The sequence below is a fragment of the Furipterus horrens genome, unplaced genomic scaffold (assembly GCF_987537825.1).
Source record: "Furipterus horrens unplaced genomic scaffold, mFurHor1.1.pri manual_scaffold_6, whole genome shotgun sequence".
In the NCBI taxonomy this organism is placed as follows: Eukaryota; Metazoa; Chordata; class Mammalia; order Chiroptera; family Furipteridae; genus Furipterus; species Furipterus horrens.
Genome location: NW_028327176.1, coordinates 70,561,562 through 70,633,175, shown reverse-complemented (window position 1 = coordinate 70,633,175; position 71,614 = coordinate 70,561,562). Strand labels below are relative to the sequence as shown.

At 44.9% G+C, this 71,614-nt stretch overlaps 1 protein-coding gene across 6 annotated transcripts; it reads left to right on the top strand.

Annotated features, from left to right (window-relative positions):
• The first annotated feature begins 16,128 nt into the window (after positions 1-16,128).
• BCL2L11 (BCL2 like 11) lies at positions 16,129-62,593 on the top strand. 6 transcript variants are annotated; one of them, XM_090281747.1, is made up of 5 exons: positions 16,130-16,384; positions 18,742-18,878; positions 19,047-19,136; positions 47,980-48,089; positions 58,370-62,593. In XM_090281747.1, exons 2-5 carry the CDS (start codon positions 18,755-18,757, stop codon positions 58,466-58,468), a joined length of 423 nt encoding a protein of 140 aa, XP_090137873.1. In that variant the 5' UTR covers positions 16,130-16,384; positions 18,742-18,754; the 3' UTR covers positions 58,469-62,593. The 6 variants fall into 6 exon arrangements, with proteins under 6 accessions (XP_090137874.1, XP_090137872.1, XP_090137873.1 ...); XM_090281748.1 differs by lacking the exon at positions 19,047-19,136 and having other exon boundaries at positions 16,129-16,384; XM_090281746.1 differs by having other exon boundaries at positions 16,129-16,384; positions 18,742-19,136.
• The last annotated feature ends 9,021 nt before the right edge of the window (positions 62,594-71,614 follow it).

The following is a 71,614-nucleotide window of genomic DNA, read 5'->3' as shown; positions in this document are numbered from 1 at the left end:
CCCATAGCAAACACACACACAGAACATCCATCCTGACTCGGGAGAACATCAGGGTCCTATGTTTGCCACAGTGGCAGCTGGCATCTCCTCAGTGCAACAACCCTTACCCTGCAAGGATGGAAACAGTGAGGGAGGCACCAAGGAGAAGATGGAGGCAGGGAGGTTAACAGGGCTGTGGGAGCAGAAAGCTCTGGATTAAAACCCTAGTTGTGCCAGTTACAAGGTTTGTGACTTGGAGCAAAATCTTACATTCTTTCAGAATTGTCTTTTTCATCCATAAATGGGGTGACACCTGACAGAGTTGTTGTGAGGATTGAATGATGCAGTTAACATAAAGACCTCCTCTGTCACCTGGCACACAGTAGTTGTGCAGCACTAATGGCAGTGCCAGGAAGCAGGGAGCAGAGCACAGAAAGCCTGGGTGACATCTGTAAAGGGCCATCTGTTGCTTCGTGATGAAGATGCTAGAGATGCAGGTAGGCAGCCAGTCCAGGCAGCCCAGTGGTTCCTTTGCACCTTGCTGGCTTCACACACCCAGCCATGCGGGATGGGGTGTGGAGAGCACAGACACTGCACGAGAGAGACGGATACTTGGCAGAGGCTGGGGGACCAACCTATGAAATAAATGTCCACTGGGGACTAGGGTTGGCCAGCACAAGCATGGAGGAACGTGGGGGGAAATAGAGGCAGGCAGAGGTGGCCAGAGGCACTTGGCAGTATCTATTACTATGTCATGGCAGCAGTGAAGGCCACAAGTGACAACCATAGGAACACAGAAACCTTATTTTACCAGTCGCTTTCATCTTAGTCCCCCATCACATCTTTTAGATTAAAAACTATTTGTTGGTTGTTTTAAGGTTCCCCTTCTTTTAAGGTGTCCTTCTCATTATCTTATTAATACAAAATCAAGTCATTTGGAAAAGATTGGGCAGAAAATTACACGACAAGTCCACCAACATCTAACGATCTCTTAGAAAGTAAAGGTTGGCTGCGGAGACTTCTTCTGAAAAATTGGTGTAATCAAGATCTTAAAGCAAGTTTATTTGTGGTTTGGTTTGTTAAATTTTCTACTTCAGTGCACTAACCAGCTATTGTGATAGGTACCAAACAGGGCACACTCACTGAGCACCTTTAGGACACATGCCTTCTGTCATTTCACACATGAGGAAACAGGCTGGAGAATGTTATTGGCCACAGTCCCAAGACTAGGACATGGTGATGCCTAGTCTACACCTTGGCTCCCTGGTGAGCTTTTGTGAGAGAATTCTCTGCAAATCCCTCTTCCCTAATTTCCCAGGCATCTGGGGGTCAGCTTCCATACAAACTTTCTTCTCTGTCATCTCCTCACATTATATGCTAATCTGTTATATTTAGCTCTACTTTTAGAGGTACTGGATCTGAGCAGCACCTGCGTGATAATATGGCATGTAAAAAATATAAGAATGAGTATTATTCTTTTATTTTAACCAGACCTGACCTCCTGAAAGATGTGCTCTAAAATCTCACTCTTTCAAACCAATATTGTCCCAGTGGGTTTAGCACCCTTTTGCCAGGCAGGTTGTCCTTTCCCAGAGGACAGCTTAGACATGGAAGGCCATTTCCTAGACTGTGGGTAAAGGTGATGAGTTGGAGCCCCTTGGGTGTTCTCCTCCAGGCAGCCAAAGACAGAGGGGTCTCAAGTACAGGGTTAGCCACTCTACCATTGCTGTCCCTTGGCAGGCAGTACCGAAGCCTGAAAGGTGACATGCCACCTCCCAAGAGAGTGTGTTCATCTCCCGTGGCTGAACATCTCCTTACTAATCCAAGAGAGAATTTGGAAGGGATTTTAATAAGCACCCAGGAAGATATATTCTTTTATTGCCTGACACTGCCAAAGCACTGGAGGTCAGTTAAGACAAGAATTTAAATAAGAACTAGAATTTCATAACATAATACCCCAAATGTCCAGGTTTCAGTTGAACATTAGTCATCATCTCAAGAGCAAGGAAGGACTCAAACTGAATGAAAAAAGATAATCAATAGATACCAACACTGAGATGACAGTAATGCCAGATTTGGTGATTTCAAAGCAGCCATCATAACAATGCTTCAGTGAGTAAATATAGTATGAACACACTTAAAACAAAAAATAGAAGTCTCAGCAAAGAAATCAAAACTATAAAAAAGCCAAATGGAAGTGTTTGAAGAGGAAACATATATATATATACATGTATATGCATACACACACACACACGCACACATACACATTTATATAAATATAAAAGTCATGTATAGATATACGGGTAAGAACTAGGTGTTCAGGAAAAATAAAGGTGATAGGAAAGCAAACGGAATTAATATCTAGGTAGTTATCTACTCTGGGGTAAGGTCAGTAGTACTAAATGCTTTATTATTATAATTATCATATAAATATATTAATACATATTTATCAATTAATTAACTCATACAAAATCCTAAGAGAGCAATAACATCCCCTTTCTACAAATGAAGGAATTGGGGCTCGGCAAAGTTCAATGACCTGTCCATATTTTTTCAGGGAACACTGACTATTTTAGAATGGCGTTAGGAAGGCAGTGAATCTGTAACCAAGCACAGCTAAGAGACCTAATTCAGTTACAGTGTGTCAAGTGAGAAAGAATGGCAAATGTGGCCATTCAGGGAAAGGTACAAACAGTGTCAAGTGAAGGCAAAATACATTTCCTTGGCCCAAGTGGAAAGTGCAGCCTATGCATGAGTGATGGACAAGGAACCAGTGATGGATGCTCAGTCAGTTAAGCACAGTGGAAGGACAAAGTTCAAGTCAATGATTTTGCTTAAACCAGAAAAGCAAAGGAAAGAGATTTCGGGCTTTGGAAAAGAAGAATAAGCAGATCAAAACAATACCAGAGGAAGGTAATCAGGTGAGACAAGTATCTAAGCAACTTGATGAAGATCTGAATTAGGGGTCTCTGGAAGGGAGTGGAGACCAGATTCTGATATTCTGATATTAAAAGAACAGACAGAGCAGAAAAACTAGGGGTGCCTTTTCCATGGATGATAAAGACACACAACAAAAGCAAATCAATGTTTCTTTCTCTTGATGAGATACATTACACAGGGGAACTATTTTAAACATAATTCCTGTTGAGTTCGATTTTTCAGCCGTTTTAGACTTAAATAGGCATGCTGATTTCAAAGCCGCAGTTAGTTTCCTTCTATCACATCAAGTTTTTCTCTACAGTTTATCTTTTTTTAAATATTCTTCTTTTTTTAATACATAACTGATTATTTTAACAATAAAAAATAACAATCCCTCCCTCTCAGATATTAAGACCCTTTATAATCTTATAAAGGACAATGGGCTAGGGTCTCAAGCTCCTCTAGCTGCTTCAAGCTGGACATGGTCATCGTCCTACCTACCCTTAGGTCCAGACATCCCTAATAAGAGTGGGGGTGTGAAGGGGAGGGTGGCCTTCCCACATGGGGAAGGATCGTGCAGACTCCAGGTCAGTTGGCTGTCTCCGGACAATGGCGTGCTTGGCTTAACAGGTTGGCATCCTTGTTGTATTCTGGGGGCAACAGATTTGGCAACAGTGTTAAAAGACATCATTCAATCCATAACCACTAGATGATAAAAGTCAGGGATTACTTTTTCAATGATACACATTAGAGAAAAAAAAGGGGGGGGGCTTCCTTGGAGGAAGGTGTGCCAGGTACATCTCACCTGTCCAAAACCCTTTTGCCCATTATACTTAGTTTGGGCTGAGGGAAATATTTTAGGTTTCTCCTCTCTTAGATCTCTGGGCCCTTTCGGTCCAAGCCCTTAGGATAGAAAAGAGGAACCACTTTTAAAGTGAAGCCCACAGACCACCCCATTCTTCACCAACCCAGCCACTTAGTTCAGCCAAACTGTTGAGTCTCAGGAGGCAGTGCTGCAGACAGGATTAAGTCAGGCCTATACATACAATCACTCAGGTAATGAGATCATAGGCTTATGCCATCTGGTTCAATTTTGCTCATTTGTTTGTTTTGTTCATTAGTTTCCTGTAATAGGTGACAGCATAAGGTATTTTTCTTTGGTTGCCTGGCTTATTTCGCTAAGCATAATTCTCTCTAGTTCCATCTGTGTTGTTGCAAATGGTAGAAGGTCCTTCTTTCTTTCTGCTACATAGTACTCCATTGTGAAAATGTACCACAGTTTTTTGATCCACTCATCTACAGATGGGCACTTAGGTTGTTTCCAGCACTTGGCTATTGTAAATAGTGCTGCTATGAACATAGGGGTGCATAGGTTCTTTTGAATTGGTGTTTCTACAGCTTATCTTAATGTAACCACTCTAGCCTAGATGGAGCGTGGATCAAGGGAAACACTAGTGCTCTGCTATTGACTGAGAGCAAACCTCCCTCGAGTGGGGAGGGATGAGAGATGACCTTGGAGACCAGCGACAGGTTCATAGTTGTCTAGGCTATTCAGTTACACATGAGACAATGTGGTGTGAGGTTGTGTGCCGCTCCATATAGTGAACTGTATTCCAAAGTGAAGTCTGAGTTCTTGTCCGTATACAAGGAGTTAGCAGAATTTATTTTTTAATTTACATACATACTTATTTCCTTTCCTTTAGATCATGTCTGCCTCTGCTATTTCTCATTGTAAGTGCCTAAACAACCCTGATTAGTTTTGTTATATCTGTGACAGTTTCACCATTCCCAAAGGACAAACATAAGCACATTTGTCAGACAAGCCTATTTTCCATATTTTAAGGTAAAACTTGGTGATCAAGATAAGTCTTGGGCCCCTCAAAGGTGTGCAAGCAGCGTGTCAAGAGTTTATGAATGTGGATGAAGGGAACATGTGATAAATTGACATTTGGTATACTTATGGTTTGGCAAGAGCCCAGAGATCATTCAAGTGACTGTTACTTTTGTATAGTGAAAACGTCAGGATATAACAAGAAAAATACATGTAAAATAGAGTATCCTAGTCTACCATCAGCTATATGCCCACTGCCTCATTCAGCTGAAATCCCAGTGCCAGTTTTCATTGAACTACCCTCTTTCGAAAAACAGGAGTATGCTGAAGAACTAAGTGACAGCAATGATGAAAATTTTGAAATTGAAGATGACTCAGTTCGTAAGGATTTGATCAGCATGAATTGAATGATATGGCACGAGATTTCGGACTATTCAAAAAAGGTTCAGAACTCCTAGCATCAAGACTGCATGAGAAAAACTTGCTTGAAAAAGGAGTGAAGGCATCCTACTTTCAGTCAAGAGAAAGTGCATTTCTGCAGTACTTCCAAAGTGACGGTGGCTTTGTGTATTGCCATAACTTGCATGGTTTAATGAAGGAATTGGGAATTCCAATCTAGAACGCAACTGAATGGCAACTGTTCATCGATAGCTCAAAGCGGAGCTTGAAGTGTGTCCTCCTCCACAATGGCAATTTATTTGGTGCAGTCCCAGTTGGCCATTCAGTCTGTTTTTGTGAAGAATATGAAGACATAAAGAGAGTCATTGATCTGTTGCAATATCACAAGCACAATTGGATCATCTATGTTGACCTTCAAATGGTCTGCTTCCTTCTTGGTCAGCAATGCAGATACACCAAGTATCCCTGCTTTCTGTGTATGTGGGACAGCAGAGCTTGTGAGAAGCATTGGGTGAAGTCAAATTGGCCTCCAAGATCTGACCTCAAACCTGGTGATCCAAACATTCTACATGAGCCACTTGTGGACAGAAAGAACATTATATTCCCACCTCTGCACATAAAACTGGGTCTCATGAAGCAATTTGTGAAAGCTTTGCCAACTGAAGGAGACTGTTTCAAGTATTTCGTTTTGGCATTTCTTAGCCTGTCATCTGAAAAGATAAAATACCTTAATATGTATGTTTGGTAGCAGAACTTTACTACTTGTACACAATTTGTCTTACAGTAACAATATATAGCCTTTATATGAATAAAATAACTCTAAATAGTCTATTCAGGTAATTTTCTCTTTATTTTCCTTTGTGTGTTCATTTTGTATGATTTTTGGGACAAAGGGAGGGTATTCTGTACCTTAAAAAGTTGATGTGATGGGTAAAAACTGAGGTCATTTTTGGATTCAGATGCCAGAAGTTAGTAAAAAACTAGTGCCAGATCTAACTCAATGAAAATTGTGTACCCCAGTGTTATCTGTATGCCTGAGGGATGCAGACTGGCAGTCCTTTTCTTTAATACTTCCAACAACTGTCTGAAGAAGGTGGTATTCACACACACAATCATTATGAAAGGTTTCAGACTTAAAAAGGGGCCAGGTCATCAAATGAGAAATATTTGTACTTACTCCTAGCTTGTCATTTTCAGGCTGCCATCTCATCTCAAGGATAGTACTCCAACTCAGTTGATGAGGGCAGTGTTGATGTGAGATCCTTCATTAAGGAGGACAGGACACTCTTCACAGCTGTTTAAGTGAACAATACCTTTGTACCACAGAGTAATAAGAGTACCCAACTGGATGGAAGTGGTAAGCCACACATCCATGTACATGCTTGATTCCACATCCTGTCACACTCAGCCCCCAAGTTTCTGTTGTTAATGGACAGATTCAAGTTGGAACGTACTGCTTATGAGTTTCTTGGAAACTTTTTGAAGCTTTGCTGATGGTATTTTAGGGAAAATGAGTCACAACCCTTTGTTTTGCTGCCTTTGGCAGCTGCCAGTGTGGCCCTTACGTAATTATCAATACTTCACTCCACCTTCCCAACCGTTTCTGAGGCCTTGGAGATGAACTCCTTTTGGCCACCCTTATATCCTTGCTTAAGAAATCTCTGGGAGGGGGTAAACATTGCAAGTCTAGTGAAGTAAAGTGACAAAGATGTGTCAGTCCATTTTGTCACACCAGCTGACTATGGTTGGGCCTGACAAGGGCCCATTCATTTCTCTCTACTAATGGTGCAGGAGGACCTAAGCATTTTTAAGACTTAATCCCTGGTTGCAAATATTTTCTGCCTTCTTTCCCATCCTTGACACTTTGTTTTTACTCACTGTTTTTGTTGGAGTTAACTTCCTCCAGAAAGATGCAAAGGACTGGTGGACGGTTGGTTTGTAAGGCAAGTCCTGGTGATTTGCCTTCATTGTTTTTTTTTTGTTTGTGTGTTTTTTGTTTAGTATACTTTATTGATTATGCTATTACATTTGTCCTAATTTTTCCCCTTTGCCCCCCTCTTCCTGGCACACCCCTTCCCTCCAGAAATCCCCCCTTAGTTCATGTCCATGAGTCATGCATATAAGTTCTTTGGCTTCTCCATTTCTTTTACTATTCTTAACATCCCTGTCTGTTTTGTTCCTACCAATTATGCTTCTTAATTCTTGTAACTTTCCCCTCATTCTCCCACTTCCTCCTCCCCACTGATAACCCTCCATTTAATCTCCCTATCTGTGATTCTGTTCTTGTTCTAGTGGTTTGCTTAGTTTGTTTTTGTTTTTCAGATTCAGTTGTTGATAGCTGTGTTTGTTGTCGTTTTAATGTTCATAGCTTTGATCTTCTTTTTCTTAAACATGTCCCTTTAACATTTCACATAATAAGGTCTTGGTGTTGAGGAACTCTTTTTGCTTTACCTTGTCTGGGAAGCACTTTATCTGCCTTTCCATTCTAAATGATAGCTTTGCTGGATAGAGTAATCTTAGTTCTAGGTCCTTACTTCTCATCACCTTGAATGCTTCTTCCCAGCCCCTTCTTGCCTGCAAAGTTTCTTTTGATAAATCAGCTGATAGCCTTATGGGAACTCCTTTATAGATAACTCTCTGCTTTTCTTTTGCTTCTTTTAAGATAGTCTCTTTATCTCTAACTTTTGGCATTTTAATTATGATGTGTCTTGGTATGGTCCTCTTTGGGCCTAGCTTGTTTGGGACTCTGTGCTTCCTGGACTTGTATGTCTATTTCCTTCAGCAAATTAGGGAAGTTTACCTTCATTACTTTTTCAAATAAGTTTTCAATTTCTTGTTCTTCCTCTTCTCATGGCACCCCTATGATTCAGATATTGTACATTTAAAGTTGCCCCAGAAGTTCCTAATCCTAATTTTTTCTTCAATTCTTGTTTCTTCTTCCTGTTCCAGGTAAATGTTTATTTCTTCCTTTTGTTCCAAATCATTGATTTGAAGCTTGGCTTCCTTCCCATCACTGTTGGTTCCCTGTATATTTTTCTTTATTTCACTTTGTATAACCTTCACTTCTTCCTTTATTTTGTGGCTCTACTCAGTCATTTCTCTGAGCACCTTTATCACCAGTGTTTTGAACTCTACAACTGACAGGTTGGCTATCTCCTCCTCACTTAGGTCTCCCTCTGGAGCCTTGCTGTGCTCCCTCTTTTGGGCCATACTTCCCTGTCTTTTCAACTTGACAGCCTCCCGGTGTTTGTTTCTGTGTATTAGGTAGAGCTGCAGCACCTGTTAAGCTGTAAGAGGTGGAGCCTTAGGTATTCATCAGTGTGGGGCAACCAGTGTCACCACCTCATGGTGCTGTAAGTGGGGTGGGGTCAGAGAGGGAACAATGCCACTTGCTCGGCACTTGCCCCTTTTCCATTCACTTCACCCAATTCCTGTATGCGACTGGCGCCCCTCTGGCTATTGCCCTGGTGATGGTTCCCAAAATGGGTGGGTTTGCCTATGTTCTAGGACTGTGGGGGCCCTCTAAACAGGCTCTCTTGAGAGAAGGGCAGTTTATTCCACCACCCCAACCCCCACTAGTTTTCACAGTCAGTAACTATGAGGCTTTATTTTCTTGGCTCTGGAACTGTGAGCTGCACGGTCTGGCCTGGGGCTAAGATGTCCCTCCCAGCTTTTATCCACCACATGTTAATACAGGAGGGCTGGTTCTGCTGGCTGCAGCCCCTGCCTTGCCACCGCAGCCTTGTCTCCGCCGCACTGTGTCCTCAGCTCCCCAGTTCTGTCCCTCTTATGTGTCTGGATAAATATTTTTTCTTAAATCATTGGTTGGTGGACTTCCACACAGTTTGATTTTCTGGAAGTTCTGGTTGTTTTTTGTTTTGAGGTAGATGTAATCCTTCTTAAGGTTGTCCGAGGAGATGAAGCATGTCTACCTACACCTCCATCTTGGCCGGATGATTTGTCTTCTCAATTGGATTAGGGAAGTGGGACATGTAGTGGCCTGAAGGGGAGCTTCCAACCCACTATTCAAGTTTTCTCCCAGGTACCCCACTATTTGGACACTCATATGGCTTTATAAACTACTCTTTTATAGGACTGAAATGCTCTTACAGTTACACTTCACTATCAACTGCTTCAGTTGTGTAATTCTAGAATTGTCCTCAGATAATTAAGTGGCAGAAGTGCAGCTGATGATGGCTCCACTGAATGCCTACTGAATTTTAAGGAGGGTATATGTTTCAGTTACCAGTTGTGATGTACATACCACCCTAAAACTCAGTGGTATAAAGTAACAGTTGCTTATTTCTTGCAGTCCCATGGGTAGGCAACCTGGTCAGTTCTTTGGCTTGTCTTAGGTTGGGTCACTCTTTTGTTACCAAACAAGTGTCCACTGCATGATATGCATACAAGCATAACACCAGCTTTTGAGAGAAGGAGCTTTATTTGAGAGTTGACTTGCAAGGAGACAGGAGCCAAGGCTCAGATGTGTCTCCTGCTTCAGGACTCAGGGTGGGGTTTTAAGAGATAGCAGTTAAGGGTATATGGGTATAAGGAGTGTTCACAAGTATAGCTTGTAAGTGGTGTACCCAAGGTTGAAACTTTGGTTCCAGGTCTTGTTAGAAACAAGACAGGACCAAGTCTGCAGTTACGCTGTGTCTGTGGTCATTTTAGTTCAAGAGAACTAGATGGTCCAAGATGATGACTTCACTCATATATCTGATAGTAGGCCTGGCTGTTGACCAAGGCCCCTTAGTCCTTCTCATGGCCTTTCATCTTCTCACTGGCTGACCCAGGCTTCTACTCAGCAAGTAGTCTCAGAGTTCTAGCAGAATGAGGTGACTGTTGGAAGGCTCCTGAAGGTCCAGCCTCTGGAATTCACACCACCTCACTTCCTCCACATTTTATTGTTCAAGGAAAGTTACAGGCAGCTGGATGCAAAGGATGGAGAAAGACTATCTTTCTTGCCTGGGTAAGAATGGGGTTTATTGAGGGACACTTCAAGTTGGGGTAAGGGACTTAACACAGAGGTGGGGAATGTGGAAAGAGAAAGGAAAACCTTGTATGCAGAGCCCTAGGAATATAGCTGGAGTGTTGCTGCAAATGCAAAGGGCACCTCGCACCCTAAACACCATGGAAAAATAGGGTTTGCTTAGAAGGCTGCAAAGTTCAGCCATCACCCACCCTGGACTGTCCTACTTTCCCAACCAGAACAAGGAAAATGCAGAGATTCAAAAAGAGGAGGGAAAGAAATAACATACTACAACTCTATGGGGGTGGGAAGCCAAAATGATGTTATAAATCTCTCCCTGAAAATCCACATACCAACATACCCACATACTGTCCTGTGTGGGCTGTTTCTGCTTTTAAAGCAGATATTATTCCCATATTCCATTCACTGGGAAGTCCCAGTGGCCCTCAGGTTCTTACTATTTTTAGAGCAATACTGTCTCTTGAGTCTGTCCTTTTAAAAATGTTCTGCAAGAATTTATAACTTGTTCACGTTTTTTTTTTTTTTTTTTTTTTTTTTTTTTTTTTTGTAAGGGCACCATTCGTTAATGCTTTTTCAAAAGCTATTCACCATAATTTTCTTTGTGAAGAGACGGTGGGCTTGGGGTTCTTTGCCCAGCCTAATTGGTTCACATACTGTCAGGACAGGGTGGGGTGCCCACAATATATGCACCATTTTTATACTTATATGGAAGTATATATTTGGTAAGGAAACTAAACTTTCATAGTACTTTGGTTAGTCCTAAAGGACTCCCTGGTAGTAAAAAAATGCTGTAACTGTGTAATAGTCAATGCTACATTAGCTTACCTAAGTTCATTTTATATTAAGATCACATTTGTAAAAAGTCCCAAAGTGCACACCACGAAGCCTCCAGTGCCCTGCATGGTCCCTAATGCAGGCAAGGACCCCTGTGCATAATACATAAGTGAAAGGATGATGATCATTGGATCAGCATGAAATTCGTTACAACAGGAATGATGCCTGATCCTTCCATCTAGACCCTAAGTATTTGGGGGTTCCTGTTGCTGCCTGTGAGAAACAGAGAAAGTGAAAGGAGGAGGATTTTAGGCAGCCCAGAATTTAGGTTTAGAAAAAATCTTCACATTCAACATCTGACCTTTCCCATCAATACTACATTCCTCTTCTGAATGTCATTGGAGGGGTTAACTCCCTGAACATGTGTAAGTGAGGGAACCCTCTTCTACACCAGCTATTTGATTCCTTCTTGTTAAATTTAGTCTATTTTATTCTTATTTTTAAAGTTGAAAAAATACTGAATAGAAATCTGTCTCCTGTAATTTCTACTTCTGGACACTTACTCTGTGACTGGCACCAGACAGACCAAACCCATACTCTTCCATACAACACTCATTCAAATAATTGAATTTCCCCCACTGAATATGACAAAAATTGGTTAAGTTCCTAATGCACACTCAAAGGAAAAATTATCTTAAATAATGATACCACAATATGTGGAAGGTATAGGAACTATCCATCTCATGGTTTTGAACTTTGTGGTTAAAGACTTTGAGAGTTGATAGATTAGTCAGGGATTTGTCAAGAGTATTAATTACAAACTTTGAAATCTTGGTCAGTGAAAGTTCATCACAGTGCATCTTGCAAATATGATCAAAGTCTTTTCAGTACTGATTTGATGGTGCTTAACCACGGTGCATAAATAAAGGTTTTCATTAGAAATTACTGATGTAATAGAACGCATTTGAAAGGAAGAGTTATTGTTGGACTATTATAATTCATGCTCTCCCTCTACATCACACCCCCACCTTCTCTGAACACCTGAAATTGCATTTTGGAGTGCTGCAAAGGAACCGTCTTAACAGCATTAGTGTAGACCAGGGATGACCACTCCCATGAAGGCAAAGGTGTGGCTGATTAAGTGACGTGTTTAAAACCATAAATGCAAACCATGAAAACCTGGGGTGAACTGTAATTTGGTGAGTGAAAGATATTTAAGGCTGACTGAAAACTTGAAAAATGGACAGTAGTGTATGTACCTGGTTGTTAGAAAGGAGAGCAGTCCTTCTGTAGGGCCTTGTTGAGTTTTAGGAAGCAATTTATTATTTTTAGGACACCCCCACCCCCCGTAATAGAAAAATGCACTGGAAAATGAAATAAAACACACCCTGTGCAGTGTCTCCAAAATCACTGGCTTGCAATTTCTCCGTTCTGCTGGGATGTCTCTAACCTGCCTTGCTATGGTTGTCAGAATACAAGGCAGGGTTTGGGGTGAGTGGAACATTAGCCTGGTTCCTTGGTGTTAACTGAAGGTGGTGAATTTCCTTCAGCAGCTAGGTGGAAGATGCACACAGGTGCCAATGCCTCCTCCACCCCCCAGCAGTCACACTACGGCCAGACATTTCAGGAATGGTGGCTTGCTGCCAGCATGTTGGGGGGTGGGTAGAGAAACTGGGGGGAAGACTCTTCTGGGGAGAACCGTACAGGTCTTTGCAGTTTAACTGCTCTGACATTCTGCCTGTTCACTTGCCTGTGTGCGCCAGAGGGTGGCACCCCAGGCACTGCAGAGTGGACCGGAGGGAGGGAGTGGGCTGCGGGGGTGGGGAGAGGATGGGGAAAATTAGTAAGTTCTCAAGCTCCGCTTTGGAGTTCCCAGCTGATTTGGAGCCCACCCCCACCCCTACCCCTTTAGGGAATTAATGGACTTCTGCCAGACTCGGTGTCACCGATTTAGTCATTTCTAAAATGAAAAAGGCTTGCGAGCGTTATTGCAAGATCGAGGACCTTTACCCTCCCGGTCCCAGGAAACTGAGCCGCTGGCTGTGCGGGTGCTCGGGGGTGCGTGTCCAGACGCTGTGAGTGAGCCAGCATATGACGTGTTCCTTTGTGTTGTGTTTTGCAGTTGTTGGATTTATGTGACTCGGTGAAAGATGATGCCCTGAAGGTTATCTCTGCCTTTAACATTCCACAAACATACCTGCACGCGCCAAATCGCCGGACATCACAAACCCGCTGGCCACCTGGGCCGTATACCCCGCCGGCGGCAGCCCCCAGCCCCGGAATGGGCACACTCTCGGCGGCCCAAACCTGGAGCCAAGTTGTAGCGGGCGTGGCGGCAGGGTGGTGGCCCACTCGCAGCTGTCATCGGGTCGCTTTTCTGCCGCTGGAGCTGGATCAGAGGCCCGGCCGGCGCGCAGGAGGCCACGCAGCCCGGTCCTGCTGAGGCTGGCGAGGCGCGCCCCGGGCTGTCTCGAAGGGAGTGCAGCGAGGCTGCGCCCTCTCCCTGTAACCGACAGTCCCCGCCATCTCTCCGGCTTCGGCAGGGCCGCTCAACAGAGTGAACTCCCTGCGAACGCACCCCATGGCCCAGCGCCACTCAAGGTCTCCCGCTGGCAGCGGTGACTTAGATTCCCAGTGATTTTGAAAAATTGCGGTGCTGGGTGAAAAAAAAAAAAAAAATCAAACACCCGCAGGCAGAGGTTCAGCTCAGCGAACGAGCGACTCCAGTGACTCAGAGCCTCCAGGGTTCTGTGTAGAAACATTCGACTGGATAGGAGCCTGCACTGGGAGCTGGCTCCGCAAAGCATCAGCTTGATTTGTTCTCCCATGCCCGCAGCATTCGAGTCTCAGGACAGCGCGCGGAAAACGTTTTCGCCAAAAGCAGCTGCATACTAGTTCTCCAGAAGCGCAGATACCATGTTTAATAAAGAAATGAAGCAATGGGAAGGCTCTCCCGCGGCTTGCCGAGGGCGGAGGTGAGCCGGTGATACAATGCAGTAACTAGGTTTCAGAACTTGGGGAGAACACCCCAGCGACGCTCTTGTGCCTGGAGAGGGCCGCGGACTGCCCGATTCTCAGATCCACGTGACCCTTTTGGTCCAGGCTATCCTCCATCCTTTTGCTCCATTTGTCGTGGAGGAGGCACCGCTTCGCTCTGCCCGTGTCTTCAAGGGCGCCATCCGTGACCGGAGCAGGCACTTGATGCCTAACGCCCTTCTCATGCTGCCCCTCCTCTGGGCTAGGGCAGGTTTGGCGAGGACCTCCGGACGCTGCCAGACTGGGCAGGAAGGGCTTGTGGTCACCAGCGCGGGGCCCTCGGCCCAAGCTCCCCAGCACCGCCTGGGCGGCGTCAACAGCCGCCTCCAGGCCGACCTCCTGGTTGTGTGCCAGATAAGCGCGCCTAACAGGTTGCTTTTCTCTATACCTTTGTTTTTTGAAGTTCACTGGATCTCTAGAGCCGGTGGTGCGGGGGCGGTGGAGCTTCACGGGAGCAAACGACACCCTGAGGGCTTCGTTCTGCGCGCTTCTTTTCCGGTCCTACTTGCCTCGCCCAGGCCCACCGAAAGCGCGGGGAGCACGGGCGCGCCGCGGGTTGGTGCCCCTATCTGGCTTAGCCGATTCCGTGGCTGGTTCCCGTGCCATGCCAATCGGCGACCGAGCAAAGTTGGCCTCAGTCCGCAACCTACGATCGTGAGCTGATGCTCCAAGCCGCGATCAGGATGGACCTCTGGCCTCTGATTCTACCTGTCCACGTCCACGCTCCGTCCTTTCCCTCCTGCAGCAAAACCCACACCACCACCACCACCAACTCCCAGCCCCTGGCCACTCGCTCCGGACTCGCTGGAGGATGCCCTGAGACTTTAATCTGGACCTATGTTATCATGCTGCCCTTCTATATCTGTTTACAAACAAAAGCTGACCAAAGTGGACCGAGGGCTGGACAGCGTCGAGGAGCCGGATTTCTTCGTTCCGGGGTGCTGGTTAGGGTGCCCTACATTGAGTTTTTTGTTTTTAATCTAGTCTGGGCTCCCTCGCTGGAAGATGTCCCTTCTTTAGACTGACCTTACCGCCACTCCCGCGCCGCAGCGTCTGCGGTGTCTCAAGGCCCAGGGAGCGCTGGGAGGGGGCGCGCAGGGCAGGCACTAAGAGGCCGAGAATAGGGGGGTACGGACCCCGAGAAACACCAGAGGCGCACGGGAAGGAGTGGGAGTGGACCGCAGATTCCAAGAAGAACGGGGGGAAGGCGCGTAGGACTGAGGGTCGGGTGGTACTGCGCCCCCCACAGCGCTCTCTCCACGCACACTTGGACCCCGCGGCCCCCTGCACCGGCCTCGGCATGCCGAGGGACTGACGGCTACCTGAGCAAAAGGCCTTGAGGATCCCAGCTCAGCGGAGGCACCACCCTCTCTCCCACCTGGGGGCCGTGGCTCTTCTCCGTCTTTTTGTTTTTATTTCTTATAAGGATTTTTTGTTTGTAGTTCTTTTATCATTTCCCGATTTTACCTGCTCTGTGGGGCGCTCGCTTCCCGTCTCGCACCCGGGCTGCTGGAAGAGGCCTTGGGGATCGCTCGGCGCTCTGTTCTGGTCTCTGCCCACTAAGGGCTCCGCCACTTAGCGGAGGTTCGGCCTGGAGAAAAGCTGGGTGGCCTTACGAGTGGCATGAGGAGGGTGCCCCAGGGGAGGATGAGCAGCCTGAAGATCGGGTCCCGCCGGAAGCATGGACTCAGGGAGCGGGGATTGCGCAGAAGCGGCCTTTTTCACCGTGGACCCGCGCGTTCTAGGGTACCAACCCGTCCTCGCACCCACCACAAGGCGGCTAAAAGAAACTCCAGCAGCAAGTCCAAGGCTCAGGGCCGCCTCCTGGGGCTCTGCGGGAGGCAGCGGCCCAGCTGGCTCTGTGCCGGGAGCGCCCCCTCTGTTCCACGCGCACACCGCGGCCGCTGGCGGGTGGGGGAGAGGCGAGGACGTACATTGGGGTGGGGGATGGGTGCGCACACGGCCGACGGCAGCCGAGTCATTCGGTAAACAAGCCCGGCTGCTGCTAGGCGGGCGGCGCGCGCAGCGAGAACCCGGCGGGCCGCTGGGCTTTACCTGTCTCCAAAGCAAGTACAGGAGCTGCCCAGCCAAGGGGCGGGGACCGCAACGCCTAGGGGCAGAGTTGGCCTGAGCGGGGCGGGCCTTGGAGGGGGCGGGGCCCACAGTGATTGGGCGCGGGCGCGGAGCCGCGGGCCGGAGCTGGGTTGCAGGGGCCCGCAGGTTTCACTTCGCTCCGCGCTGCCTGCAGGTCTTGAGTATATCTGGCCGTTTGGGCCAGTGTAGCCGCCACTGCCGCCGACGAGTCCTCGCAGACGCTTGGCGCTCCTTGCCCACTGTAAACAGCATCGCCTCGGGCTGCTAGGTTCGTCCCGGTCCCGCCGCCACCACCTCGGCGCCTTCCCCTGGCCCGCTCTCCCCCAATGTCTGACTCTGACTCTCGGACTGAGAAACGCAAGGTAAATACCTTCGGATCCCGGGCGCGAGGCGGGACGGGTGGAAGATTGGCGCCGGAGCCACACGCTCCACCTCCTGCCCGCTTCCCGCGCACGTGCTGGGGGAGACACACGTCCCCGACCTCCTTGTGGCCCGGCGGGAAGTGGCGATCAGAGTGGGTCGGGTCCTTTCCCCAGGCAGGTCCACTTTGGGGAGGGGTCGTCCGCGCAGAGGCTGCTAGCACTTCGTGGAAGTGAGGACCGGACAGCGTTGCGGCGCGCGGAGTGGCTGAGCGTGCTCGCCGCACCAGCTCGGGATCTGAGTCTGCTCCGCGGTGTGAACTGCGTGCCTGGCCGGGAAGTCTTGCCGGCCGCGCGGTACGAGCCAGTCTCGGACGCGCGGGTTCGATGCAGAGAATTTGCGGAACTGTGCTGGGGACTGACTGTATTCGGCTTTTTCTTGTGCACTTCAGGCCAAGGGGTCGGGGCAGCCGCTGCGTCCACCTTTTGGACGTGCCCGGGGCCCCTGCAAACGATGCCAGGCTCACGAGCCACGGACAGCGAGAGACCGAGGGCCTCCTCCACCCCCGGGACCACACGGTGGACGAGCGCAGGCAGCAGACGTGCTCCATCCTTGGGGCCGGCCGGGCGGTCTTAGAGACTTGGGCGTGCCCAAGCGTAGTCCGACCACTCGCGGTGCTGCTGGTGGTGCCCTGCCCTCAGGGTTAGCCGATCGTATTTGGTGCGTGGCCCCGGTACACGGGGAGGAAGAGGGAGGAAGTGGGATGGGTGCTGCGGCTGGGGAGGGGGCGGCCTCTAGGGGGACCTGGGCGGGGGGCGGCGGCCAGCGGCAAAGACCGGGGTTTGAGGACCGTCTGCGGCTCCTGCTTTGTCTCCAGGTGACCGGCTCCTCTAAGCGGCAGGAGCCGCTGAGGCGTGCGCGGCGTCGGAACAGGCAGAAGGGTAGGGCTGGTAGTCCGGCCGCCCGGGCCTCAGGCCCCGAGTTCTCGAAGCCGCCGCCGTCACTGCCCGCGCGGCGCTCTGAGTCGAATTTGTCAACAATCGCTGGGTCCTGGCTGCCTGGCCGGTAGGCACCGCCCCCGACGGAGCCAGCAATTGGCCGGGGCGCGGAGCGTGCGCGCACAGGCCAATCGGGAGCACTGACACCGGCGCCAGTGGCGCGGGGAGGCGGTGGAGCCGGCGGCGGCAGGCGCAGTGCGCGAGGGGAGGAGCGGCCGAGGGGAGGATGTTCCCGGCGGCGGCGGCGGCGGCCGGGGCAGTGCGGGACAGAGGCGCGGCGCGTGGAACCCTAGGCGCCCGGGCGGAGCGCGGCAGGAGTCGCGCGATCGGCTGCGGGCTCTGCGCTGCCCCGCGACCTCTGAGCGCGGGCCCCAGGCTTTGTCTCGTGCGCTGCCTCCGCGGTGACGGTCTGGGGGCTCCGGGTCGGCGAAAGGTGCGGGCCGGACGCCGCCGGGCGCTAGCCCGGACCCGGACGCGACGCTCGGAAGGAAAGGGGCGGACGTGAGTTTCGGCCTGCTCGCGGGGAGAGGGGGCATTTGCCTGGTGAAGGGACCGAGTGCCGGGGTACCTACCATGTGGGGTTACCGTTGACTTGCTGGGGCGCCTGGGGCCGGCTTCGGAGACCGCCCTCCCCCATTTAGAGGTGTTCACCTAACAGTGCGGGTGAACTTGGGGGAAGTTTTGCCGGGTGGGTGCGTTTTGCTGCCCCCGCGCGAGGGACCGCGGACGGGCGGGCGGGAGCCGAGCGGGCTGAGCGGGCTCGGAGTTACAAACTCTATTGTGACGCACTTACTACGACGGACGGCCCTTGCCAAACCTCCCCAGACTTGCTGCCCTCAGCACTTTCGGCAGAACAATGGGGCCGGAGCGGGGAGCGCGGCCAGCTGCCTGCAGTCGCTGCCTCTGCGCCCACTTCTGTGCCCCAAGCCCGGGGTCTAGTCCTGGGAACCAGGCAATCGGAGTTCTCCGGGGGTTCTGACTTCGTCCAGTCGGCTCTCAGCAGAGCCCTGTGAATAGACTTCAGACACGCTGCCTCTCCCAAAACTTGTCGGTGTTCCAGCACCAGCCCCACAAGTCGTCGATGTTGTCACAGTGTTTTGTCTAGTGGCAGGAAGTTTAGTCCCTCCAACATAACTAATAATACCTTTGTTATTTTAGGTTTATTTTTATTCTTATTTGGAAGGGTGTGAGATAAATATACAAAGTAACGACTTACTGTTAAAGTTTTTGCTATTCATTTTTTCCCCCTCCCCCCCCCTTCATTTTGCTATTCATTTTTAATGAGTAATTGAAAGTTAGCTTATTTAGTTACTCATGGATTATTTTGCTTCAGATAATCTTGATTTTTATTTTATTTGCAGAAAAAAAGACCAAATGGCAAAGCAACCTTCCGATGTAAGTTCTGAGTGTGACAGAGAAGGTGGACAATTACAGCCTGCGGAGAGACCTCCTCAGCTCAGGCCCGGGGCCCCCACCTCTGTACAGATAGAGCCACAAGGTAATCCTGAAGGCGAAGGGGACCGCTGCCCACACGGCAGCCCTCAGGGCCCGCTGGCCCCACCGGCCAGCCCCGGGCCTTTTGCTACCAGATCCCCGCTTTTCATCTTTGTGAGAAGATCCTCCCTGCTGTCTCGATCCTCCAGTGGGTATTTCTCTTTTGACACAGACAGGAGCCCGGCACCCATGAGTTGTGACAAATCAACACAAACCCCGAGTCCTCCTTGCCAGGCCTTCAACCATTATCTCAATGCAATGGGTAAGCAGTTCTGGGTAAGAGGCAGTGGACTTGTGGTTGTTTGAATATCTACTGAAAGGTTGCGTGTGGCATTTATACCCCATTTTAGAATTCCTTTACTCATTTATCCCATATTTTCATGGGAATGGAGGATATGTCAAGTAGAACATATATACTACCAAGTTTTGTGGCAGAAAAGCTGGAGTCCCTGCTGCTGTCATTAAGTGTATGACATAGCAAGTTCTCTCCACTAAGATTTACTTATTAATGACATTCCACTTAGAAGGGACTGAGTTACAACAGATAGCTTAACATAACTGAAAGTAATGAGATAAGTTGATCGTTTTCAAAACTGACAACATAGAACCATGAACATGGTTTGTTTTCTACTCAAACTCTTCTTTGGGTTTATTTTGTTTGCTCAGAGAGTTTGGACATAGTCCTAATAAGATTAGATTGTGGGTTTTTATTTTAGGGATAAAAAGCAGTTTCAGGGTCTAAATCAAGAGTAACAAACATCAATACTCAGAAATACTTGGCAGTACCATAACGGAGGGAGCTGACCTGGTGGGATTAGGGTGAACTGGAGAGCTTTTGCCTCATTTTATGGCCCTGAGGGTGTGTGGTCTCAGTGGTAGGATTTTCTGTATTGCAAGATAATTCTAAAATGTAGATTTTGATGCAGATTCCTGATGTTTAAATATTGACAACTAATTTAGAAATTTATAAACACTATACAAGCCAGATAAAACCATCTACAGGTTTGACCCTTGGCAATGCGACTTTGAGTATGGGCGGTAAGGGTGTGAGTGTATGAGTTCAAATCACTGATAACCCAGATGGGAAAGGCTTAGGTCTTCATCAGGATTCAGCTGGTTCTCATTTACCATTGCTCTGGATTAGTCCTTCTGTTTGATGAGATACGAGCAAGTTGGCAGTATTGATTAAGAAATTCAGTATAGATTCTATTAAAATGTAATTGACAAAAAGTCACCAGAAGAGACATTTAACTGTTGGAACACAATGACAAATCTTGCATTTGCAAATTCTGTAGGGCTCAGTATTCATAACCTTCAGTGAGGTAAGAACTGTGCAGGTCTATCCCCATGTCACAGAGAACAACAGAACCATAGAGGGTTGGTCACTTGTCAGAGGTTTTGCACATGTGGGACATGGTGGGCACAAATGACAAAAACATTAGCTATGTTTAGCCTTCCGTATCCATGGGTTTCACATCCGAATAATCACCAACTGCAGATGGAAGATATTTGGGGTGGGGGGACCCAGAAGTTACCAAAAAACAAATCTTGAGTTTGTCACACGTGACAAACAGTGTTCTGAGTCCACGTGCATGATGTGATGTGCAGGTACACTGGGCTGTCACCTACATGCAAATACTGGTTATGTACAATTTTATGTTTATACCACATTATATAAGGGACTTGAATATCTATGGGTGTTGGTATGTATAAGAGTCCTAGAACCAATGCCCAAGGGTACCAGATGACGACGGCACTTTATTAGGATTCCTCAGCAGGGAAAGGAGCCAGAAATTTTATTACTGCTATTTCTTTCTTTTTTTTTTTAAACACTTAAATATCCTTTATTTTTTTAAGTATATTTTATTATTTTGTTACAGTAGTCCCAATTTTTTTCTCTTTGCTCCCCTGTGCCCTGTACCCACCTTCCCTCCAGTAATCCCACTCCCCTTGGTTCATGTCCATGGGTCATGCATATAAGTTCTTTGGCTTCACCCTTTCCTATATTATTCTTAACTTCCCCCTGTCTATTTTGTACCAAACAGTTATGCTTCTTAATCCCTGCACCATTTCCCCATTTATCCCCCTTCCCCCTCCCAGCTGATAACCCTCCAAATGATCCCCATACCTATGATGCTGTTACTATTCTTGTTTGCTTAGTTGGATTTTGTTGTTATTTTTTAGATTCAGTTGTTGATAGATGTGAGTTTATTGTCATTTTAATGTTCATAGCTTTGATCTTTTTCTTAAGTATCTTTGACATTTCATATAATAATAGCTTGGTGATGATGAACTCCTTTAGTTTTACGTTGTCTGGGAAGCACTTCATCTGCTCTTCCATTCTAAATGATAGCTTTGCTGCATAGAGTAATCTTAGTTGTAGGTTCTTGCTTTTCATCACCTTGAATACTTCTTGCCAGTCCCTTCTTGCCTGCAAAGTTCCTTTTGAGAAATCATCTCATAGTCTTATAGGCACCCCTTTGTAGGTAACTCTCTGCTTTTCTCTTGCTGCTTTTAAGAGTCTAGGTATCTTTAACCTTTGGCATTTTAATTATGATGTGTCTTGGTGTGGTCCTCTTTGGGTCTAGCTTGTTTGGGACTCTCGGTGCTTCCTGAACTTGTATGTCTATTTCCTTTCCCAAATTTGGAGAGTTTTCCTTCATTATTTTCTAACATACATTTTCAATTTCTTGCTCTTCCTCTTCTTCTGGCGCCCCTATGGTTCGGATGTTGGCACATTTAAAGTTGTCCCAGAGGTTCCTACGCCTCTCCTCATTTTTTTCAAGTCTTGTTTCCTCATTCTGTACTGGTTGGCTGTTTTTTTCTTCCTTATATTCCAAATCATTGATTTGAATCCTGGTTTCAGCCTTTTCACAATTGGTTGTGTGTGGATTTTCCTTCATTTCATTTAGCATAGCCTTCACGTCTTCCCTTATGCATCTGCCATACTTAAGCATATCTGTCAAGCCTGTGAGCATCTTTATCACTAGTGTTTTAAACTCTGTGTCTGTTAGGTTGGCTGTCTCATTTGTTAGGTTGGCTATCTCCTCGTCACTTAGTTCTCCCACTAGAACCTTGAGCCGTTCCCCCTTTTGAGCCATACTTCTCTGTCTCCTCATCTTGACAGGCTCCTATGTTTGTTTATCTCTGTGTCTTAGGTAGAGCTGTCACTCCTGTTACGTTGTAAGGGGTGGAGCCTTAGGTATTGGTCAGTGGAGGGCAACCCGTTTCACCAGGTTGTGGCGCTGTATGTGGGGGAGGGGTCCGAGAGGGAACAATTCCACTTGCCCAGCACTCCTGCCTTTTCTAGGCACTTCTCCCACTTTGTATGGGACTGGCGCCTCTCTAGCTATTGCCCTGGCTGTTGTTCCAAGAGAGGGTGGGTCTGCGGACAGTCTAGGACCATGGGGGCCCTTTAAACAGGTGGACTCTGCTGAGAGACCAGCAGTTTCTTCCTCCTCCGCAACCCCCACTGGTTTTGCACAGTCAAAAGCAATGAGACTTTATTTTCCCCATTGCTGGGACCATGAGCTTTGCAGTCTGGTCTGGTGTTGGGGACACTCCCCAAGTGTCCCTCCCTAGTTTTTAAAACGTGTGACTGCGCTTTCTGCCGGCCTGCAGCTGCTGCTGCTGCTGCCATAGCCGGTGCTGCCACCACCTCACTGCGTCTTCTCCGCCCCTCCTACCCATCCAGATGAGTATTTCTTCTTTATATCTTCCTTTGTTGGACTTCCATGCAGCTCAATTTTCTGGTACTTCTGGTTGTCTCTAGTTTTTGAGGTAGTTGTATTCCTTCTTAGTTGTGAAGGAAGACGCAGTGTGTCTGTCTACACCTCCATCTTGGCCAGAAGTCTCTACTGCTTTTCCTTTCATTGTTGCTATTGGTACAGCTCCTGAACTCACTTCACCCTTAGAAGTTCTTGGTGCTTGCAAATGTTTTTCTGCCCTGAGTACATGATCTCACGGCATTCTTGCTCACTAAATGAGTTAATGTTGCTCAGTGGTGTGTGCAAAAAACCTATGTGTTTAAAAACCTGTGTGTTTAAGGAGCCTTCAAAAGCTGTTACAGTTTTTCACTACAGACTAAACCAGTCTCTGCAGGTGGCTGCTTAATGCGCAGAAATAGTTTCTTCTTCTCTGTTAACCAGGTAGAGGGTCAGCTAACATACTTTTTAATATAAGGGTGCCATGATTGCTTTCCTGGTGACATACTCTTTTGAGAGCTAATTAATTATAAGGTGTAAGCACCATTACTTGAGATGACAGATGGAGAGCTTTAGAGATCACAATTTTTCTAAGTTATTAAAGTTATGATTATGCCGTGAAGTACAGTAATGGATCCTGAGGTGTAATTTTGTAATATTAACTACATTTCAGTAGGTTGGTGTGATCATTGAAAGCATAGGATTAAATGATCAGTTTCAAGGAGTGTGTCTGAAGTTAATCTACCAAGCTAAGTTTTCAGGATTAGTTCTTGGGAGATTAGTTGGGAAGGGGCTGAGCAGGGGAGGGTGAAGCTGGGGGCTGGTGGGAGGAGAGGACAGTCAGATGTGAGTGTGTTAGATGGAATAGCATTTACCGTCTTTGTGGTCCATAACATTTTCCTGGATATTCGTATAATAATTCAGTTCTTGAAGGCCAGTGAAATTTGCTGAGTTGGTACATTTGGTTCTTTTCTCTTTGGCCCTGTTCAGTATTCTTTACTCAACCACATCCATTAAGATTATCAATGAAGCTTTTGATAATTTATTGCAAAATAATGTTTTTCACATAGAAGCCTTTGTGATTCATTTCCACCAGTGGGACACAAATGTGAGATTATGAAGAAGTTCTTAGCCAGGAGCATCCGTGTCCACAGACAGTGTCTGCTCAGTGACTTGGGGTGGAGAACAGTGTATGTTAATGTTGTTCCTGCATCTCTCTTCTACTGAGAAAGTGCATTGGGTGTGAGACACACATCAGCTAGATGTCTGTATCAGAAACATCTTCATGTTTTCCTCCACATCTGATTTTTCTGATGATACTTTCAAAGAATGTCTGTGAGAAATCATTATTTTTTCACTTTACCAACTCAGTCTCCTTACTGGGAAGATGAAGTAGACAGATGCCATCTTAGGGAAGAGCTGATCATTTTTATCAAAAATTCTCTGTGGAGCGTGCTTTCACCAAATGTGTTTTAATACAAGTTGTGCTGCACTTAATGCTGTACAGAGTCACATTTTGAAGGTATAGTCAGTTTTATTCGAGGTACGAGTTGAGAAAGGTCAGGATAGGGGCGAATGCTAGTAATTAACTCCCGTATGTCATTTTGGTAAATTACTTGTCCTGGCACATCTGAATTCCATGTAGGAGTTGTGTTCTTTGTGTCCTTTAGGGTCTTGGGTGCTCCCCTCTTAGCTGGTCTTATCATTTGTGAGCTCTGAGGAGGGGCATGACATTCTGCAAATCCTGAGGACCTGAAGATGTTGGGGACATGTTCAGAGGCATTTAAGATTTGCCTATTAGCCTTTCCAAAGACCTGCCTGAGAACAAATAATGTGTCTAAAAATGTCTGGTAGCAAGAAAAAGACCCTGTGTGCCCTGTCCAAATATTTTTAGTTATTTGGATCTAGCTATTTGGTTTGTCATGTAGGAGTGACAGATCAGGAGTAGCTCAGCACAGGCTTCACAGGGAAGACACGTGGGCATTGAGCCTTCAAGTGAGACTGGTCCAAGTTAGTTAGATGTGTTCACAGTGTCAGTTCACGTGGGAATTTAAGGCTTTGTACTTGAACAAGATTGTGAAATATCCCAGTCGTTTTCATACTAATTATTGGGTTGGCCAAAAAGTGTTCATTTTTTTCCTGTAAGATAGCCCTAGTGGTGCATAGTTGTCTTTAACTTCATTTGAAACAATTCTGTTAGACTATATTGTGACCACTGTGGATATCAGTATGCATTTTTAAAAAACTTACCAAATTACTCAGTTTTTGTATAGACATTTTAATATTGAAGATGGAAGGAGATATGCAACATTTTCAGCATATTATGCTTGATTATTTCAAGAAAGGTAAAAATGAAACTGAAACACAAAGATTTGTGTAGTGTATGGAGAAGGTTCTGTGACTGATTGAATGTGTCAAAAGTGGTTTGTGAAGTTTTGTGCTGGAGATTTCTCCCTGGATGATGCGCCACAGTTGGGTAGACTAGTTGAAGTTGATAGCAATTAAATCGTGACATTAATTGAGAACAATCAGTGTTATACCACGTGGGAATTAACCAGAATACTCAAAATACCCAAGTCAGTAGCTATTGGTGAAAATGAAAAATGTATCTCTTATTTTATGGAAAAAAACCATAGGGACTTTTTGGTCAACCCAATACATGTTGAGATATTTTTAATACAGTGAGTACAATTTTTTTAAATGGGGGTGTGTGTGTAAAAAACTCAACATAAAATTTATCATCTTAACCATCTAAGTGTGCAGTTCAGTAGTGTTAAAAGTATATTTGCATTATTGTGCAATCAATTCCCAGAACATTTTCATCTTATAAAACTGAAACTATAGCCATTAAACAACTCCCCAGTTCCCCTCCTCCCAGCTCTTAGCAGGTTGCATTTTACTGGTGTTTGTGAGTTTGGTTATTTTAGGTTCCTCTTTTAAATGGAATCCTATGGTATTTGTCCTTTGGTAACTGGTTTATTTTACTTGGCATACTGTCTTCAAGGTTTATCTGTTTTGTAGCGCATGTCAGAATTTTCTTTTTTAAGACTGAATAATATTCCATTACATGTGTAGGCCACATTTTCTTTACCAATTCCTGAGACAGTAGACATTTGGGTTGCTTCGACCTCTTGGCTATCGTGAATAATGCCACTATAAGCATAGGTGTGCAAATATCTTTTTGATATCATGCTTTTGTTTCTTTTGGTACATGCCCAGTGGGATTGCCAGATCATATGGTAGTTACGTTTTTAGTTTTCTGAGAAACCTCCATACTGTTTTCCATAGTAGCTGCACCATTTATATTCCCACCAGCTGTGCAGAGGGTTCCAGTTTCTCCACATCCTCACCAGCATTTGTTATTTTGGGTTTTTTGGTAGTAATCATCCTATTGGTCTCATTATGGCTTTGATTTGTGTTTTCCTAATGATAAGTGATATGGAGTATCTTTTCATGTGTTTGTTGGCCATTAGATAAAATATATTTTATATTAATTTTACCTGTTTCTTTTTACTTTTTAAAGTGAGGTACTAGAAAAATGTCAGTGAGACCTGTGGCTGGCATTCTGTGTTAGCTGGAGGGGCTGGCCTTGCAAACAGAGCAGCTGGCATGGGCAGTGGTGCTTTAGCAGCTGAACCTGATTCTTCCCACTCAGATCACATCATTTACATAAAACCCATTCCTCTGGTTGCTTTTGTTGACTTGAGAGTGAAAGTAATTAACCTCATTTTATAAGCACTTTAAACATTCATCAGCTTTGTAGATAGCTATGTTCTCCAGGCAAACATGAGTACACGTTTTGTTTTACCTCTTTAAACTCATGGTACATGCGGGCTTTAAAAAAGTGGAGAAGATGGGGTGGTTCAGTTTCTTTAGCACCTCAAGGGCACCCTGGAGCCTGTCAATAGAGTCTTTGTGAAGACTCAGTTCCTGGTTCACTAGTTTGGACACCAACAAAAACAAGTACACTTTGTAGGTCCTTTGTAGGTCCTGAGTGGGGATAGAAAGTGAAAAAAAGGAAAAGAAAATTTTCTTTACTGGTTCCAAACAAAATTTAGTGATTGACAATTGTTTAGACAGTTTTGATTTTATATCTTTTTAAAAACTCTTTATTTTGAGATAATAATAGATTCACGTGCTGTTGTAAAAAATAATGCAGAGAGATCCTATGTACCTTTACCCAGTTTCCCATAATGACAATGCCTGTCATAATAGTACAGTGTCCACAACTAGCAAATGACATTGATGGAATCCAGCTACCTTATTCAGATTTCACCGGTTCCCCATATACTTCCACATGTGGTATGCATTTAATTCAGTGCAGTTTTGTCACATGTCGTAGTTAGGTCTGTGTCACCACCACCACAGACAAGATACAGAACAGCTTCATCCCAAGCCTACTCATGTTGCGTTTGTACAGTATAGCCATAGCCATCTCCCTTCCCTCCCACTGCCTGACAACCACTGATCTCTTTTACTTACCTACCCTTGTCATTTTATGTATACTATAGAAATAGCATCATACTGTATGTGACCTTTTGGGATTGGTTTTTTTCCCTCAGTGGTATTCTTGTGTTCTACCCAAGATGTGTGTGTCAGCAGCTGCTTGGTGTTCATTGCTAAGTACTCTTTCGCAGCACGGGTGTACCACAGTGTCACTGTTGACCAGTTAAAAACCTGTAGCTTGTCGTCTATCCCCTTAACTTCATAGAGCAAAGGTTTTTAATTTTGATGCAGCCCAGTTCCTCAGTTTTTCATTCAACAGATCATGTTTCTGGTGTGCGGTCTAAGAACTCTTCATCGAGCCCCAGGTCCCAAGGATTTTTTGACTTGTTTTTTCTTTTATCTAGAGCTTTTATAGTTTTGCCTATTACATTTAGATCTGTGGTTCACATTGAGTTAATTTGTGAGTGAAGTGTGAGGTTTAGATCAATGTTTATTCTTTCTAGCTGTTGAGAAGGTTATCCACTTTCCATATAACTGCTTTTGTACCTTTGTCAGAAATCAGTGGGCATTTTGTATGGGTCTGTTTCTGTATTCTATTTTGTCTTCCTCTGCCAACATCACACTGCCATCATTACTGTGGTTATCTGCTAGGTCGTGGTAGTAGAATGATTTCTCACATTTTCTTCAGTATTTTCCAAAATTGTTTAGCCTAGGTCCTGTGCCTTTTTTATGTAAATTTTCGAATAAGCTTGCTTGTGCCTTCAAAAACTGCTGCTGGAATTTTGATAGGAATTGTGTTAACCCTATAGATCAATTTGGGGGAGACTATACATCTTCTATTATGTTGCGTCTTCAATCCATAAACAGGTCTCTTCAAGTGTTTAGGTCTTTAGGTTTTGTAATTTTCAGCGTGCAAATCTTGTACATGTTTTCTTAATTCCATTTACTTTGGAGCACTTATTAGTGTTGTATTTTTAATTTTCATTTTCACATGTTCATTTTTAGTTTATAGAAATGCAGTTCATTTTTGTATGCTGATCTTGTATCCTTCAGCCGTGCTGACCTCATTAATTGAAAAAGTTTTTTTGTAAATTTATTGGTCATCCTATGTTGGCAATCATGTAACCTGCAAGTAGGCATTTTTATTACTTCCGTTCTGATCCATGTGCATTTTACTTCTTTTTCTTGCCCTTCTGCACTGGCTGGACTTCTGGGCCTCTGTCGAGTAAGAGTGGTGAGAGCAGACATCCTTACCTTTTTCCTGTCACAGAGGGAAAGCTTTTAGTCTTTAACCATTAAGTACAATGTTAACTTTAGGTATATTGTAGATACTCTTAAAAAAAGATGAAGTTTATCTTTATTTCTTGATTACTGAGTTTTTATCATGAATGGAAGGGGTGTTGGATTTTATAAATGTTTATTCTGGCCCTGGCTGGGTGGTTCAGTTAATTGGAGCGTCCTCCCGTATACCAGAAGGTACAGGTTCGATTTCCAGTCAGGGCACATACCTAGGTTGTGGGTTCAATCCCCAGTTGGGACAAGTATGGGAGGCAACCAGTCACTGGTATTTTTTTTTTCCCTCTCTCTTTCTCCATCTCTCTTCTCTTATTCTCTCTCTCAAATCAATAAACATATCCTTGGGTAGATTTAAAAGTTTATTCTGTGTGAGTAGATATATGAGTTTGCTTACGTGAGCCTTTTGATAAGGTGCATTATTACATTGATTGATGTTCAGCATTAATTATCTTGCATGCCTGGGACAAATTCTACTTGGTCAGGGAGTTAATTTTTTTCGTTATTTGCTGTTGAATTATCCCCAACTCCTGGAGACCCCATGAATGTGTGATACCCACAGTGTCCTGTCCTCAATAGCCGCCTCATTCAGCTCCTGCAGGCTCAAATCTAAAATTTCTTTTATGGAGTCAACCATCTCATGTTTGGTCTTCCTCTTCCTGCTGCGTTCTGTTTTCCTCAGCATTATTGTCTTTTCCATAGAACCCTGCCTTCTCATGATGTGCTTGAAGTAGGACAACTTCAGTTTTGTCATTTTTGCTTCCAGCAATGTTTCAGGCTTCATTTGCTCTAGGACCTACTTGTTCATCTTTCTGGAGGTCCAGGGTATTTGTAGAGCTCTCCTCCAATCCAGTGTTCCAAATGAACTGTTTTCCTTTCAGCCTTCTTCACTCTTCAGCTTTCACATCCGTACATAGTAATTGGGAATATGAGGATGTGGGTGGTCTTAGCCGTGGTCTCTAGCCTAATTCATTCATTGCTGCCCTTCCGAGTTCCAGCCTTCTCTTGATTTCTTGGCTGTAATCTTCATTTGAATTGATGACTGAAACTAGGTGGGCAAAGTCTTAACAATTTCTGTGTTGAAGTTGTGTGTTTCTTCTATAGTCATAATTTTTATCTTGTCCAAATGCAGTCCTACTTTGGCACTTTCTCCTTTCACTTTTCATCAGCAGACACTTCAAGTCATTGCTGCTTTCTGTCCATAATATGGCATCATTTGCGTATCTTAAGTTACTGATATTTCTTCCACGACTTTTCACTCTTCCTTTTCTGCATGTAGCCGGGTTCTTTCTTGCTGGTTTTCTGTCTAGTAGTCCTCTCAGTTGTTGAGAGTCCTGTGTTGAAGTCACTAACTATAGTATAATGGTTGATTTGTCTCTTTTTCTTTTAAAGTCTATCAGATTTTGCTTTGTATATTTTGAGGCACTGCAGTTTGGAACTGAGAAATGTTCTGCCTTCCTGTTGGATTGATCATTGCTATAAAGCCCACTTTATCTGATGTTTATCAGGCTTTATGTAAAAAAAAAAAAAAAAAAAAAGAGAAATGATTTAATGTTTACAGGGTATAGCTTTTTCCATCTTTTCACTTCCAACCTACATGTGTTCTATTTGAAGTTTTTTTGTATGTAGCATCTTGACATAACATTGTTTGCCAAATTTATCTTTTAAATAGTGTATGTACACCACTTACATTTAAGGTATTATTGATATGTTAGGGTTAACACTGCCATTTTATTATCTTTCTGTTTCCTTTGTTTCAGTGTTTTTTTCTTTTTTAAAATTACTGTGGTTTACTTGAACATTTTTTAAGAGTCCATCTTGATTTATTTATAGTATTTTTTTAAATGTATTGCTCTGTATAGTATTTTAGTGGTTTTTCTAGAAATTACAATATACTGGTATCATGTTATCAACCTTTTATGACTTAAGCTGCAGTGCAAACACCACTTTCCTATATGTCCCTTTACTTGCCCCATTTTTCAGATACAGTTGTCTTAAATATTTTCTCCATACACGTTAAGCGCCATATCAGGTCATGTTATATTTTTGCTTCAACCATCAAATACAAGTTAGGAAGTTCATGAAGAATAGGCTAATTTTTATTATTCCCATTTTCCCCCATTACAGTAATTTTTCCTTTCTGGAATTCTCAGCCCTCTGTTTCCATTTCTGTTTAGAGGACTTCCTTTGGTCATTCTTCAGTGATAAGCCTGCTGGCAAGCAATCCCCTTAGTTCTCCTTTGTCTGAGAACGTCTTGTTTTAGAGGATATTTTCAATGGATATAGAATTCGCCATTGACAGCTTCTTTTTTTACTGCTTAAAAACATGCCACTTCCTCTGACCTTCATAGTTTCAGATGAGAAATCTACCCTCCTGTGAATTGCTCTCTTATAAGTAATGTGTCATTTCTGTTTGCCTGCTTTCAAGATTTTTTTCTTTGTCTCTTAGTTTCTGGAAATTTAATTATGATGTCTTATCTTGGGTTTCTTTGGGTTTATCCTTTTGGGGGGTTCACTCAGCTTCTTGAATAAATAGTTTTGTGTTTTGTGCCAAGTTTGGGAAGTTTTCAGCCATTATGTCTTTGGACACTTTTTCAGTCCCTTCTTCTCTCTTTGGGGACTTTGCTATAATCACACAGGTCCCTAAACTCTGTTTTTTCATTGTGTTTACTCTCTGTTCAGCCTAAGTTCTATCAATTTGCCCTCATTTCCACTGATTTCTGTCCTTTGTCACTTCTCTGTTATTGAGCCCATCCAACGAGGGTTCGTTTTGTTTTTTTCCATTGTATTTTTTGCCTGCCTCTGCCAGGTGAGGTGGAAGTTCAGATACCCCCAACCCTTGGCCTTGCTGGGTTTTTTTCCTGTAAAAGGCTGGCACTGACCTGCACTGCTTCATTGTGTCCAACTAGGGTGTATACTTGGCTCCACATAGCCCTTGCTGACACCTGCAAGGGGGGGGTGGGGAAACAGTGGAAGACAGATTTGCAGCCTTGTATCAATGGGGAGGGCAGAGGGGTTGAGGATGTTAAAGGTTCAGCTCCCCTATGCTCTTTGTTTACACCAGGGTGGGGGTAGTGGAGTGTCAATCAGTCCTGCCTCCCACCGCTTTGTTCCCATCAATGATGCTGGGTAGAAGTTCTCCTTCATGCCAATGGCGGTAGAGGCTCAGCTTGCTGCTGGGAGAGGGGCACTAATGCCACCTGGAAGGGGAGTCAGGCATCATTGCTTCCACTGGGAGGGAGAACAGTGTGTGGAGATCAATAGCCCCTCTGGCAGGGTCTTGCAATCATCTCTGCTGCTTCTACCACTCGGGGAATCAGCAACCTGCTTATAGCCTGCTGAACCCTCCTCTCTTCCTCTGTGTTTGCGCCCCATACACCCAGCCCCGGTGGTGGATCAGAGCACCAAGTGCTGGGATCAGAGGAGCACCATCTCGTGGGTTGGGCACAGCTGGAAGAGCAAGTCCCCACTCATCATCCTGAAACCACAAGTCCCACCTTTGGCAGGAGTTGGGCAGGTGTTGCCAAAGTGCTTTCCTTTGCCAGGCCACCATTCCCCCCAGTCCTTTGGCTGGAAGCTCAAAGGCTATCCCTGGGCCTTTTTCTCTTGGTGCCCGTTGCCCCCCCCCCCCCCCCCTTTGAGACCTCTGTAGTCCTGCGGTGCCCTGCCCGGGTATGTGGAGGGCAATGAGGAAACCGGGACTCCAGCCCTGGGTCCCCAGGCAGCCCTCCGTCCTCTTTCCCTGTCAAAGTTTGCTTGTTTATTGTGTTATGTCCAGGGTTTTTAGTACTAAAGGAAGAACCTGGGGCCTGAGTGGAACTAGAAATATCTGTCTTCTTGTATTTATGATTGGTAGTGATTGGCTTTGGCTTCAAAGTACCACTTAGAATTTTAGAAATCCCCTCTTTCACCGTATTTCTACTCTCTGGGTAGAATAATAAACTCTTAACATTAGGAAGAGATGTAGCCATCATCTGGCCACTCTTTGCAAATAATAACTATAGTATCTATCATGTTGACCCCACCCCCCCATTGTGTGGCCCTAGAGGTGTACCCCATGAGGTATGTTCCATGCTGTTCACAAACATAGGTCCTCAAAACATCTGGGTAGCTTAGTCTGATACCATGTGCTGTAGGGGAACTTCTTATTAAAGAACATAGTTCCACATGATTATACTATATGGCAGAAAAAAGAGATTAATCATCCTTTGTCTTGTTTTATATTTTAGTGGGGGTGTGGTGTTAGATTTGAAGGTATGCACATACTTATAATTGCCAGTCTGATGTCTGCCTCCAGACTGCGTTGAAAACCACTGAATTGCAACTCTCACCCAGGGCCTGAGTCTCCTGATAGCCCTGGTGTCTGGTCATCCAGCCCGCGCTGGGAAGGGACTCCCCATGGACCACTCCCCACCAGCCTCCGAGTCACCCCCATACCGGAATTCTGATGTCTCCATTCCATCTTTGTTGGGTCAGCCTCAGTTTCTTGACAGTTGTTATGTGACAAAATTTTCATCCTCTTTCACCTTTTGGTCACTGTTCTCTGGTTCTGCTTGCTCAGTGACTGGGACCTGTGCTAGGGCATGTGACTTAAGACTGCTGTCCTCTGTGGAGGTCCTGTTGACAAAGACCTAACATCTGTTCTTTTAAGACCACAAGGATTCAGTCCTTGCTGTGCTGGGTGCTGGGCTATAAGCACAGTGCCATCTACCCACCCTCAAACCCTACTCTGCAGACAAAAAATGCTAACAGAAACTGCACAAGAGGGTTCGTCATGGCATCACTTATACCAAACAGCTACTGACAGACGCACTGGTCTGGGAACATCTCTAAACTACTCCTACTACTACTACTCTGACGTGGTGCCATCTTAATGGTGTTAAAGAGACTAATGACATGCAGAAATGCTCCTGGCATAATATTAAGTTAAACAACTACAAAATTGTTAATATCCTAGGTCTTAGTCCCTTTGTACTGTAATGGTAATACCACAGATAGGGGCTCACAGTTCTGGAAGCTGGAAGTTAAGATTGGGTGCCAGTGTGGCCAGGTTCTGGTGACACTCACCTTCTCCTTGTGTCCGCACAGGATGGAAAGAGCAAGCGGGCTTTCTGACCTCTTAACAGGGTACTAATCCCATCATGGGGGCCCCACCCTCAGGACCTAATTACCCCAAAGGCCCACCTGCAGATGTAAACTCACGGGAGCTTAGATTTCAACATAGGAGTTTGAGGGGGACACAGACCTTTACTCCATAACACAATTTCGTGTTCAAGAAATTTTCAAGCATAACAAAAAGCTTAGAAGGAAATATATCAAAGCATTAATATTGAATGTTTTTACATTCAAGTTATAGGTGTTTTTTTTTTTTTCTGTGTGCCTTTTTATATTTGCAAAATCATAACTAGCATTTATAATGGAGCAAATCTAATAAGTAGCATATTTTAAAGTTTTCTCTCCATTAATCTTCACTTTTCGCATGCCAGCAGTGTCATCATGGCACTTAGGTCTTATTTGTGCGGTTCATTTATTTGCGTGCCATGGCCTTTAACTTGGTAAAGATTCCATCAGGTGAAGCACCTGCATTCGATGGGGTCCCAGGTGGACTCTGCACTGGGGGCTGTGGCTGCCTTCCATGCAGGGTCTGGATGGGATCCTAGGCATCCCTCCAACCCGCCAAGCCCCTGGCAGATCTGCGAGTCTGAGCTTTTGTGTCCTCATTCATCAAATGAGGACAGAAGTGCCTGCCTCCCAGGTTCTGGGGAGCTTTCACGTAACCGATGGAAATAAAGTGTCTGGTAGGAACTTGGTCACTCATTTGTCCTTGCTCCTTGTGACCTATGGATTGTCAGTATGCATGATGGTGACGAAATTTCTCTCCTGCTTCCCTTGGCAAAGAGCTGTCATTTCCAGTACAAGAAGCTCATAAGGAAGGGAATTTGTCCAGAAATGCTACCATAATTCTAACTCCCCAGTCCCAAAACTAGCAAGAAGGAAGCAAGTCTTTTCTAGAAACTGGCCTGGTTGAGGGCGTGTGGGGATCCCAGTGACTTCTGATCTGCCAGTGAATCACATGTCACGTCACTCTGAGCAGAACTCTAATTTCAGTGGGAAATTTTGGACCATGGAGTGACACCTAGAAACTCATACTCCGCCTAACAGTACTGGGCCCATGTTGGGACTGCCAACTTAATTTGGCAGAAACTTCACTCTAGTTTAAGGTGTGTACATATTTGGAGTAGGAGGTCTGGAGGCATAAGACAAAGCCTAACCTCTTTTTTCCTGCAATCAAAAGAATGCAGCTTTTTCACAGTTGATGCAGATTGTTGCTTGTTGATGTAACGTTAGAAATATTCTTTGTTGAGTAGAATCATGAATTTAAAACAGCTTTTCCCTTTTCTCTGAGGGAATTACAGTCCCTTGGCTATCATTGATTTCAATTGTGGTTTTTGCTTCTAAGTTAATGGTGAATCCTTGAGAACTTTTTGTCAGGTACTGAGGTGTGATGAACTGATACAAGCTATTAGTACTGATGATGTATCACTAGTGGACAAGTTTAACCCTGTTTGTAATGTAGTAATGTTAAACTAAAATGGTTACAAGAGTTTTAGGTATTTGCTTAGAATGAGTTGGTGTCCCTCAAGTCCTGTGGGAAACCCAGATTCATTCTTATTTCCTCTGATCTCTACTCTGGACCAAATGCATGGTTTATAAGCGGAGTTGTGGTTTGACAGTGGGAAGGCCAGGCCTGAGCAGGCGCTGGTGCGAGCGCTGGGCCAGGGGTGAGGGTCAGCGCATGTCCCTTCCTCTCACCTCTGCACTCAGAGTGGACACAGACCCACTGACTGCGTGTGTTATAGCTGCAAACCTGAGACTGGGAACTTTGTGTCACTGTCTGAGTGAGAAAACAGAATCTGGTTTGTAAACTGGTCCACTTCTGGTGTTGGAGCAAAGCTTCACCCTGGCCTTGAGCATTCTGCACAGTCCATATCACGTTAGCTTGGACTCTGCGGCCCTTCCTCAGGAATGCAAATGGTTTGAAGTGAACATTTTAAAAAGTGGAATCAATGATTTCAATCCGAGAGGGAATGTGTATTAAAACAGATTCTACAAGGCTGTCAACTATCTTGAGTGCCTCTGGGACCTCTTTTTATCCCCCCCAGTATGTCGCATTTCTGGACCAGAGCATGCTTCCCATTCCAGTGGCCTAAAATATTTTAATATAAGCAATGTATAGATTTAAGCTATTTATTAACTTAATGAATAATTTGAAACGTAAGTGGGAGGGATCTATTTTTATCTCTTGAACGTGCATCTGTGAAGGTGTTTACTGTAGACAAGCTTGACAACCTCAGTTTATTGAGTTATTTTTGTACATAATAAGAGTGCTGGAGATAAAACCAAAAGTTTCTTTTCTTATTTGTTTTTTAGTCCCTTGAGAAATTTCTTAACACAAAGTATGAATTCTGGATACATAGTATGTTAAGATATGTACTGTGTTAAAATATGTTCGAATTTAAATCTTAGTTTTACTTAACGCCTAAGCATAAATTCTGCTGAGCTAGTAAAACAACAGACAGACTTCAGAGAATGGTTTAATACATAGCAGGAGTACAAATACTTGTAGATTTCATTAGAATTTGGGTAATATTTAATGCAGTGTGCAAGTGCCCACAGTTCCCTCTCTCTTCACTAGATATTACGGTGTATTGTTTGAAGCTTAGAAGTGTGTTGAGGAAAGCCTGGCAGACATAGTACACGTGCTCTTGTTTTCTCTTCAGTCCTTTTTCCTGGTAGTGTGGCACAATCGTGGGAGTGGAAAGTTCCAGTGGGCCCCCCAGTCCAGTCTTAATCGTTGCAGAGACAGCCTCTAGGGGCACGTCCTTCCACCTGGCTGGGGACCAGTGTCCCTTCCTGATAAGAGGAGGGTGTGGGCACTGAAGGGGTCGGGTGGTTTGCGCAGACTTAGAACAGCCCTAGTGTCATCTGTGTTGCACAGTGGGTTTTTCAGTCCACTGGTTCAGTAGGAGTGGGGGAACACCCTGGCTCCCCTGGAGGGCCCTCGGGGGTAGGGGGAGTGTGAACCTGAAAGGATAGAAGACCTTGGAAATAGCAGCTTGCAGAGGGTTCTTCATATCTCAGGCTCATATGTGCTAATGGTGCTGTAACCTCTGTTCCTTTCCTGTGTGGGGCACAGAGCGCGCCACCTACATGACATTTGGTGGTTTGCAGACTGGGCCAAGGACCCTCCCTTGGAATTGCTGCATTGTGCACAGGTTAGATGGTTGTCTGACTGGTTAGTACAGGCTGGTCAGTGGGTGAAGGATCTCGGCTCATACTGCCTCTCTGATCAACCTTCCACTGGACCACTGAGACAGACGCTTTGTTGGCTACAGTCTTCTGTTTGACAGAGCATTTTAATTTCTTTTTATTGTTGTGTTTCTACAAAAGCCTTCACCTGTGTCTCTTAGAGGTGGGCTGCACGCTTTCAGCATAAGTGTGCTCAGTCAGGACACACAAGTTTTTCAGGTTTACTAGGGAGGAGTCAGACAGCCCAACTGTGACAGACATATGCTTTGAGGACAAATACTTAAACACTGTAAGATAGTGTCTGGAATTGAGGTGGAAAATTCATTTTTCTTTGATATAATTTGGGGCTGTTGGCTTATAAGTGGGAAGACTTCATTGTGCCTCATCCTGCTGGTGTGTGTGGTCACTCATCATGTGTCTGTGCTGACAGCTGGTGCTCCACTTGGTGTGTGACCATGGTAAACTTCACCTGCATCAGACTTACGGTTTCAGTGTCAAAGCTGTTTAAGATGTAGCTTTTTAGAATTCTGTTTCTAGGTCTTCTCTATCACTGAGATGAATTGCAGTAATGTTTGACAGCCTTGATGTGAATATAGGAGATATTTTTGTTACATCTTTCCTGCTGTCAGTGTTAAAGTTCATAAAGGAAGCCACACTTGCTCCGTAGTCAGAAATTTTTATATTTGTAGTTTAAATTTTCATTTCCTCCCCAAGATCTGATTTCTGGCTAAAACAACGTATAGCTACCAAAAGCTAGTAACTTCAGATTTCTTAACACTTTATTTCTAAGGAATGGGCCTAAGTACATTAATGTATGGAGTTTGACATTTACTTTAAAAAGATCTCTAAAACATTTTTTAAATAGTTTTGATGGAGTAAATGATGAAATAAATTATCTGTATAGGATATTACACTGTTAGGAGAAGGGATTTGGCATTTATTTCTGTCTTAAAGCCCAGAATTGGTCTTCATTTGACTGTACTGAGTGGGGTGGTTACTTTTATTTGTTTTTCAAAATAAGATGGCACAGTCAAATCCTCTGCCATCATCTGACAGGAGTCTTAAGACTACAGAAATCAAGGTACAGCTGTCCTGGTCAGTGAGGCTGAGTCAGTGGAGGGAAAGCAAAGACAAAGTCATGTCCTGTGTCCCACCCTGGCCAGACCCAGTGCAGACCCTGCAACATGCCACTCAGAGCAGCAGGCTTCTGGAGCATGCTAAGGGGACCAGGGTGGTGATGGATGGTCTTCCCACAGCTCGTGGTAAAAGAAACATGGGAACCGGTTTGGGGAATGTAGTGGCAGCTTCATTGATTAAAAAGCAGGGTGATGATTGAGAGGAATTATAGGTTCTTTGTAGCCCCAGGGGACAGAATCAAGATTGGGGTCAGGGTTAGAAGGGAACATTTCAGTTTCCTGTGGGTAAGAACTTTGTAGCACCTGATGCCCTTCAGTGAGGACTGTGGTACTTTAGGAAAAAGTGCTGTGTCCTTGAAGTTGGCACCAGGCCAGGCTACCATGCATCAGGGTGCAGAGGCTTATACACACACAGGTCTCCACTTGGCGCGAGGTGCTGGGCTTCTGCTGTGACCAGGAGCTAGGCAAGTATGTCTTTGGGACATAAAACTTCAGAGTCTGGGTTTGCTCCTGGCATGTCACTGGCTTCTAGCAAATTCGTAAACATGTGGGGGACTGCATAGGCCGAGTTGATAACTAGGTCTTCTGATGCTGAATAGTAAATGACTAGAGAGGCCGAGCACATTGGTCAAAATGCCTTTAGAGTTTTAGTTTATTATAAGAGATTGGTAGTGGTGGGGAGGAAAAGACACCCTGAATGCTAGTTTCCAGCTTCATGGCCTGGTTCACTAGCAACTTCCAAATGGTCAGCCTGGAACTTGATCAGAGCAGGGTGTTCTGACTTTAACTCATGGCCACATAAAAGTAGTGGCGGTACACGTTTCCAGAGTAAGTGTAAGAAACACTGGTTCCGTGTTGTAACTTCAACATTATGATATTCTGTCCTAGCAGCTGTTCATAAAGTACTCTCATGCCGCTGCCTACAGTTGACGCTGGGTACCAGGGAAAGATGATTAGCAACTTCCTGAGCACTGATGCTTACTACCGTCACTTTATTTCATTTCTAATCACTTTCATTTTCATCTGATGGCCCAGTGGAATTGATAGAGGATTTATCCAAAACACAAAAAATGATGCAGATGAGAAGTAGACCCAGTGAGAGGGGTGTGTGTGTAAAACCGGATTCCGACTCATTGATGTCTGAGAACCAGCGGAGCTGGGGGTGATTCTGGAGCAGGTGTCATGGTCTGGTCACTCAGGCAGGTTTTTGAAGGAACCTTGGCAGGCTGGTTATTTGTAAGCTGTGGATAACTCTGAATTGATAGATATTTCTGAAGATGCTCACTTAAGTAAGTAGACTGTTGGGTTAAACAGACATCCCAAGATTTTTATTTTTCCTCACGAAGGTAGTCAGTGGCAGAGGCAGTTCTTCCTCTAAACCAGGGAACCCTAGCCCTGACCCCATGAACTGCTATCAGTCCATGGCCTGTAATGAACTAAGCCGCACAGTGGGAGGTGAGCGGCCAGCGAGCTGTCAAAGCTTCATCTGTATTTACAGCCATTCCCTATTGCTTGCATTACTGTCTGAGCTCCATCTCCTGTCAGATCAGCAGCAGCATTAGATTCTCATAAGAGCGTGGACCCTACTGTGAACTGTGCATGCGAGAGATCTAGGTTGCTCACTTCTTATGAAAATCTAATGCCTAGAAAACATCATCAAAATGAAAAGGGAACCAACTGCATGGGAAAAATTTTTGCCAGTGATACTTCAGACAAGGGTTTCATTTCCAAAATATATAAAGAACTTATATGACTCAACACCAGGAAGACAGACAGTCCAATTAAAAAATGGGCAAAGGACCTGAATAGACGCTTCTCCAAGGAGGACATACAGAGGGTCCATAGGCATATGAAAGGATGCTCAACATCACTAGCCATCAGGGAGATGCAAATAAAAACCACAATGAGATACCACCTCACACCTGTCAGAATGGCCATTATCAACAAATCAACAAACAACAAGTGCTGGCGAGGATGTGGAGAAAAGGGAGCCCTAGTGCACTGTTGCTAGCTAGGAGTGCACTGGTGCAGCTACTGTGGAAAACTATGGAATTACCTCAAAAATGGAAAATGAAACTGTCTTCTGATCCTGCGATTCTACTGCTGGGACTATACCCAAAGAATCCTGAAACACCAATTCAAAAGAACCTATGCACCCCCATGTTCATAGCAGCGCTATTTACAATAGCCAAGTGCTGGAAATGGCCTAAGCGCCCATCACTAAATGAGTGGTTAAAAAAACTGGTACATTTCCACAATAGAATGCTATGCAGCAGAAAGAAAGAACTACCTTTTGCAACAGCATGGATGGAACTAGAGAGTATTATGCTAAATGAAATAAGCGAGGCGGTGAAGGACAAATACCATATGATCTCACCTATAAGAGGAGCCTAAAGGACAAAACAAACAAATGAGCAAAATGGAACCAGAGATATGGAAACAGGGAACAGATTGACAGCAACAGGTGGGGGGTGAGAAGGGGGTTAAGGGAGGAAAGAAGTGGGAAGGCTCTAGTCACCATGGACATGGACAACAAGGTGGGGATTGACTGGGAGCAGGAGTGGGGTGGGGCAGCGGAGAGCAATGGAGGAAAATTGGGACAACTGTAATACACAATTAAAAAAAAAATCTAATGCCTGATGATCTGAGGTGGAGCTGAGTCAGTGATGTTAGTGCTGGGGTGTGGCTGCAAATAAGATTATCATTAGCAGAGGTTTGACTGCACAGAGACCGTAATAAATCAGTTGCTTGCAGACTCATATCAAAAGTCTTATCAATGAGTAGCAAATGACAATTAAGCTGCATCTGGTGGTAGACTATGAAACCAACCCACTCCCCCTTGCCCCCTGGTCTGTGGAAAAATTGTTTTCCACAAAACCGGTCCCTGGTGTCAAAAATGTTGGGGCCACTGCTCTAAACGTTTTAGAGTAGCTCTTTTGGAATCAGTTTAGTGCTGGTTTGAGATCCTACAAAGGAATGGTCTTTTTCGGCTTTCAGCTAAATGAGATTTAGGGAATAAAGGTGGACAGCCCCAAGATGTTAGCCCCACAGTCCTTGCTGAGTGCACTCATTTGCCCAACTATGTTCTGTTGTGTGTTTAAAATTAAAACAATAATTTCTTCAAAGCCATACATTCCATGTCTCTCCAGGGATAGGCATCCTTTCTTAGTTCTGAGTTGAGGATTGATTTACAGCTTCATCCATGTTGATTACTTTAAAATCCAATCTTGATTCTGCCCAGTATTTGTAGATTACTGGGCTTCTGAGGACAGTGTAGAGTGAATGTTTTCATGAACCTGATTATCATTTTTGGTTCTGCACTTTGCACTTAGTAGTGACATGATGGGAACTCAAACAGCCGCCACCCCTTAGAAGTGAGAGCTGCGTGGTCCTGTCCCTCAGATGAGACCGCAGTAGTGGGAGTGCAGGTATGACATGAGCACCTCCCCAGCGCAGGTCCCATGAGATGGCGTTCCCCAGTACCTCACCGAGGAGGGGACAGCTGGGTGTTGAAAGGGTAGTGGTGAATCTCATGATGCTGCCTTCCATACCTTTGAACACCTGCCTTGGTAACAGCAGGGTGAAGTGGTTGAGTGTTCAGTAAAAACCAGAAGGTTTGGCTGACTGATGTTGAGTTCACTGTGAATTGAGAATCTGTTTTTTTGTTACCCACCCTCACAGGCAATGCTACAGAAAGCCCTTCCTGAAAGCCCCAGCCTAATTTCACTATCAGCCACTTAACCACAATATTAATGTTTTCAGTGGCTGAGCTTTAAGCAAGATTTGAAATTACTGTATTGGGTTGGAAAATAGTTCTGTAACTGAACCAGAACAGTCTGTTAATTAAATAATGCACGTATTTTAGTAACTTGAAGTTCTTTCGCATTGAAAATGCCCTTCTTCTCAAAAGTCTGCTCCATCATTATAGAAAAATGGATTAATTATTATACCTCATAGTATTTTTTTTTTCCCCTATAGGAAATAATGTGACCAGTAAATGCTGGATTTCAAAAAAATTATTTCTAAGAGTTTTGATGAAAGTGACACTAACATCACATTTTTGACAAAATTGCCTGTGCCCAGTACAGTAGAACTGAAGTTTTGATAGGGGGCTTTGGTTTGAAAACCTAGACCTCCCCCTAGGTTGTCCTGGCTCAGAATGCTCCCCCTAGGTTGTCCTGGCTCAGAATGGTGCCGCTGAATGGGAGGGAGCTGGCCTTGTGTGGCCTTCAGGTGACAGCACCTGAGCAGTTTTACTTTAATTAAGAGCAGTTTATATTTTGTTGTCTTTTTTTCTTTTTTAATTGTTTGTTTCAGTGCCACATTTATGGAGTAAAATGCTTTATTAAATGAAGAAACTACATTTTCTATGGGCAAAAAATGTACCTCATCAGAATTCCCCCCTTTGAAGAGTCTTTACGTTCATGTAAAATTGCCTTAGAAGTTGAAACTTTGACCTTTCTGTGTAGTAATAAGGGCCTTTGTTTCAAATAAAGATGTATTTTGTTGCTTGGGTGTTGGTATTAATGGTTGTTTGGCATCTCACAGATGGGAAAGTAAAATGTTTATGCCTGATACTTGTCTTATAAAGTAGAAATGGAAACATAGACTCTCTTTTTGATATGTAGACTGTGTTATTAGAATGGGAGTAGTTGGGTTGAGTATCCAGATGGGATTAGGGGACAAAGGGTGAAGAGTGTGTTTTTGAGTATTCCCTGCCTTTGAACCCCAACCAGCTTCAGGTGCACGACACCTGAATTTCTTTCATGTTGTGCTCCCTGATGGTGGGACAGAATTAAGCAAACTTCATTCTGGTTTTGATCAGCACCACTGTGGGGCTGACAGGCTGGCTCTTTAAGGTTGTTTTCATGTGACATGACACCAAATATGATAGTCACTGAGATTAAAATAGTACGGTTAAGAAAAAGCTTAACTTTTTGATGAGTAAATTTAATGATATTTTAGGAGAGTATAAGGCATGGATTTTTGAGACCTGGAGTTACATTTTGGGTTTGCCCCTTACTGTTATGCTTATGTGACACAGACACATATGCAAAAATAATATCCCAAGCATTCAGTTTCCTATAAAATAATACTGATCTCAAATAGAGTCAAATACTGACCATGTTCTTACTTTCTGCTGTATCTTCTACCTAGACACAATTTTGCCCAGCAAACCAAGTGTCATCCTGTTAGAGAGACCTCTAGAGAGACCTCTGATCACCCTAAATTAGCATCCCAACCCAAAGGTACTCTCCACCCCCTTTAGCCTGCTTTGATTTCTCTATAGTGCTATTTCTTCCTGACCTTTAATATTTCATTTCCATAAGATCAAGGATTTTGGTCTTATGTTTTGTTCTCTGCTATATCACGAGAGTCTAGGATGATGACTGGTATGAGTAAGTGCTCAATTGTATTTGTTGGATGAATGAATAAATTAAATTAAATGATTCACGTAAAATACTTCATGATACCTGCACATGGTAGGAACTCAATAATTGTTAGCAATTACTATATCAGTATAGGAATTAGGAAACATACTCAATTTTACATGTTCCTGGTCTAAGACACTTTTAGGCAGTGCTTCTTTGTGTTTTTATTTTTTTAAAAATGTCTTCAAGCTATTCTTAAAAGGGTATTTACCAGTTTTACACTTCACTTGATTCATGTACAGAAAGACATTTTGCAGATTACAGTTATGTGGACATGAGAAAAAAAACACTTAATGCACCAACAAAACTGACTAAAGTTTCAAAAGCATGCTACCATCACTTAGACAGGGATGGAAATTTTATTTTCTAGCAATTGAGATGGTAATTGAGTTATAGATGCTTTGTCATCTCAGACCTCCCAGGGAAGAGTGGAAAAGAATTCAGCTTCTCAGTAGTCATTGTAAAACATTTATTCTTAATTTATGTAATCTAGTTAATGTGGGTCTTACCTTTTTTATTATCTTTCTTTTAACCTTTTTTCTTTAAATATTTGCTCAAAAGTCACCCTGGAGATGAGGCCTATTCTGAGCACAGCTCCTCACACACACAACCCCACCCTGCCCCTGAACTCCTGCTCTGCCTTGCCCTGTTTTATTTTTTTAAACCATATCACTTAGCACCTTAAAGTTATTCTGTAATTTACTTATTTACGAGGTCTGTCCAGAAAAAGTCCAACCATTGTTAATATAATGAGAATGGTTTGCATGACATCACTGTAACCTGGCAGCCAAGAAGAGTGGACTGGAATGTGCATGGATGAACAATGACGACTTCACTGTACTAGTCAGTGGGGGCAGTAGACACTCTTGCATGAACATGTGTGCTGTGTGGCCATCACATTCAAAATGACTGAATCATTAGAGCAGTGAATCTGCATCAACTTTTGCATTAAACTGTTCATAAACTATTCAGTTGACTCAGAAGGCCATAGCTGTGGGCAATGGGTGATTGATGGCTTCATCACAGCAATGTGCCCACTCATGCATCATGTCTGGTGTAGAGTTTTTTTGCGAAACATCAAATCACCCAGGTAACTCAGCCTCCCTACAGCCCAGATGTGGCACCTTGCGACTTTTGGCTTTTCCCGAAACTAAAATCATCTTTGAAAGGGATAAGGTTCAGGAAAATGCAGCAGGTCCGCTGATGGTGATTGGGAGAACTGTGTGAGGTCCCAAGGTGCCTACATTGAAGAGGACTGAGGTGTCATTGTCCTATGTACAGTGTTTCTTGTATCTTCAATAAATGCATTTGTTTTTCATAATACACGCCTGGATACTTTCTGGACAGGCCTCGCATGCTTATTGTCTGTATCTCTCCAACTGAGTGTAAGCTTCATGGGGGGTAGGAATTTTTACCTATTTTGTTTATTTATGTATCCCCAGGGTCTAGAACATAATCTGGGACCTCATAGAAAAGAGAAAAAAAAATGAAAGAAAGACCTTCTATCACTCCCCCAGGATAGAATATATCTTGTCACTTAAGAAATAGTCTCTGAAATTTATGTTAAAAATGCACTGAATCAACTGAGATTAAGACTACCTTTTTATAATATAGGAATAAGATTTTTTTTTTAATTACTCAAAATAGATTTTTTTGTTTTGTAATCTTAATTTATAACAATACATTCTATGTATATCTTTGCTAGGTTTTATTGTAGGCTGAGTGTTGTCATTAACTTTAGGTTTATAGATTGAAGGAACCAGAACAGTATTTGTCTCTCAGAAAAAGAAATAGTTATTTTAAAAGCCAAATGGTGACAGATGCAGTTAGAGTAGCTCAGGCAGATCAGTCTCCTTTGAAAAAGCTAATTTACATTGTGTTCACTATTCTAGATCAACTTTAAAACAATACACCTAAGTGTACAATTGGCAGCTCTCTTATTGACCTGGTGTTATGGCCAGTTAGTGTGTGCTCAGCCTGAACTAATTCGTTATCCTTGGCCACTATGACTCTGCTCACTCATAAATGTTCTCTGAAGACACATCTGGCTCCAGGACCTCTTCCCCTTTGCTCAGTATTTCTCAGGTCTGGTCTCTGTCTGCACCAGAGTCACATGGGGAGCTTGCAGGTCCAGGGCCTCCCACAGGCATACTCCCTCCTGTCATCCTGCCTCACCCCTGGGGTGTGTTTCTATCTGTGTGTTTACAATAGCAGCTTATTTAAGCTACTGAACTTGTCTTTCGTATAGAAGAAATGTCTATTTATCTCCTTTACTTCCTTCCCTGAAACAGCTGGGCCTTTATCTCTAAGGAGAACGGTTAGATTTGGCCACCAAGGTTGCGTGTTTCCTTTTTAGCTGCTGGCAAGGTTGACCCGTTCCCCAGGTCCCTCAGTGCTAGTCTAGATTTAGCTGACTTCCACCTGGACTGGCTTCTTGATGGTGCTCTGGTTGGCTGTCCAAGCATGAGCCAGACCCTGTCAAATACATACACTCATCAGACTTCCCCTACTGCTGAGAGAAAATAACCAGGGAGTGGTTTTCTTTTGTATCAAGTATGCTTATAAGTATCCTTGTCCAGAGGAAACATTTAGTTAAAATTTTGCATTTAATCCACAAGCATGTTAGCTTTGTAGAGGCTGGGCTTGGCCTCTTTGGTTGCTGTGCCCAAATCACCTGCCAGGACAATACCTGGCATGTGGGTATTTGTAGTTGCGGTGAGTTAATGACTGTCTTGATTATCAGGTAACTTCCAACAGTTTTTACCAGTCCATCATCTTTGCAAAACACAGTCTATATTTCACAGATATTCTTTGGATAGTTGACATTTTCTTTATTTCTGACTCTAGGATTGAAAATAGGTTACTCTTAAAGAAAGCCATGTGTAGTGAGGAATCAGCAGGTTCTGAAGCCTGGAGAGGTGGGTGATGGCTCTAAGTGGCCAAGGTTGTCCTGCTGGTGGCCTGGTCCCTGCACAGATGGGCAGGTTCATCTCCCTGCAGGCTCTGGTGTGAAGTAGGTCTAAGAAAGGATGATTTCCTCCCCCTCAAGGGTGAGATAACTTTTGAAAAGCTTCATAAGTGGAAAAAATTCTTGATTGCTGTTAATATGAAAAAACAGTCATGATTTGGTACCTGTAATGTGGTCAATCCTTAAATAGCTATAAACCCAGGAAAAGGGAGTCAGCTATTACATCACCTCCTGGCATCACCTCTACCCTGAAGTTGTGTATTCTGTCAATTTAGTCATTTAAAATTTAAATTGAAGAGACTTCCATAGTAACAGTAGAAATATTTGCGTGACAAAGGTTTAGCCAAAGTGATTTTTTATGTGGTTGGATGTGTGTTCAGGTGACACGCCTGGCTTACACTGAACCCATCTCCAGCATGCCTTCCTTTTCCAAGCAGTCCCCTAGCCCCGCTTATTCAGAGTGCTGGTAATTCTGGAGAGGATCTGTGCATGTCTTTTGTCACCCCCTCCCATGCAGCCACCCCCCACACAGGGTGCCCTGCCCCTTGGGTGGCGCTGCATTTGCAGGATCACTGTGGAATTCACTTCAGTGGGAGCTAGGGGACAGATAGGTTGGGGCAGTAGTTTTGAGAAGACTTGGTAAAAACTCTTCAAGGAGTCCACTTTTAAGTGCTTTTATAGAAGCTGTGTCAACATCAGTTTTATTTATAATGATAAATACAAAAGCAATTTTTTTTACAAAATTACAGAATAGAGAGCTATATTCATGTTATTGTGAGATCTGATTACTGTAGGTTTTAAAATATTTTGTGATGGTCGAAATGGAACATGAGTGTATAATTCCAAGTAGTGCCATGTGCCAGTTAATAGGAAGTTACCATGTTGCATGGTGTGAGCTGTTTTAGCCCATGAGTCTCATTGCTTCCTGGGCCATCGTTCTGCGCTGCTCTCAAGCTTGGACAATGGTTCTTCTAGGGGCACGTGGAGACTGTCTCCCAATGTGTGGTGGGGTGTTCTGATGACTCAGATTTTTGTTCCCCTTCATTTCTGACTGTCACATGGCTTTAATGGCTCTATTAATGACTGGGTGAGGACATGAGTGACAGCTTAATGAAAGGGAAGCCTCCGTCTTTTTTCTTCAACAAAAATACCTTTGCTCTTACAACCAGAATATTTTCTGTCCCACATGGGGTTGCAGACTTGGCTCCATTGGTTGCGTTACTACTAAGACTAAACCTGTTGTCAGGCTTGAACTTGGCCCTGTGGTGGCACTCGTGAAGACAGTGCAGCCCTGTGCCTGCTGCCACAGAGCAGAGTCACTTGGCTTGCCTGTTGTCACTGCTTAGGCTTCACTTATTTTGCTTGAATGGAACAACCATTTTTTCTCATACTCCTCTGAGATATTTGAAGTTTTTCCTAGGAATTTTCCCTTGTATTAAGACCAAAGCAGTTACCTTACCATCCACCTTAATTTTTAGGTTCTCATGTGTTCCAGTATATTTCTTTGATGATATTTCTTGTACCATTTTTGTGTGTGTTTGCCTTTCTGAAGTGAAAGTATGTGACAGACCAGGAAACATTTGAATTTTGTGGGGCTGGATATCCAGTTTTGAGAAAGGAAATTGTTCCATGTTTCTTACTCTTTATAATCAGACTATGGCAGACTATGCCACGATGACCTATACTGCATTATTGTAGCTCTTAAAGTCAGGGAACTCCAGAAACATGAACACACGTGTGAGAGGGGCTTGCTGCCAGTGGACCTGTCTATGTGATCCGTGGAGACAATATGATTTTTCTTTTTATTCTGGTGCAGCCTCCAGACGGCAATCTCAGGCCCTTCCTGCAGACCTGCGCCCGGAGATGTGGATTGCACAGGAGCTGCGTCGGATCGGGGATGAATTCAACGCTTATTATCCACGAAGGGTAATAAGGTTTTCTTACTTACCCTTCTCCTCACACTTTCCCTCGCCCAGCCATCAGAATGAAGGGACTGGTAATCATTTCATGTTTGTTCTGGAAGTAACAGGTGCTTCTGCCTGTGACCTACCATTGTTCTTGCTTTCTCATTTTCCATTTGTATTATGGCTGAACTGAAGTGATAGTAGTTCAACAGAACCCAGTATAAGGTGGCAAAGGGGTCCATAAGCACACGTCTTAAACCTTCGTGCTAATCAGGGTTATTTATATGTTTGGAGTAGTCCCACATAAATGTTAACATAATTTTCAGTCCATACCATGTGTGTCTGCACTCCCTTAAGTCAGTTTGGGTCAAAGTTAAAGGAATGTTTAACTTTCCATCCTCACTCCATCAAGGAAATGATGACCTATGGTGTGCTGGTAATGTGGGTCAGAGCAGGGGACGTTGTCCTTTTAGCCCCATGGCTGTCCTTGGGCTGTCACTTATTGAACTGTATTAGGATTAGGAGGTCATTCATTAATAGCCTGACCTCAAGTTGACTGCCACTTATATTTTTGAGGTGTGCTGTTGATTTTTTTTTTTTTATTAAGCCCTATGTCTTATTCTGTAGACACAGTGTATTTTTGTGTTTTGCTCAGTGTCAGTATATGTTATCATTTGGACACTTTTTTCCCATGAAGACTTCTACACATTTGTAGGCTTTAACTTGGAGAGTTACATGGGGCTCTCATGAGCATGTTTGACTACTTCCTGTAAGGGGCTCACTAGCCATTATGTGATATCATGTGTTTCTGGCTGGTTTACATTTTCTTTTGAACAGGCATGTACGAAGGTATTTTTGTTGATTTATCTAAAAGGAAGACACTTAAATCTTATTTTGTAGAAAGTAATTGTTAATATTCTTTCTTACGGTGTCACTTTCCCTTCTGGCTCCTTTTCTTCTGAACACTGTCATTTCATCTAAGTACCTCTTAAAGATATTTTTAAATCTGTCCTTCTGGAGGGAGGTCATGTTTAGTCACCCCAGTATTTCTATCCTGCACTAAGTTTTAATGCTGTTGCTAGGTAAATGGATGTTACCTGTTAATTGCTTTCGATCATTCTTGTTTTCCTGTCCATATATGTACATTGCCTTTCAAGCTTTTTTAAACACCTGAAGACAGTTTCCCATTACAAGGGAGTCTTTCATTTTTTCAGTGTAGAATCTCCATTAGGGTGTTAGGGACTTTTAGAAAAGTCACATTGGATCCTCTTCACACCTTCCTATGGGAGAGAGGGTGTGTGTATGGTGTTTGATGGGAAATGTGCTGCAATAGGATTCTGTCATTAAGTGGGAAATGTTGCTTAGGAATTTCTTAGATAACTGTCTTCAGCTGGCAAAATATCTGGCATCCTATATCTGACATGGGCCCCTTCATAGAACATAAGTTCCTTCTCAGCCTAGATCTGAAATGGTAATTGGTTTTTTTGGGCGAGGGTGATTGTTTTATGATTTGTCAGTCATGTTACTGTTTCCCCCGTTTCCTCTGCTGTAGTTTCTCTGAAGGGGCTTCAGTGTCACCATGTGTGGCTAGGCTGGGCTCTCCTGCTGGACTAGGAGGGACTCATCAGGAACAGGGCCCAGTATATGCAGGACGCTAATCCCTATGCTGAGTTGGGGGTACACAGGTCCCTTTTCAAGAGGGGGGGCTGGGTAGATCCAAATCCTGATTCTGGAATTGTGCCCATAATCCAGCAGGAAAAGGTCATAGGTGTACATGAGCTTCTTGGGGTGAGTCTCTAGGCGATGAACTGGCAAGTAGGCTGGGCCTGCCCCTTCCTGTCTGGAGGCGGGTTTGTAGATGGCCTTGGGACCAGATCTGACTTGGTTGGGGCTGCCCCAGAGATGAAGCCCTTAGGCCCTGGTGCCTTCAGTGCCTGGGAACTGAACACCGAGATACATCAGCACAGCTCTACTCCTGGAGCTGGATCAGAGCCTTTGGCCACAAAGCTGGGTGTGTTTAAGGATATTTTGTAATACTTTCTTTAACCTTACATGGAATACCAGTGACTACCAAACTTTCCCTAGAACCTGCCCAGATGGATCTGGTTGACACCCCTCCATGGTGTGGTTAATGATGAGACAGACATGGGCTAAGGATAGCATGGCGGTAGAGCACAGCCATCCCCTCATGTAGGCTGTCAAAGAGGTGAGCAGTTCTAGTCGCGAGCAGATGAGACATGGCCATTAGGTTGTCTTCATCACCTCGTCTCTCCACTGCGGTGAGATGAGAACATCCATCAAGTCATGTCCTTCTTCTTCCTCCTCCCAATGTTGTATCAGTTTAATGTTTAAGATGTTTGTGTCTGTTTCAGATATGTAACCTACTTGTTCTTAATGTGATTAGTAAAATAAATGGACATCTTATTGCTGTATTTTGCTATATTTTGTAATTGTGAATCAATGCCAAAATGCAGTTGCCAATGTAAAGGACTCGTTCTAAGTCATCTGGGATACTGGCGGGGAGAAGTAGGGACCGACAGACTCTAGGGTATAACCTGGTTTTTCTAAAATGGAGGGAAATATATTCTCCAGATTTTGTAAGTAGCCAGTTCAAAACACCAAACTGAAACACAGGATAGTGACTTAGTGACCCCCAAAGCCACAGATGTCTGCCTTTGATATTGTCAGATTAAATAGTCTGTTGTTTGCAGTCACACTGATGGTTTATTGTTGAATATTGGGGGGAGGAAACGGGAGGTCGTTTGGGAAAGTGATGTATTGAATTTATGTGCTGGCTTCACATGGAAGCCATTACCTCTTGGTGAGTACGTACCTCGCCACACTGCTTATGATAGATTTTAGCATTTTAAATATTTGGTGTCTCTTTGCTTTAATACCATGACAGTACCTTTTCTGAAGTGTTGGTCTTTGATTGCCATGAGCCGTGTGAAGCCTGACAGGATATTCTCCCATTTTTCCAGTAAGAGCAATAGAGGAAGTTGTCGTGTAGTTGTCATGTATTCAGGCCACATCAGGGCAGTGGGGCAGCGTATGACATGGAGCTGTGGAGTCTGAATCCTGGAAGCGGGAGTGAGGCACAGGTGAGCGCAAGTCCACTGCATGTTCCCCATTCCCCTGTGACTCAGTGTAATCGCCCCAAACGACCTCCAGGGCAGAATGACATCCCCCTTACCCCATCTGACAAGAGCTTCACCACTCCACATTGGGGCTATTTTTGTAATTTTTTGTTTTGAAATAACTTCAGACTTACATAGAAGTTGAAAGAATAGTATAAAGAGCCCTCTTTTGTCTGCTACCACCATTCCCCCCTGTTAACTTTTCACCACATTTGCTCTAACACTTTTTCTCCTATACCTGGGTACCTGTTACTTTCTGAAATATATGGGAATAAATTGCAGATATGATGCACCTTTACTCTTAAATACTTTTATGTATATTTCCTGAGACTAAGAGTATTCTATTATGTAACCTCAGAATAGTAATCAGAATCATACCATAGTAATGTTGTGTGATTGGTGGACCTTATTCACACGTTACTGATTGTCCCAATGGTGTATGATGTATGTTGTCCTTGGTGCATCACATCAAGAGGCGCAGGATGCCCATGTGTCCTGCTCCTGGCACTCTTGTGAAGGTGGTGTTCTCAGCTGTGGTCAGCACTTTCCGGTTAGTAATGGGAGGGAAGTGTGCAAAGGAGGGAGAGCTTCCCTCTCTCCCCTCTGTGTTTGTTTTCATTTATCAACTTCAGTTCATGGGTCCCTGTTAAATTCAGTGGGTTGTTATGTGTTACACTCCATACTTACTTTGATGCTCAAGCCGTCACAGATCTGGCCAGTGGCAGTGGTCTGTGGCATCTTCACCTTGCCGTTGAGCATTGAAGCGCTGTGGTAGCACAGGCCCGTGGGCAATGTTGTGGGACTGTAGATGGATTTGTGACTAAATGACCTGCACCCACACGGTCCTGGTGGTGTTCTGTCATGGCTCCAGGACTCTGCGGGGGAGGGTGAGGACCACAGGTGATCCCAGGGCTGATAGGCATTGTCCAGGGACAGGACTTCTCAGAGAGGCTGGGTCTCCGTTTGAGGCTGTATGAAGCGGGAGTAGCTTGCAGGGAGGTGAGCGGCGCGGTGAGTGTTGCCTGTGCTTCAGCAGCTGCCCCTTGCCTCTGCCTCTTCCTAACAGGTGGCCCCAGTGTCCCTTTGTTTCTGAGTAGCCTCTGCCGGTTTCTTAGCACTGAGAAATGGCATGATGGCAATTCCAAGTCCTGGCCTTATTGGCTGGAGGGAGTGTCAGCAAGTGTGGGCCGTGGTCCTCCAAGGGTGCCACGTGCCACGTGCTTACCACCTGGTCTCAGGATGGTGTCTCCTTGGGCAGGATTCTTGGCGATAGGCCAGACTTGCAATCTGAGATCATTGAGCGTGTGCTGGACATGGCCCTTGGGGTAATTAGGCCCATCCTCTAACCAGTGTGCCCCCCACCCCTCAGTCCCAACACCTTTCTAGCCTGAGGCACTCTGTGCACAGGTCTCCTGCTGTTGGTGAGCAATGACTTGGGATATCCTGGTGGTGGACCACAGGGGACCACAGCACACAAAGCTGTGACAGACTCTAGATGGGCCAAGAGGTGGATGAAAATCCTTTCATTGTTTGATCACAAGGAACAGTGTATCTTTTGTTCACAAGTCCTACTTCCTACTTGTGTCCCAGGCGTGTGCAGGCATGAAACAAAGGAATGACCTGTAGACGGAAGCGCAGCCGTGAACCAGACAAAACAGAGAAGAAAGGGGCTCCCACACTGGTTCTGACAGAAGCAAACATTTAATTGAATATCAACATATTAGCATTTTCATGTGCTCTATATATACTTGAAATCTTTCTGTGCTGCCTCTCCTAGCAAGTGTAGCTTCTGTGCTGTTTGATGATTGTTTTTATAAATGATATTCTTCTATAGATAACGTGCAAGGGAGAGGTCTGCATTGTAGCCTGCTTGGCAATAACATAAACTGAACATAAACCCAGAGGTGTGTGTTCTCAGGCAACATTCTTGGGAGGCCACCATTAATTAAATGTTGGAGTTCAATAAAATAAAAACTGCTTTTTATTATTGTATGAGTTAAGAATAATGAAAAATATGCATGTCAGATATTAAACACAATACAATATATGGGTGATGTACTATTAAAGTGTATCCCTGAAGTCTATATAATTCTATTAACCAATGTCACCCCAATAAATTCAATTTAAAAAAAAAAGTAGACCTCTGTCATAGGATGATGAGTTATTGTCTCACACTTTGATCACATGAATTCATAGAGTGACAGTGATGAGTCAGGTAAATTGATTGGCACCTACCGTTTATAACTTTTCAGGTTTAGCAAGTGTTTTTTCCTTGGAGTTGGGTGAGGCAGTTCAGTGCTTGATCTTGAGTCTTGCACCCTTTCCTTATGCTGGTTCCACATCACAAGAACAATGACAAAAGGGCAAAAACAGCATCCCTGTCGTGGGGAGGCTGAGCCTATGATAGCAGAGTTGTCCCTCCTGTGACTTGTGCTCTGTGTGTCTTTCCCTAGACCTTCAGATGGCCTCGTTGACATTTTCTGAATGAGGCTTCCTATGACTATTTGAGAAGAAAGGATGATCTTACAGGAAAACACAGCTCCCAGCCAACTGTGGGGTCAGACCTCCGTCTGCTCACCCGTGGGGGCCCCATTGTCTTGTCATAGTCCCTCATGCATGTAGTGAAGGTTGGACTAGAGCATTTAGACATGGAGCTGGAAATCACTGTCACACCATCTCAGTGTTCTGTTTTCTGTCACTTTGAACTGTAATTTAAATGTTTCTCAGTTCTCAGGAGTTAAGAAAGAGATGCTGGTAACTGTTCACCTGTGTAGTTTTTAAGGTCTCTGCATGTTAGACATGTTGTGCTCTCAGCCCTGTAGCACATGCTGTCTGGGTAAACGCAGTGAGGTGCAGTCGAGCACTGGTGCATGTCAAACAGCTTGGCTGCATCATATTCATGACACTTCTGAGTGCGCCGTCAGTCTGCCAGGTGCAGGCACCTGCCTGGCTGCCTTGCTTTGGGGGATGTGGGCCATGAACACGTAACCAGAGGAGACACAGGTGCCTGGAGGGGGATTCAGAGAGGCCTCACTGGGGGTTGTAATCTCCTGAGGAGGAAATGAAGTTGTCCCCGAGGTGAGAGTTGGCCCCTCTGCAGATGCCCTGCCTCTCGCATCACCCTCACTAGATGTCTCCCAGCTGAACCAGCACACAGAGGTTCAAGCTGTGGTTAGCATGTTTCTGAGGCTGCGGCATTTCAGAGCAGTGTTCTTGCTCTGCATCTCCTATTTCGTCTGACGGTGCCCACGCCCTGCGGTCAGCTTATACTTCAGCCCCTCACAAGTGATGCGGGGTGCTTCATTCCAGCCAGCCTGGCCCAGGGCTGGGGCCAGTGACTTAGTACTGCAGGTGGACATGCATGTTGCGTGAGGACAACCCAGTACATGGCAGGCCCAACTAAGGTAAACTGGAGGAGTGATTAACCGTCCTACAAAAGGCCATGACTTTAGCACTGCCTTTGAAATGACGCCTCAAAAACAGGAGGACAGTGACATTCATGCAAATGTCACTTTGTTGTGACGATGAACATTGCGTCACTGCCCAGGCAGGTCAGCCATAGTCTTAGGAATCTGGCAGGTGCCTGGACAAGCTCCCTGCTGGCTTCCATGTGGAAGGACCACATCTAGTGTAGGGGCTCCCTGGTGCCCTGCCCACAGGTGTGCTGACAGCAGAGTGTGTTGGGCACAAGCTATGCAAATGCTCGTGTGGCCTGGGTGACAAGTAGAAAGTGAATTTTGTCTTTGGGCTGCTTTGCAGCAGCATCACCTGACACCTGAGAACAGCAGTGCATGGTGCAGTCACATAAAATCCGAGCTGAGAGGCTGTGTGACTTGGTCCTTGGTCTCAAAGTGGACAGAGACTAGACCTCCCCAGAGATCTCCCCTCATCACACAGAGTTCCTTATCTTCCAACCTGTTTCGTTTCATTTGCTTGTTGTTTTAAACTACTGTCTAGATTGATGAGTTATGAATGAGTCTTCCCTCGGGACCACTGGGCCGCTCTCTTTCCCCGCCCCACCATATCATCTCTGATCATGATAGCACTCAGCTCTGTCCCGGAAGATGCCAGGACAGCCCCTGGAGAAGCAGACACTGTCCAGACAGGCACTGCGTCCTCACTTGCCTGAACCTAGAACAGTTCTCTTTGTCAGCATCCTTTTTAGTCTCATAGTCCAGAATTCAGTCTCCTGTGATGTCACCACTTAAAGATATACCTATTTTAAAAAAAGTTTAGGACATCTTGGGCATTCATTGTTGAAACCTTGCGAGAAAGGAGTTTTTGAGCAAGTTAAAAACCTGCTCTGAGTCTGAAAGTTCTATAGGTCTACCTTGCTTCAAGGAGAAGTGGGGGCTGTCAGGAATGGGTTCCTGGAGGGAGACACAAAGCTGGATGTTGAAGGAGTCACCTTGCAGACTCGTGGGCTGGCCATAAAGTCAGTTTTCCAAAAGAATACAGTTCGTGATCTAGACCACAGAGACAAATTCCCCAACAGGGGTGGGGCCCTAGAGTCTCAGGTACCTCTGACTGTGAGTATGTGTGAGCAGCAAAGGGAACTATAATACACAAATTATTTGTACTTAATAGTTCATCTAGTTCTTTTAATAAGTCATTGTAATACCTTTCTGAAGTGGTTTTTTATTTTTAAATCTTCACCTGAGGATGTTTTTATTGATTTTAGAGAGTGTGCAGGGAGGGATGGAGGGAGAGAGAGAAGTATCAGTCGATTGCGTCCTGAACATGCCCCGACCAGGGATCGAACCTGAACCTTTTGGTGCATGGGACGATACTCCAACCAACTGAGCCACCTGACCCTAAGGTGTTTTTATGATGTAGACTAAAAAACTGTGTCACATGACTGACCTAAGAGGTGCTGTTTGCCACTCAGCGCGAAGGACTCAGGAATGAGAGGGTGTGGGCGTCAGCTCAGGCTCATACACCGCAGGACCACACACAGGGTTTAAACAACAGAACTATGTTTCTTCACAGTCCTGGCAGCCAGAAGCTTGTGAGCTCGTGTTGGCTGGGCCACATGGTCCGCGTGGCACTGATGGCAGGGGCCTGGCTGGATGTCCTCACGTGGCCCTAGTTCTCATGCCACCTGCCCTGGGCTGTGAGGCCCAGAGCACGCTTGAGCTGGTTGTGAGGGGCAGATGTTGGAGGGCAGCAGGCCTGCAGAAGCAGGATGCCCATCCAGCTGTTTCTGAGGTAGGATAGACCTTCAGAGCCGGCAGCAGCTTCAGCTGTCAGGGCTGGCACAGCCCTTGGAATCAGTGGAATGGCTCCCTCCTTTGAATATTATCCAAAAGCAATTGTTCACGGGCTTAAAAGCATGTGCCATGTTGTCACGCCAGCTGTCTTGAGAGGGCAGGCACTCTGGCATCCTTGCTAACTGTAATGTTGCAGCATCTTCTCATCTGTTGGGAATTGGGTAGGTGTTCCAGTGTTTCTTTTGCCATAAATCCCTGCATCAACCCCTTCCAGCATGTCTTGGAATCCCCTCCTGTCCTCTACATTTGAGATAAAAGCAGAACTCCAAAAACTTGGGCAGACCTCACTCGTGATGTGACTCTTTTCTTCACCATCACAGCCACCGTTTTCCCCTGCTGTCCTCAGAGGTGGGGCAGGGGGTTGAAAGGTGCCTCCTCTCAGACACTGCTGGCTGTGGAAGAAAAAATTGGCTAAGTAAGCAGTTGGGGTCTAGCCTCGATGTGATTGGTGCCCTGGTTGGTGTCATTTTTACCCCATTCTCTGGTTCTGCTGTGGCTGCATTGACACCTGTTTGACATGAGATTTCCCATCTTGAAGTGATTGCTGAGCCCAGCACTACACACCCTTTCTTCATTTTAGTAAGTCGTGGTTTTATTTTGAATAAGCCTCTTTCAATCTATTAATATTAATCTAAACTAAAATTAACCTTCCCCTAAATTCTTCTCACATAGAAGAGCCAAGTAATTTTGAAAGTTAAATCAAAACAAAGCAATATGGTGTGCAACACAGATAAAATCACAGACTGTGGTTACGGAGTGCTCTGCAGGAATTGCTGACAGAGAGCTGATTTCCTCGAGTCTGTTCTGGAAGGAGAAAGGAAGTGCCTTGGCCTTATCACAATCCTGTTCAGTCCAACGCCTGCTTGAGAGCTAGTGGAAACAGTCTCAAGACCCTGTCCTCAGCTGGCTCATGGCTGGTGGATCTGTGGCTGAGGAGCATTAGCATCCTCCCCACACAGAACAGAGTGCTGGTCTCAGGTGTGGGTTCCCATTAAGGAGCTGACTGGGGACATGGTTGAACTTACCTACAAAGTGGATTAGAACTCTCAGAGTGGGCCCCGAGGCCTCTGAGGCTTGTCAATAACCTGGCAACTTCCTTCTGCACAGTTTCTCAGCTTGTAAACATGGGTGTCACTGGTAGAGAGGCCTTTTTATTTTTCATTTGCTGCTCTCCACCACAGGGTGCAGTAGTTGGGGGATTCGCTTGTGTCTGTGACGTGGGTACAGTGCTGGGCCACAGTGTTAATCAAGTGAAACCACCTGCAAACAGACAAGCTGCAGTGGCACATCAGAGCACCCTTTTATTTAGCTTCCTGGAGCACATTACCCCAGATCACTGGTTTCTCAAGTAAATTACAGCCCCAGAAATTCACCCTTGAAGGAGTCTGAAACATATTTGAATGTCAGTAACTGGGGCTATAAGCTACTTTACATTTATCAGGTTAATTTCTTTCCTTCTCTCTCCTATACCTTCTTACCAGAAGCCCAGGTGGTGTTTCTCCAGCATGGAAGTGGGGTGCTCCCTTCCCTGTGACCAGTACATTTCCTGACCAAGGCCGGTCTGGCCAGTGATGGCATCACTTGTGACAAGAATGTGTGGTTTTTAGAGCAGCTCATGGAGATGCCAGGATTGATTCTCTCTGACTTCTCCAAACATTTTTAGTTGCTTTATTTTCCTTTGAAGAAGAAGGTCATTTGGTGTGACTGTTCTACAGAGTGACATCTTTTTTTTTGCAGGGGAGGTGGGAAGGCCCTCCCTTGGCTGTCCCAGGGAAAATGGGGCTTCCTTGGCACCATGCACATTAAGGGCTGCCTTCCATAGCTTTTGAAATGGGACTGGTTGTTCACTTCAATGAGGGCTGAAAAAGTAAGAAGCTTTCCTTTTGTTGTTTCAGGTCTTGTTGAATAATTACCAAGCAGCGGAAGCCCACCCCCAAATGGTTGTCTTACGACTGTTGCGTTACATCCTCCGGCTGGTGTGGAGGATGCAGTGACGACGGGTTCCCCGCGGAGCCGAGATGTGTGCAGACATTTCACTTGTTCAAGCTGACAAGCACAGCGCCACGGCCTTCTGGTGCCATGGCCACGCAGCCAGCTTTGTTTCCTGGAGAAGCCAGTGTGTCCCGACACATGGAGCTGAGTGCGGGCTTGACTTTGTTGTGAATGTAAATGAGGATGGATTCTCTTTTTTTAAAAATGTACAAATCATGGTTCTTTGGAGCAGGATTTTATGCAAGAATGATGTAAGAACAGTTTTTCAAAAAGGAAATGGAAATTTTTAACCAGCTCGTGAATGATTTTTGTACTAACAATTTAAGAACCTGTCGCCTATTCTCAGAGGATTATGTAAACTCTGCAGTGAAAACTGAGCCAGCTAATTTCTAAAGCTGCCTTAGTTTATTTTTAGAGGCTACTGTACAGACTTTTTAAACGTGAGAGGTATGTATGATATGGCCCCTCCCTCCCTGCCATTGCCTCTCACCTTTTTAAAATCATTATTACCAAAAAAATTCTTAGGAAATGAAACTGATTAAAGGGGCAAAAAGTCTTTTGTCAGTCTATGTTGATATGCCACTCCCATTTTGTAAATACTTACTTACCTCCCTGAATTCAGTTGCATCTTTGGCCAAGTTTCAGCCTCTTTTTATGTGTTTTTCGTTATCTCCTTTCATGATGATGCTCCTCTCATCTGTCTTGGGCACTGTTGCACACGTTTGATCTAGTGCATCTTCATGATAAAGTGTAACTGGCTCCCATCATGACTTAGTATCTGCCTGTGTCATCCGCAGCTCAATCTGTTAGTAGCTTACTAACTGGGAAGTACTTGGTACTGGATTTCATGTGGTTTGGTGGACTTGTGTTTTACAAGTGTTCTGAAGAGGTAGTAGTGGTAATAACACTGAAACAGTGTTAGGGCCCTTGGCAACTGTTGACTTTTCTGGTTGTAGGCTTTCCCCTCATCACAGGAGGCACTTGCAGCATGAGGTGCCAGGTGGCTGACATGCCCACCTGCAGATGAATTTGGCTGCAGGTGTCCAAACTGGAGTCTTTGTGGGAATTGGCACAGGCCATGGACGGGGCTTTGGACGGCTCTTTCCTGGGCATACTGGCTTTTCATCCAACTCAGAGTTGATCTGGCCTTTGATTCCCACCACCTGGCTCCCACTCTTCTACATCCACTTTGAAATGCAGACTTAATTCTGCTTTGAGCAGTGCCATCAAAATTCTGTCAGACATAAGTCTGAAGTGGGCCCTTCTGGCAGATGTCTACTTGTTCATTTCTCTTGGGACAGTTGGGTTTTGTCAGGCCTCCCTTCTTGCATCCAGTTCTTCCTCCATGTTGGCCTGTGAGGATCACAGTGAGTCGGGGCCCATGGGCGGTTGTTCAGTCATTAAAAAGGCAACTAAGCAACTGAGGAGACTCCAGAGAGACAGATTAGAGAGCAAGGAAGGGAGGGAAGAAGGAAAGTGCAGGTCATTCTGCGAACCCTGTAACTCCTACAGTTTTTGAAACCTCAGATCATGAAACAGTTTTTTAAAAGCGATACATGATTTTTCAAATGAGTCAGCAGTGCCAACAACTATTGTATTTGTTTTTGGCCCGGTGAGGACCAGTGTTTCACATTATTAAATTGTGTGGAGAAATTCATTCATGTTTATCTTCATAGTTTTATATAAATATATACGTATACATATATGTACATATGTGTGTGTGTGTGTATATATGTATTTTTGCATATACGTTTTCTTCCCTTAGGTAGAGATATTTGGTCCTAAATATTCTTTCCTTTTCTAAAGTTTTCTTTTCCCCAAATACTTTCTTGGGGTCTTGAATATTTTTAGAACTGTGTTGAGTCTCAGCTTGTGTTCTTGGTAGGTCTCGAACCCCCTTGCCGGGTCATTAAGGCCACACGGTTGTGAGGTGGTGGTAGGATTGCGGCCATGGGCCTGCTGGACATACACACCAAAGACGTTTTTGGTTCTGGGCCCGTCCCCTCCCAGGATCTCTGTACTCATGTTACTCATGTTGCCAGTCTCTCTGGCTGGAGCACTTTACCATGTTTCTGGGAGCGCAGGACGCAGCCCGGTGCCGAGGGCTTGCTGCTGGCGCTGGTTTACCTCTGGCTTGGCAGTGGGCCATGGACACGGCTCGTGAGGAAATAAGATTCTATGACTTGTAGTAGTTAGTAGTAGTAAGAACAGGATGTTGCACCAGGACTTGAGAGATGATTGGATGTCTCTGTACTGTATGTTATCTCTTTATCAAAATGCCTCCTGCAGAAGGTATACCTACTATGGTATACCTTTTACTTTTTGTTTATTTCTTTTCTTTTTTTGTAGAAAATATAACTAGCTCCCTTTTTGAAAACTTACGAAATGCGGGTTTTGTGCCTTGACCACCTCTTCTCATATGAGGTTTGTAGAAAGTGTCCTGTGATTATCACAGAAATGCAATAAACGCACCCAAAATAGCTTCATGAGTGATTCTTCAAGTTACCTATACTCCTGCCTAGATGAGTTTATGAAATTTTTTTTTTTTTTTTTTGGTAGAAAAACGAGGTAAAAATTCCTTCTAATTAAAAAACAATTTACACAGTCAAACCTTCTCCTCTTTCCCCTTCTTAATACTGTACATATTTGACTATTTATTAGATTAGGAGATCATATTTTACTTATCAACTGAGCCAAATGTCTGCGTGCAATTGTGTTTCCTTTACCTTTCTTGTAAAATTTTGTACAGCATAAATGAGCAAAAAAAAAAAATCACTGTTTTTACTAAACTTTTTTGGAATTAAGGACTGTAAATATTGTAGATTCTTTTTCTGTGTAATGTGTCCTACTGGTCCATAGTGCTGTAACTTGTAGAAATATTGTCTATTTATTTCCTGCTTATTTAATGTCTTACATTCTGGAAAGTGTTGACCTCCCTGACACACCCCTGCCATCCTGATAATTGCTTTAACTCTGAGGTGGTGACCGGTCAGCTCGCTGCAGGCCACACAGGCTTCCCAGGGTGGCCTTCCACTTTGGTTCTTGATATTTCTGGTCAAATGGGTTTAAATTGTTGGGATTCGCTATCCTTTGATGAAGCTCATGTTCAGACACCAATGAGAGACCATAAACCTGTCAGGCTACAGAATTCTCCAAGAAACACCATTGACTTTATTTCTTCTCCTAGAAGCAAATTCTGTTAACTCCAAGCCTGGTCTTTAAAAAAAAAAAATGTTATCGGTAGTTGGGACAGATTTTTTTCATTGAAAATTTATACCCAACAACTCAGTATTCAGAGGGTAGGGTACAGGTGGGAGGGTTTGTTCCTGCTTCCAGAGTGACTTCAGGACCCCGTCATGCTACTAACCCCGTGTTGGCAGCTGGTGAGCTGCATTTCTCCACCACTGTGTGGCTTCCTGTGCTTTGAGGTATGGACTAAATTGTGTTCAGGAGCTAATTGTACAGGACCCCCCGGCTCTGAACCATTTGTTCCCTCATTGGATCAGCCTGGTTGTTCAGGTTGATGTTTTTCTGCTTCAAGAGAGGTTGGGGGCCCCACTGGGACGGCTGTTGAGATGTAGAAGCTTTAGAGAGACTTTCTCATGGTTTGGTGCAGGTGGTGTGTCATCCCTGCTGATTTAGCCTGGTGCCTGTGTGTGTTCACCTTATGCACACATGTGTATAAGGATGTATTCACACATGATGCTAAACCAGCTGGGGTAGCTTCTGTTCTACTCCAATAGCATGGCATGCAAGAAGCGTCTTCAAGCTCCCAGCAAAGTAACTTGACTACTTGTATTGGGCAATTCCAGACTTCAGAAGCTCTCCTAAGTTCTATGTCCAGGTCCTGTGACCACTAGTTACTGTATCCAAACTCATCAGGTACTCCTGTATAAAGAGCACTGATCTGTGTATACTGATTCATCACTAACGTGTTCCTAGGACCCAGCGTATGTAGCATTTGTATTGCAATTTCCCTGGCTCACTTGTGTTTTGCACTGATGAATATTGACAGGGTAATTGCCACTTTATTGTGCAATACTGCTGTAAATAACTGCAGATTTTTTTAAGAAACTCAATCTTTTATGTTCTTAATGAATTTTATATAAATAAAACTTGCAACTGGTTTTGGTGAGCTGTTTGATTTGTTTCACAAGATGGTGGTGGAACAGCTGGAATTATATGTGAATGTGTACATGCCCACACCTCCCCTTTGCCAGTCACAGAGTCTATCACCTGCATGTAGGTTTTGTGAGTTCTCGCTCTTTAGAGGCTTTAAATGGCTGGCAAGACAATGCAGTACCTACTCGTGTATTCAGGTAGCACTCAGCACCTGGTAGAGTGGGTATCAGAAGCCAGCTCCAAACAATGTTGATTAGTGATGACAGCAGAGACCATGCCACATCACCTTGCTCATAGCTGGAAGAAAACCCAAAATGTGGGAAGTCTGCTTGGGCTCTAGGAGAAATATTTTGCCTGTAACATCTGCCCAGACCCCAGGGATTTGAGAGTAAGGCCTCTGCTGTGCGTTGGGTGTGGGCTAGTGTAAGGATGCCAAAATTAAAGACTGATCTGGGGATATAAACTACAAAATCCTAAATAAGTAATTGCATAATTTGCCACTTCTATTCTGGACTAAGTGCTGGAAAGGTTAAAAACCGTGGCTGAGGTTTATTTCAAGGGAATGCATGAATCTGGCCTTGTAATTATATATGTGTGTGTGTATAGATGCACACTTATTATTTCAAATCAAGTTATTCTGGCTCACAACCTACTTCCAATCCAAGGCAGGAGAGTGAATTTTTCTAGACTTTGCTCTGTGTATGTGTGCATGTGTGTGTGTGTGTGTGTGTGTGTGCTGGGTTTTTCATTTGTCCTATTGATGGTTAGCTCTTTATATACTCTGAGTAAAAACCTCTTACGTGTTAGAAATATTTCTCCTTTGGTCTGTTGCTCATCATTTTTCTCCAACATCATTTTACAAGATGTGCAAACATACAGTAACGTTGAAGAAATTTCATGGAGAGCACCACACACCTAGCCATCGCCTAGACTGCCATCTACATTTCATCATACCTGCTTTATCAGATGCCAGCCCACCTATCAACCATCACATTTTGTGATGTATTTCAAAGTAAATTGTAATCATTAGCACCTTTTCTCTAAATACTTCACATGCATATTACTTAGTTCATTAGTTTTTTTATTAAAGTTTTGTTTTTAATTTTGAGGTGAAATTTATACAATAAAACATACAAACCTTACGTGTGCATGTGCTAAGTTTTCACCAAGGGTACAGCTGTCATCCAAAGCCTGATTTTCATCATCCCAGAATGTTCCTCATGCTCCTTCCCCCTAACCCCAGAGGCGATTTCTAGTCTGATATTTTTCCACCTAAATTAGTTTTTATGGATCCTTTGAATGGGATCATGCAATACGTGGTCTTCTGTGTCTGGTTTCTTATTCAACATCATGATTTTGAGAACCACAGTACAATTCTTAGTAATTCCCTTTTTACTGCTTAGTAGTAGTCTCTGGTACGAACAGACCACTCTATGTGCATTGTATCATGAATGAACACCTGAGCTTGCAACACTTTGGGGCTAGGATGAATAAAGCTGCATATGAATGTTTTCATATGCATCCTTTTGTGAACGTATATTTTATTTCTGTTCTATTTCGCTGCATGTCTTCTAATTGCTGTTGAGCCCGTGATGTGGCTGTCACCATTTTAGAAGTCCATTTTATCTAAGATTTCCATATTTTGTATTTTAAGAACCCTTTTCTATGCCAAAATTTTAAATATATTTTCTTATATTTTTTTATATAACTCTACAGTTTTTAATCCACCTGAAACTTTTTTTAGTGATGTACAGTATGAATCTGACTTTTCCCCACGCACAGCTGAGACCGTTGTCTTTTCTTTACCAGCTGAAATGTTTTGATGCACACTATATTCTTGTATATGTGGTCCTGTTTCTCAGTCTTTTTGTTGAATATATATTATCCTAATTACTATAGTTTTACGATATGTTTTAATTTCTTGTCCTTATTTTTCAAGATTGTCATGACCATTCTATATTTTGTCTCGTGAAATTTTTTTATCCTAACCTGAGGACATATTTTTTTTCGTTGCTTTTAGAGAGACTGGAAGAGGGCAGAGAGAGAAACACTGATCAAGTTGCCTTCTCATGAGTGCCCAACAAGGGATTAAACCCCCTACCTGGTACATGCCCTGACTGGGAATTGAACCCTCAACCTTTTGGTGTATGGACAATGTTCCAACCAAGCCACACTGGTCAGGGCATTTCGTGTAAATTTTTGAATCAATCTAAGTTTATTTTGGGGGGTGTCTTGTTTGGGATGACAATAACTATATATTAATTTAGGAAATACATTGCCATTTTAACAGGATGTTTTCCAAGGTGGGCAGTATTTTTAACCATCTATTAGGCTTGTTTTCTGTTGCTTTTAGTACACTCTTCTTCTCGTAGATCCTGCACTTTTCTCATGAGCTTTTCTCTAGGGAGGGGTTGGGATTACCCAAGTATCCATCCCACCCAGTGCCCCCTTTATTATATCTGCTACTTTAGACCTTTCCCTGCCCCCGGTGCAGCTGAGAGCAGACCCCTGGCCTAAGCTTGTCCATTCCAATGCCCTTCCCAGCTCTTGGGGTCTGAGCAAGTCGGACAGGAAGGCTGCCGGGGGAGCATGTTGGCATTCCCTGGCTGAGGTGCCTTGTTGTCTGACCATCAGCAGGCCAGTCCCTGGTCCCCCAGCTTCCTGTTTGTTCTGTGGAGTCAATGCCTGCCCCTCCAGTTCGTTCTCAATCTCTTTGTGCTAACTTAACCAGAGTGGGTTTTTGTTGCTGGAAGTGGTAAGCTAACTCATTGCTACCTGTCAGGAAGGACTAAATAAAAAGGCTGTAAGGAGTTCTTTATAAACAATACCTCTTCAGGTGTGAAGTGACAGGCTGATTGTTAAAATTCCCCATTGAGCAAGACAAGAATGGAGCTGTGAGAAGACAGGAGAACGACGGGCACAGTAATGGTCTCTAGGCCTACTTTGGGATAACTTCTGCCACTGAGTCTCCTGAAAGCCATCTTTCCCAGGCAAGCCCTAAGTCCTTAGAAGAACTGATCACCAAGGAGAAGATACGATATATGAGAATGTCACAGGCCCTGGTTTCCAGGCCCGTTACTGCATATTTACATGTATTACTGAAAGGGACTTGGGAGGCAACGTTATAGTCTGGTCACCACCTGTCTGTGAGTGCCTTTGTGGGCACGGCCCTCCCAGGGAAGATTGCTCTGCCACCTGCCAACCCAGCTGGGCGCCCAAGCAGGCATCCTGTCACCGAGCCTGGAGCTAGCCTTCTGTGCCTTGCAGGAGAATGCTTTTGTCCCTGCCACGGAGGTTTTAATAATTACGTCTGAAATTGTGTCTCTCTGGCTGCAGAGCTGTAGGATCCAGGCAGTGTGTCCTTGGGGTTCATCAGGGCCTACTGTCATGCCCAGTGCCTAGTGGGCCCTCACACATGACAGTAGGGTGAGGGTGAGCAGCACCATATTTGCAATATACTGTCAAACAGAAAACCATAGGGACAGTCAGGAGTGCTCACAGGAGGCTAGGACCTGAGCGGAGAGAGAGCTTCCTGGAGAAGAGGAGACAAGATGCCTCGGTGTGGAGGGAGAGAGCACGGAGGCAATGGGGGACCCTAAGGAAGACTGTGGCCACGTGACTGTGGGGGTGGCACTTCCTGGGAAGAGCAGAGAGGGAGGGGCGCCAATTGGCGAGGCCCTGGGATAGAGAGACCTGGAGGCCTGTTTTGTGGAGCTGCCAGCTCAACTCAGGGCTTATCCAGAAAGTGTTATCAATTTATTTTAAATGAAAATGGGTTTTGGGAAAGAAATCCCAGCTAGGTGGACAATAAACCACTGGCTGAGGGAAGAAAGCCTGCAGCATACACATTTAGGCATTTACTGTAATGAACCACTTTCTCGTGAGACACAATGTGAGGAAACGGAGCCTTTCCCTGTGAGAGAGGGAGGACAGTCAAGACCTGTGCGGAGCATCAGCTGAGTAGGGCGGACACTGCCTGGGAAGGGAGTCCCGACTCTGGAGGACATTAGACTCTCCAGGGCTTTTGTAAAATGCCTACTTCCAAGGTCCACCTCTTCAAAATTCTGATGCAGCTCTGGTGTTGTAGTTTTTAGAGCTGCCTCAGTCACTGCAGTGTGTGGCAGAATCAGTGTACTCAGGATGCCCATGGATGCCTAGAAACTGTGGGGCCAGTGGCGGTGTCACTGGGTCAAGTGCATCACCCAAGGGACAGTGCTCTGAGGACAGCACTTGATGAAGTGCCTTCTGTTTGTTTGGTTGTTGTAGTTGCAAAATGCTCAATTCTCATCTGTTACCCTCTGTCTTGCCCTGCCACAGGCATCCACGCCTCCTGCCAAGTTTGGGTGAGTGGGAGGACGCAGTGGGCTGCAAGGCCCAGGGCCAAGGCCACGGCCAGGTGTTGGGTGAGGCAGCCCCAGGCTGTGGGCCCAGGAAGAGCCCCTCCATTGTCAGGTAGGATGGAGACTCCTCCTGATAAGCCCACAGGGCCCAGTGAGGTCAGAGACAGGAAGGGGCAGTAGCTGGGCTCACTGGGGGCGGGGGAGGAGGTGGAACAGGTAATGAATGAAGGTGTGGGTCACGGTGTGCTTGACACTGGCCTTGCACAGCAGATGTGATGGGTGAGGGGATCTCAGGAGCAGGAAAAAGATTGCAGTCCCCTGACAAGCAGGGCAAGAGGCTGTGAAACAGGCCACCACCTGCACGTGGGCGTTCAGGTCTCAGCACTCAGAGTGGGAGCATGGTCGCCTATAAGGGCAGAGATCACAATCGCACGGCCCCCAGCTGGAAAGCTCTTCAAGGGGAGCGTCAGCTCGTGCACTTGCCCAGTGCTGTGCGAGGATGCTGCTGGCCCAGCCAGACCTGCTCCTGTGACAGCCCCCACGGCACAGCCCCTCTTGGGAGGATGTCCTTGCTGCCCACCCAGCCTGCGGAGGGTTAGGGCCAGCAGTGCTCCCCAGTGACTCACTCTCCTGATGCAGGTTCCCTTCACTCAGCCTGGGGCTGGCCTTCCATTGGCTCATAGGTAAAGGTTCTCGTCCCTGCCACAGGGATTTTAATAATTACATCTGAAGCTGTGCCTCTCTGGCCTCTGGGCTGTGAGGGTCAGACAGCATCCTTCTGGTTCAGCCGGGCCTAGCATAGTGCCTGGCACTTAGTAGGCCCTCAAACATGACTGTGGGTAGGTGCGTGCATTTAAATGTCCAAACTGGATCCTGTGGCAAGTCATTTTTTAGGAAAGCCCAAGTCTGTGCTTGGCTGCTAGACCATGATTTGCACTTTTTGCCACTTGAAAAAGGAGTAGTCAGCACACTGAGGCAGGTCCAGCCTTTGGCAAAATGGTTCTCCTTTTTAGGGCCCCTCTGATGCTTCATGGCAACCCCTTCCACACCCACCTGCTTGGGCCCAGGCTGAGAGGCCTTTGCTAACCCCTTTTACCAGCTGCAAACCAGAGCCTGGGCTGGCAGGGGGCTGAGAAAGGCACCCCCTTGAGGGCTAGTTACTGTGAACCCCCTGATGGCGCAGCCTCTTGCAGCTTGGTGACTCGTGTGTTTTGGACAGCTCAGCTGCTGTCTAAACCTGGTGCTAGGATAAACCCAAAGACTTCCTAAGTAATAAGAAAAGGACACTTTGGGGTTAAGTAAATCCAACAACATGGGCATTTTCTGGAACAGCCAGGCTCTCTTCCGAATCCCAGTGTTGCTGTGCTCTTTCTAAAGTGCTCTTCCCTAGTACCTGTGGGGCTGGCTTCTTCCACAGCTTCAAGTGTCTGCTCAGATGTCACACTCCCAGCGTGGCCCTCCCCAGTTGCCCATTCAGCCCCTGCCCCCTTTAGGGTTGGTTATTCCCTGGGCAGCTGCAGTGTGGAACTTGGGAGTGGCTGTGGGACAATAGGGAGTATTCAGGTCCTGATCCCAGGGGTTCCGTGTTTGGTGAGGCCTGGGCCACATGCTCCATGAGAACAAGGGCTTTTTGACCCCATCTCTTTATTCACATCATCAGCACATAGTAGGTGCTCAAGAAATATCTGTGGAATGACATCGTTCTTGAGTCGGGAGAGAGCTTGGCTGCCCTGGCACCTGGACAAGTTATAAGATGCCTAAACTGGGTGGGGACAGGAGAGGCTTGCTGGAGCCCAAGAGCTTCCCTTTGTGGGACCTGGCGAGTGTGGCCCTTTACTGTGCACAGATGGAAAGCCCTCAGACAGAAGGTACTCTTCCACCCAGAAGAAATCAGCCTTAAAATACTGGCCCACCAGATGGGCCAGGGCAATCCTGGGCACTGTGCCTCTTAACCTGATGGTGTCTGTGAAGAGGCCTCCAGGCACTGTGCTCAGAGCGTTAAAGGGACTGGGTTCTCTGCCATCTTCATGGGTCACAGCCCTGCTGGTTCCGCCTGGGTACAGCCCGTGGAACTGACCTGTCAAGCAGGGCCAGGAAAGTTTAGACTGACAGACAGGCTGAAATGTGGAAGGATGCTCGTCCCCCATGGCTGAAACCCAGTGTACAGCCAGCGAAGCCAGTTACGTATGACCAGGGAGGCAGGAGGGACCACAGGTAGAGCCCAGCACCTGAGTCAGTACAGTGCGAAGGAGCCCTGATGGATCATCTGGACACATCCCAGGCTGCAACCCCCTCTCTAAAAGCGTCCAAACCCAGCAGCAGATGTGACATATGAAGGACTTTGGCCTCCGCAACTCATGTATGTCAGCCAGTGCAAATAATGCCACACTGACTTAAAAATCATCCACAAGCAGGAACAAAACATGTTCATTGTTATAAAACTGTATTAAGGATACATTTTTTCCCTGAAGTTACTTTTCAGAGTTTATAAATATACCTTATGAGGAGAAAGGAAAAAACACTCATAAGATGGAGTACATTTTTTTTAGATTGTTTATGCTTTATTTTGTCTGATTCTGAACCCTTTGAAGAACCGGACTATATAAAGTAAGTTGAATGGTTTCTTTCCAAGAAACATCAAATAAAACCCCAGTTTCAGACAGACAGAATTCTTTACCCGTGTTTCCAAATGCCAAGAACCTTCTTTTTCATGTTTTCTGTGACTGAAAGTCATTTTTCTTAAGCCTACCACGATTTTCGGTTGAAAATATCCAAAACTAAAGCAAACCTTTCCCAGTGTGAGGAGCTCAGTGTAGGACTCCCGCTTCCCATGACTCCCAAGGGGATTGAAGTGACGATGCACAGCACAGCGGAAACTGCCGCTCAGCACAGTCGGGCCTTGGGTTCCACATGTGAAGTGGACAGGAGACACTGACCTGTGCTGAGCTACCTACTCGCCCCCCAGCCCCTCTCTGTGTTCTCCCTGGTATAGGGTGACTGCGTTCCGAGAAGGAGCCTCTCTCCCCACACCATATGCCCAGCTTTTTCAGAACCTCCCCATTCACTTTGTCCTCATAGTGGGCCACAGGCTGAGGACGCACCACCCTCCCCTTCTAGACAGTGCCTGTCATGTTGGGGGCTGCTCTAGCCGTTTATTATCTATCATATTTCATATATGCGTGTACTTGTGTCATCTATGAGTCTGTGATCATTGGTAGCAGTGTTTTTTTTCATTTTTTAAAATTATTTTTCAATTACAGTTGACATTCCATATCATATTAGTTTTAGGTGTACAGCACATGGTTAAACATTTATATAACTTATGAAGTGATCACCCAATAAGTCTAATACTCTCCTGGCACCACACATAGTTGTTGCAATATTATTCGCTATATTCCCTATGCTGTACTTTACATCCCCATGACTATTTTTATAATTGCCAATTTGTACCTCTTTAATCCCTTCCCTTTTTTCAGCCAGTCCCCCAACGCCTCTTCCATCTGGCGACCATCAGTTTGTTCTCTGTATCTATGAGTTTCTCTTCTGTTTGTTTTGTTTCTTAGATTCCACACATAAGTGAAATCATATGGTAGTGTAGTCCCTCTCTATATCACGGTTCACTTATCTCGGCCTCACTGTATCGCAGGATTTTTTAAAATATTGTATTTAATTATTTATCGCAAATTTTTTGCTATATCGTGGGATTTTGCAGTACTGTATACGTATGTTGTTAAAGTTATATAGGTTTAAGAGGGTAGAATATGTTTAAGAACATAAGTAGTGTTTATAAAAGTGTGGAAAAGGTTAATAAGGGAGTGGGAAAGATTAATAAGGGACTGGGAATGGTTTATACGTGTGTGGGACCTTGAAATATATATAAATACTAAAATAAATGTAAGGTTCCTACCTCGCGGATTTTCATCTATTGCAGGGGGGTCTAGAACATAATACCCACGATAAGTGAGGGAATACTGTATTTGTCTTTTCTCTGTCCAGCTTATTTCACTTGGCATAATACCCTCTAGGTTCATTGATATTGCCGTAAATACTAATATTTCATTATTTTTTATGGCTGAGTAATATTCCATTGTATATGCGTACCACACCTTCTTTATCCATTTGTGTATTGGTGGTCACATGTTGGGTTACAGTGTGTCTTGTTGAGTCCCAAATACACTTAGCAAAGGGTATGCATAAGAAAATAATAACCAACAGCACAGAGCAACATTCACAACATTTAGACATTCATGGATGAAGGCAGCTGGATCCAGACAGATGAGGCCCCATGGCCTGCTTCCTGTAGGGGGGACACCAGGCCACACCAGGTCTCATGCCACTCAGCCTCAATCGTGATGAGATGGCATTGAGTCTGAGCTGACTTGTCTCTCACATACATCCAGCCTTGGGAACAAAGACATTGGATATCTGCTCTTCTATGACCTCAGCCAGCACCTTCTTTCCAGGTGCTTTCAGATACCTCTGAGCATCCCACTGTCACCTCCAGACACGGCCAGGGACACCTCCAGCATGTCTGGTCGGTTCCTCAGCACCTTCCAGATCCTGCTTAGCCCTCAAAGACTAGCCCACTCCCTCCCCAGGAGCATTGCCCCTTCCCCTTCTGGGGACCCTTGGTTGCTCAAGCCATGTCCCTACAGTCCGGTGCCCCAGGACTTTGCTTGTCTCCCA

Coding starts and splice junctions, on each gene's coding strand:
- BCL2L11 (XM_090281743.1), top strand. CDS start 17,607: ATGTTCCCGGCGGCGGCGGCGGCGGCCGGGGCAGTGCGGGACAGAGGC. Junction 17,882..18,741: donor TCGGAAGGAAAGGGGCGGAC/GTGAGTTTCGGC, acceptor TTTTATTTGCAG/AAAAAAAGACCAAATGGCAA. Junction 48,090..58,369: donor ACGCTTATTATCCACGAAGG/GTAATAAGGTTT, acceptor TTGTTGTTTCAG/GTCTTGTTGAATAATTACCA.